General features: G+C 43.1%; 4 protein-coding genes, 2 long non-coding RNA genes and 1 pseudogene across 7 annotated transcripts; 2 read left to right on the forward strand and 5 right to left on the reverse strand.

Moving 5' to 3' along the window:
* The first annotated feature begins 17,552 nt into the window (after positions 1–17,552).
* Positions 17,553–22,620, forward strand: LOC136538101 (uncharacterized). 2 transcript variants are annotated; one of them, XR_010779197.1, is made up of 4 exons: positions 17,553–17,857; positions 17,965–18,237; positions 22,075–22,261; positions 22,401–22,620. It is a non-coding gene; the product is annotated as an uncharacterized lncRNA (long non-coding RNA). The 2 variants fall into 2 exon arrangements; XR_010779198.1 differs by lacking the exon at positions 22,075–22,261.
* Positions 22,621–27,336: 4,716 nt separating this feature from the next.
* Positions 27,337–31,546, forward strand: LOC136538102 (4-hydroxy-3-methylbut-2-enyl diphosphate reductase, chloroplastic). Its single transcript, XM_066530089.1, has 10 exons — positions 27,337–27,731; positions 27,828–28,024; positions 28,365–28,544; positions 28,678–28,809; positions 28,898–28,972; positions 29,061–29,166; positions 29,278–29,372; positions 30,499–30,684; positions 30,864–30,950; positions 31,054–31,546. The coding sequence occupies exons 1-10, from the start codon at positions 27,455–27,457 to the stop codon at positions 31,117–31,119; spliced, it is 1,401 nt and encodes a 466-aa protein (XP_066386186.1). The 5' UTR covers positions 27,337–27,454; the 3' UTR covers positions 31,120–31,546.
* A 363-nt stretch (positions 31,547–31,909) lies between these two features.
* Positions 31,910–33,994, reverse strand: LOC136538103 (uncharacterized protein At1g28695-like). The gene is made up of 4 exons (XM_066530090.1): positions 33,895–33,994; positions 33,014–33,486; positions 32,506–32,886; positions 31,910–32,398 (listed from the first exon to the last, which is right to left on the reverse strand). The coding sequence occupies exons 2-4, from the start codon at positions 33,185–33,187 to the stop codon at positions 31,910–31,912; spliced, it is 1,044 nt and encodes a 347-aa protein (XP_066386187.1). The 5' UTR covers positions 33,188–33,486; positions 33,895–33,994.
* Positions 33,995–42,509: 8,515 nt separating this feature from the next.
* On the reverse strand, positions 42,510–44,480 carry LOC136538104 (uncharacterized). Its single transcript, XR_010779200.1, has 7 exons — positions 44,436–44,480; positions 44,226–44,290; positions 43,642–44,061; positions 43,239–43,551; positions 43,089–43,154; positions 42,700–42,879; positions 42,510–42,620 (listed from the first exon to the last, which is right to left on the reverse strand). It is a non-coding gene; the product is annotated as an uncharacterized lncRNA (long non-coding RNA).
* Positions 44,481–44,575: 95 nt separating this feature from the next.
* LOC136536171 (uncharacterized) lies at positions 44,576–46,013 on the reverse strand. Its single transcript, XM_066528552.1, has 5 exons — positions 45,984–46,013; positions 45,165–45,558; positions 45,019–45,086; positions 44,879–44,927; positions 44,576–44,787 (listed from the first exon to the last, which is right to left on the reverse strand). The coding sequence occupies exons 1-5, from the start codon at positions 46,011–46,013 to the stop codon at positions 44,576–44,578; spliced, it is 753 nt and encodes a 250-aa protein (XP_066384649.1).
* Positions 46,014–46,097: 84 nt separating this feature from the next.
* On the reverse strand, positions 46,098–47,414 carry LOC136536172 (uncharacterized; annotated as a pseudogene).
* A 3,123-nt stretch (positions 47,415–50,537) lies between these two features.
* Positions 50,538–59,436, reverse strand: LOC136519050 (uncharacterized). The gene is made up of 16 exons (XM_066512726.1): positions 58,972–59,436; positions 58,164–58,523; positions 57,865–58,005; positions 57,583–57,715; positions 57,371–57,484; positions 57,131–57,279; positions 56,398–56,490; positions 56,212–56,272; positions 55,747–56,079; positions 54,395–54,521; positions 54,209–54,308; positions 53,441–53,510; positions 53,217–53,369; positions 52,483–52,578; positions 51,696–52,012; positions 50,538–51,263 (listed from the first exon to the last, which is right to left on the reverse strand). The coding sequence occupies exons 1-16, from the start codon at positions 59,032–59,034 to the stop codon at positions 51,072–51,074; spliced, it is 2,502 nt and encodes an 833-aa protein (XP_066368823.1). The 5' UTR covers positions 59,035–59,436; the 3' UTR covers positions 50,538–51,071.
* Positions 59,437–71,344: the final 11,908 nt, after the last annotated feature.

Below are 71,344 nucleotides of genomic sequence, written 5' to 3' on the forward strand. Positions count from 1 at the left end.
TTAGTTACTGTGATGGAATAATCAGTCATTTTAGCCTACACCACAACACCAGAGATGCTAAATTTCTTATTAAAGAATTCTTATGTGTTATAGTACTCATTTATATAAAAATAGAGTGCTTACGATTAAAGTACTAGTATATTGATATGTCATAATGGTTCAGTCAAAGTATATAAACTTATCCAAAGTAAAAACTTACAATTTGTTGCCGTAGAGTTTTAGTATAACTTAATGAAAGTCCTAGTTTGGTTTTGGTAATTGAGTGACAATTAGTAGATAATGTTTTCAATGGAGGTGATTGAATTAGGTCCACACTTGGAGTTGAGCAAGGCTAAGGAAATGGTGGAGATGGTGATCATGACCATGGTGCAAATGTTCAACAAATAAGGAGAAGAGAGGGAAATGCCACTTGGTCCTTTTCAGCGTCTCGTGTACATTAACGTGGATCATCTGTTTAAGCTTGCAACAAGTAGTAGCAGGGACGGACCCAATATCATGCTAAGACCCTTTATATATACATGAAAATACTACAACTTAAGCGTAAACCTTCATTAGTGTGGTGATTTACTGTTGGATTGTTAAACTAAGGACCCAGGCCATAGCACGACCAGCCCGAGGCCTATGCCCGCCACTGAGTAGTAGTAAGATTACCCCGAAACAAATGCAACTGCACACTAAGGGTCATAACACTTTTGATCACTAGTAGAGAACATACCTTTGATCCTCGGTTAAAATGGGCTCTAGTCCTGACATTTTTTGCGTTCGGGACTAGAGATACCTTTAGTCCCGGTTGATGGCTTCAACCCGGACTAAAGGTCTCTCCCAACGGCTACTGCGCCAGACAGAGGTGGCAGGGACCTTTAGTCCCGGTTGGAGCCACCAACCAGGACTAAAGGTAGACTTTTACTCCCGGTTGGTGGCTCTAACCGGGACTAAAGGTCTCTACCACCTCTGTCTGGCGCAGTAGCCATTGGGAGGGACCTTTAGTCTCGGTTGGAGCCACCAACTGGGACTAAAGGTCCCCCCTTTATATCCCGGCCGTCTCCTTCTTCCTCCCCGAGCCCGAGCTCAGCACATTTTGAAGCTCACTGCACTAGTGTTCTTGCTTCCTCCCTCCATTGTCCCTCCATCCATTCTTCGATTCCTCCGTCGATTCTTCAATTATAAAGGTTACCAATCTCATACTCTCATTTTTCACCATTGTCTTATCTCATTTTGTTCACTATATATATATGGTTCTTTATTGTGGTTTTTTTCATTTGTAAGCAATTTGAGCTCAAAATCACTTCAAGCTTGCATATTTACATGAAGGAAGGTTAAAGTAGCTATTAAAAACTAGTATTCACCATTCATTTGTAGCATGCATAGCACACTTCATTGTTTAGAGATATAGAGAATTTTAGAGTTTTTTAATTTTATTTGTTTATAAAATGAGAAATTTATAGTGTATTAAAAAATGAGTATAGGGACTAGTGCCTCCGACTAGTATGACAGATGCAATGCAAGGCCGTGCAATAGGAAGAAAATCCGTTCTCTTTTGACAATACGCCCGAACAACCAGGCCTGATAGATTTGGTGGTTGAACGGGTCCGTCGGTCGTCGCCGTGCGACTGTACGACAAAGAACGGCATCGATCGACCATAGTATTTTATTGTCCAGAATCCGGTCCGGGGTGCAATGCAACGCAATGACAATTGACAATGCATTGCTAGGTCAAAATATGGTCATTTCTATGGACTCCGCGACTAAACATTTTATTTTAACTTTTTATGAAATGAAAAACTTAGAAAATAGTTAGAAAATTATAGAAAAATCCGTACTAGTTGAATTTGTGGACCGTGTTCAGCTTGGCGAGCATGTTCTCTACCGAGCGGTAACGGACATCAAGGAGGAGCTTTGATTCTACGAGGGAGAGCAGCAACGATCGTGGAAGACCGTGTTCCCTTCCTCGTAGAATCGGAGCTCTTCCTTGACCAAGTACGGTGCCATCCGGTGGAGAAATGCTCGCCGAGATGATCACGTAAGCAAGGTCAACTAGTACAGATGGTTATTTATTAAAACATGTTTTTGAGCTATAAATCCTGCTGGCCGTCTTCTTCCTCCCTGAGCCCGCCCGAGAGCTTAAGTTCAAATTTAAGCAGTGTTCTTGCTCTTTCTCCATCCATTCTTCGATTCCTCCATCGATTTCTTCGATTCCTCCATCGAGTCTTTGGTTCTAAAGGTTACCAACTTTATACTCTCATGTTTTATCATTGTCTTATCCCATTTTGTTCACTATATATATGGTTCTTTATTGTGGTTTTTTTTTTCATTTGTAAGCAATTTGAGCTCAAAATCACTTCAAGCTTGCATATTTACATGAAGGAAGGTTAAAGTAGCTAGTTGAACTAGCGGACCGTGTTCATTTCAGCGAGCATGTTCTCTGCTGAGCGGTAACGGACGTCAAGGAGGAGCTTTGATTCTACGAGGGAGAGCGGCAACGGTCGTGGAAGACCGTGTTCCCTTCCTCGTAGAATCGGAGCTCTTCCGTGGCCAAGTACGGTGCCGTCCGGTGGAGAAATGCTCGCCGAGATGATCACATAAGCAAGGTCAACTAGTACGGATGATTATTTATTCACACGTCCCGATATCGTCGCAGTAGTCTGTCAATCACCGTACCCAAACATAGTATATATATAAATATAAATGATAATCGATTGTTATGTGTGTACACTCCCATTCTTCTGTTAATTTGCGGAAATATCATGTGAATTACTTACCTACCGCAGTAAAAGACGAGAACACAATGACCATTAAAAATATCATTGTTTAGAGATATAGATAATTTTATAGTTTCTTAATTTTATTTGTTTATAAAATGAGAAATTTATAGTGTATTAAAAAATGAGTATAGAGAGTAGATGGCAACTGCTTCCGGGTCCTCGGCCTTTCATGGGTTTCCAAAGCGACTTAGGCCGGGCCTCCCTCTCATTCCATGCGGCAAGTGTCGTGATGAGACGAAGATTGTGATGGAGTACCGAGTGAGGAAGGAGGGTCCCAACAAGGGTCGTATCTTCTACAAGTGTCCAGATCGCAATGTGAGTTATTTTATCGTATTTAATGATTATGGTTAGTTTATACCTATTTTCATGATGGTTGTGATTAAAGTTCTAATTTTTTGTTTTAATTTCAGTGGGATGGCAGTGGACGATGTTCAGGCTTCTACTAGGAGGAAGAGTATGTTAAACTCGTGCAAAAATATCTTGCACAACAGGCAGATACGGTGGCTAATGAGACAGTGATCCAGCCGAAGAAGCCCAAAGATGTTGCACAATCAAGGTGGCTATCGATCTTGTTAATCCTATCGACCGAACCAAGACACCAAGGATTCATGGGAATATAATCCAAGAAGGATATGCTACCATCTCGGTAGATAAAGCTAAAAAAGGTTTTAGTGATTTACCTCTTGACATTCCTGAAGGTGATGGCGAGAAGACTCTAGGAGAAGCAGAGAAGACATTCATTCTATGGCGCAAGCGCTACATCATCATTCCTGGGATATCGCCTCCACCTCCTCCTGAACTACCTCACCATAGGTGCGGATGAAAACACTACATCATTAATTTATATTGGCTTAAATAATTAACAATATGCTCATAATAATATGTCATTCCTTTTTTTGTAGCAGATCCTCCTCCAACCTAAATCTAATTGTTCAATCATCAGATCATCATAGTGCTCTGTATGATGACAATGTGTTGGAAGGTGAGGCTGCATCCACACCATCTCCAAGGAGGTCTCCAACGCCGTAGCCACCACCTCTAAGGAGGTCTCCAACGCCGCTGCCACCACCTCCAAGGAGGTCTCCAACGCCTCCCCCGCCCCCGCCTACCAAGAAGCCAAGTACTAGCAAGAGGCCAGCCCCGCAAACGAAGAACCAGTCCCCGCCGGCAAAGAAAGCCACCGTGAAACCAAGGGCTATTCCTAAAATAATATCTGAAGAGAAGGAAGAAGTAACTAATGCATATAAAAAAGATATGTTCAGATTCTATGACAAACTTAAAAAGGATCAAGAAGCAAGGAGAAACCCAGAGAAACCGTACTTCTTCGTAGCTCCAGATATTCTAAGAAAAAAGGTGGCTTCTTACCAGCAACAACAGCGGGAATCTCGTAAGCCGTCTAAATCAATGTTAACGGACTATGACCGCACTCTCACCAAGTCAATTGAGGTGGCACAGAAAAAGAAGCGGGCAGAGAAAGGGTTGCACAACTCAGACAACAATCGCACTAATCAGTCCCCCCACTAGTTGTTGGTAATGAATATGGTTCGAATTTAGGATTAATGCATCAGGCAAACATACCTTCGGATGTCGATTTGGATCACCTTGTTGAATTTATTGAAGAGATTGGTTTCGACCTTTACCAGATGTTTGGTGATGGAAACATTGAGAGTGCGGTGGAGGTTGATATTTGGAAGAAAAAATTTGTACTAGGCCAGAGTCTATACAACCCTCAAGCCTTATGTGATCTGGGGACGCAAATGTACCTGCTAAACAAGTGGTACATGCAGGCGTCTACCAGTGGAGACTTCTGCGTTGGTGTCAGAATTAGAGACGAACATTGGTTCCGTGGCGATGATGTTATGTATGTTAACTTTGCAGAATTTTATCAACTATGCCACCTGACCTCTCTGGACAAAGTTATCATTAGCTGCTATTGCCTGTAAGTAATAATTCTTTCGATCTATTATTAAACTCATCATATGTGTGTATATGCATATAAATTATCATAACAAGTACTATATATATGCAGATTTACAATGACAGAGCTCAGAAAGGAAGGCTGCAATGAAATTGGTTTTGTTGATCCCCATATAGTATTTAAAGACCCAGTTACTCCAAAGCCTAATTGGAAGTCTGAGTCAGAGAGTAACCTCATGAACTTCTTAGTGAACCAACGCCACAAGAAGGATATACTCTTTCCCTACAACTTCAAGTGAGTGTTAATAATGTCGATCATCCTTAATGGCTCATATGTTGATTCTAGTTAATTAATGAGTGTTATGCGTTATATCCTATAAACACATGCAGCAATCACTGGATATTGATGGACATCGATCTGGTGAAAAGTCACTTGATAATCTATGACTCAATGAGAAAACCACAACAAGACTACCAAGATATGATAGATATTATCCAGAGGTAATTTTGGTATCTCTAGCAACTATATATACACACAAACATGATGATTAACTATATCTGATGACGTGGCAAATTTTTTATTGGGCAATGTTTGGAAAACCTTTATTGAGAAGCAACACATGGGAAAATGCAAAGCTCCACTGAATGTAATCCCTTTGAAAGTAAGTCCCCTAAATCGCATCATCTTTATTAATTAAACATATAGCTTTCACCGGATCACCAGATTGGATGACAAATCTTTTTCTCGTAAAGTGGTGTCTGAGGCAGGAACAGAGGAACAACTACTGTGGTTACTATGTTTGCAAGTTTATCAAGGTGGTCTCCCAAAGAACTCCTACAGAGAGACTCAAAGTACGTTAAAAATACACTATATATTCATTTAATTATTATTATTGATTGTGTTACTATGTCTTTATATATATATACATATATTAATTTATTTTCCTTTAATTCAAACCTGTAGGCTCGATGGTTGGAGAAAAAGGTCATACGGCAAGACCAAATCAAAGCAATTCAAGAGTCTATAGCTGAATTTTTTAATGACCAGATCATCGATTCCAAGGGCGAGTTCTACTTCGACCCAATACTGCCATGGAAGCCAAGCTAGAGGATGAGAGGAAACTTGTTATATCACAACAACTGTAATGCAATCTTTTGTAATATATGCACATGAAATAATATAATGTAAAATGCACATATGCATGCATGCATGTAAATATAAATATATATATATATATATATATATATATATATATATATATATATATATATATATATATATATATATATATATATATTTCTATGCTTGAATTGTGTGATTTAATACGTTCCCTGTGCTTGAACCGAAACATACTATACGTGCGTATAAATGTATAATTAGCAGCGTACAATACGACTTCGAAAACCTATTTTGAAAAGAAAACAAAAAAATGAAAAGAAAAGAAAAAAAAACCTTTAGTCCCGGTTCGTATTACCAACCGGGACTAAAGGGTACCGGCCATCGTGGCATGTCAGGAGACACCTTTAGTCCCGGTTGGTGTTACCCACCGCCCCTTTAGTCCCGGTTCCTGACCCGGGACTAAAGGACCCCCTTTAGTCCCGGATGTTTGCTCCCGGGTGGGGAACCAGGACTAGAGGGGGTTTCCCACCGGGAGTAAAGCTCTGTTCTCTACCGGTGGATCTTAGAGGGGGAATAGAGATGTGCAAATCCTGTGTGTTATTAGTATTAAGATAGGATTGGATGGACGGCTGTCCTCTCCAAAAGTTAAGGATCGTGTCCTGAAAGGGCATAAGATATCTTGAAAGTTACACCACTGAAAAAGCAATACTAGTAGTGTAGCTTGATTGGAACAGTGGCTGGAAAGAAATGCCCTTCAGACAGGGCAGAACATTCTAAATTCTCTATAGTACTGACACATGCACTACTGACACACATATGGCTCGTCCGCTGATGTTTGCCATCTCCCTTGACTTGGGTTCGAGGATGCTGTCGCATCGATGAAGGATCTCAGAGATTCACAACGTGTGACTCAACTGAAAAGTAGGAAAATATCATCGGCAGATTAAAGGCATTAGTTTGAGGACGGCTAGGGCTCAAATGAAGAAAAAAAAATCTCCCATGTGAATTCTGAATGGGAAGAACATACATATGCTGGATGATGACAGATTTCTCCACCAAAAAAGAATTTTTTTTTTCTCTCTGGAGAGACAATCACATTGTTGTTGTTGCGTGTGGCGTAGTTTTCAGTTTTCTCCCTCTGCAATTAGCTGAAAGGACCGCCGGGCATGACAAGGAGAGCCGAAAACAAAAGGCGGACGCGGACCACAGCGAGCGGCAGCATCCAAAGGCCTCGCGCCCTCGCCCCCCACCCTCCTCCTCTTGTCTCGGCGCCTGGCCAGGCCCCAATCACGTGAGACGACGGCTCCCCCACGTGCACATATGGCCATGTCAGCTCGTCGGCTAGCTCCTTCCTGCCTGTTGTTCCAAGCAAGCTGTAGCTGCTGCTGGAACTGGATCGTTGAGCAGCTGCAGCTGCCGCCTGATAGATAGATACCCCAAACGGCCAAACCGAGCGCCTGGCGTAGTACGTTGGTCAGCCAGAACAGATGACGACTCCGATCACCTACAGGCGTCCCCAAAACCTCGCGAAACGGGCAATTTTGCAGGCGCCCGAGCACAAAAACCTCGGGTAGGCTAGGCTATAGCGCACACACGGCGCGCAGATGCAGCTGCATCTCAGGAGGTCGGTCGCAGTCTTTCTCGAGGTGGCTTGGTACTACTCCTCGCAGTCTTTACGTACTACTGCAAATGAATCGGCACCAAAAAAGGATGCTCCGACTGGTAATATATCATTTGTTTTTTGCAGATCAGATGGCCAATCATGTCACGCGCGCGTGTGACGTGTGACGCAGGACAAGGCTGCACTTTCGCCGGCGTTCTTCTCCCGAAGAAAATTCTGCCGGTGAACCGCAGCAGGTTGTGGTTGTCAGCACCGGGTCAAGGAGGCACGAAAAAGAAAAAGAAATACTCTAGCAATTGGCTGCTTGTTGACGTGACCTAATACTCCCAACAACGGGATTAGATTATTCTGAGGTCGCAAGTCGGAACCACACAAGCTAGCTGCTGGTAGGTGCACAAAAGGAAATCACTCCAATTGTGACGCTTAACAATGATATATATAAGAGAGTAACACTAGTTTCTGAGCATGGATGTACACGTAATGGATCGAAAATCTGCTAGACGTTGGCCTTCTAGCTAGCAGCTAGGTACCTAGCTAGGCACCAACAACTACTGATCACGCCTAGCCTATATATCATATAGAAGTAGTACTATCTAATAGACTATCATCCGCACCTTTCCAAGCCTTTGATGGCCTTCTCGATCGATATCACCGTGTCCTAATCAGCGTATCTAAACGCACGACGCCAGTGGATCAAAGGCGCCTTTCCCCCCTCCTCCTCCTCCACTAGCTAGTGCGGCGCAACACAGCAGCATGGGGTGGTGGCCTTTTGCTGCATGCATGTCGTCCGACCTCTGCAGCCCTGCAATACTGCTCTGCAGCAAAGAAAGATACAGATTACAGAGAGAGAACCATGCATCAAGTAGGTGCAAAACCTCAGCTTGATCAAGCAGCAGCATCTAGCAAGCTAGTAGTCAACATTGTACCATAGCCCTTTAGCGTAAAGTTTCTCTTTCCCTCACTATCTATCACTTTCTCGCCTCTCTGCACGACTGCACTGCACCTCTGTATATGGTAGTGGTTTCAAATTGTAAGTTGTTCAGGCTTTTTGAAATACATAACGTTTACTATGTATCCAAACATAATATATATCAAGATACGTAACAAAGCTCTTACAATTTGAAATGAAGGGAGTATTTGATAATTTTGGTTAGACTCGAAATGGTTTGACTTGGTGCTATATATGAACCTTTCTGGACCCCATGTAGGTAACATTTATGTGTTAAAAGTTAGTTAACATCTTATTTTGATTATCGGCTAATGAGTTTGCTAATGTCTTACCTGTCACCGAGCTAACAATTAACTATTAGTTGTTTTTTTCCTAATCAACACACAACAATAAAGTTAATTAGTAATTAGGTGGATCTAAAGGAGGCTATATTAGAATTGCATTCTTCTCGGGTCGAGTAAAATGGACGACATGCAAAGTGCGCGCCCAAATCCAATCATGCGTGCGCACAGGTGAGTTGCTTCTGATTGGCACCGTCCGGCGACGGAGATAGAAGCATCTCTGCCAAGAAAAGGTACGGTGGCCTCGATCGATCAGGTCCCTGCATGCCATGCATGCGTATATATACTGTATGTATATATGTTGGTGCACCTCTGTCGCTGCCCAATTAATCAGCTAGCTACGCCGCCGGTAGTAGGCGCATGCACGCACGCCCAGCTCCATCCGGCCCCGTTGTGCGGTTGCGCCATCGGACGACAGGCACACATGGCACTGTTAGTTGGGGGCTTCCACACTGCTGCACTGCGTTCGTCCACCGGCCGGTTTCCGGTTCACGCGTGCCGCGCGTTCGGAAGGGTGAAGGGTGCGCGCTCCTGAGGATTTGCGGGCACATGGGGGCAGACGGCGACGGGCGTGGGGAGTTAAATTGATGACAGTTGCACCAGTGCCAGCCTATCAGGTAAGACACAAGCATGATATATCCTACTATCTTCGTTTTCAAATCGCTAGTCGTACTGGTTATCTAGTCTAGGGGTGTGTGTGTCTATATATATATATATATAGATATATATATATATATATATATATATATATATATATATATATATATATATATATATATATATATATATATATATATATATATATATATATATATATATATATATATATATATATATATAGCTTTTATTGTACAATATTCACTACATATGTCTACTATAAATAGTAAAAGTTATGTATCTAAAAGTTAGAATGACTTACAATTCAAAACAGAGAGAGTATATTTGTCATTCTAGCTTTTTTACCATGTCAATCTATTATTAGACTTAACAAGAAATATATTCTCATGATATATCTATTTGGAGTCATATATAGACGTTATAAATATTTTCTATAAACTTAGTGAAATTTAACAAAATTTGACAAATTCAGAACTAATGTCGTATTTGGGACGAATGTATTAGTATATATTCAGTTCAGGGCCGACCGGCCGGTGTGCATGAGTGAGTGGTAGCTAGTAGGCCCACACCTCCACGCAGAATCTAGGCCACAGAATTGTTCCACATCGATCCTCACTGTTTTTTTGGTTTCCATCCCCTAGATTGGCCACCGGTTTGCAGCGCAATGCACGCAAGATATTATTCATCCGATCGAGCTGCGTTAACCGTAGAGGTACAGTACCTCGCTCCAAGGTCCAATCCTTTCATGCAGTCTTATTCATCGGTGTATGTAATCGATCGATAAGTGACTACTGTAGTCCTCTATGCCATTCCCATGCGAAATTCAGGTTGTCGACGCCCACTGATGATGTTGTTTAGGTATCGTTTGATGCATGTGTATCCACCTCAATCCACATGTATTAGAGTGGAATGAAATAGAATTTAGTTTAATTTTACTCCAATCCACTTTAACCCATATGGATTGAGATGAATACATGCGCATCTAAACACAACCTTAGGAGTATAGACGTTTACAGTGTGCTGTTCATCTCAACGACGACATCTGACATCTGAAAAATAAACACAGGGCATGCAACGCAATCGAGTAGTAGAAGATAGTGGCCCCGTTCGCTTCGCTGAAAAAACAAGCCAAAACACTGTTCCGGCTGATTTATTGTGAGAGAAAAACACTATTCCGGTTAAAAAAATAAGATGAAAATGACATATTATAAAAAAAACGAACATGCCATACCTGAATGGGTGCAGCTCACAGACACAATCATGAATCCATAATGACATAGGGGAGGATCATCATATTCGAGGAAGAATATAAATATATAAAATATAATAGTCCTTCTCCTCCTAGCTACTAGGCTATGGAAAAGGGGATATTATAAGTATAACCTACCACTATCGTGTAAAGCAGAGCTCTGAGTAGTCAATTTCCATGGGCGATCGATCGAGCATGGTAATGGTAGGGCAGCAGCAGCAGCGCGTAGGAGGAGACATGCCACCAGTGCAAGAGGGTGGTGTGGTGGGCCGGCGGGGCTGGCAGTGCCAGCAGCAGAGCAGAGTGCACTGATGGATACGAACAGCCTGCCACATCTGGAGTAGGAGACCCCATGCATCTCGGCCGCCCGCCCCCAATCACTGTGGTGATTATTTGCAACTGGCGGCCAATGGCACCTGCATGCCCAACATCTTTCTCCAGTTAGTCACTTTCTCCGCCCTCAGAGTCAGTCAGTGAGTGGTGTGGTGGCTGCTGGCGCTCTCATCGGTGGCGTGGCGAGTCCTTTTAAGGCACTATACTACTACTAGTAGGGCAGAGAACGGCATGCCCCGGCCCGGGTCGTCGCTGCTGCATGCATGCTGAATTGCTGATGCTGCTTGCTGCATGCATGGCCCCACAAAACCCTATCACTCTTATCAGGGCCGGGGCAGCAATTCCCCATCCATGAGCGCCGTGCATTTCCTCTTCTGTGCTCTCTCTCTCTCTCTCTCACTGTGCATGACACGATAGTATCTACTAATAATATTATATTACACAGGAGAAAACAATTAATCATTTCTCTCTTTCTCTCTCATCTCTGATCTCCCCATGATAGCAGCTGGCTGTCCCTCTCCCCTCTCTCCTGTGCCACAGGGGAAAACGGAGAATACTAAAGATAAGAAAGTGACGTGTGTAGAGAGCGAGAAAGGGGGAAGGAAGAAGATGGGCGTTGAGAGATGTCCACAACGACACACACAAAGGTGCGCAGCAAGCAGGTCAGGTCAGGGGCAGCAGGGCAGAGAGATGAGAGAGAGAGAGAGAGAGAGAGAGAGAGAGAGAGAACACATACAGGCAGGCAAGGCAATCCCCAAGGGAAGGGAAGGGAATCACCGGTGCAACAACTTGCCGCCGTGGTAGGCCATGCCGGCAGGCCCATAACGACGACACTGGTCATAATAAATTATTAAAGCCGACAGCATTTCGCTGCCGTTGGCATCCGCCGCTACCCGCCGACGTGGGCCGCTCTGCCGCCATGCATACCGGCCCCTTCCCGCCACACACACACACTGACTCTCCTCCCTCCCGCGCGCACCGGCCGCGCCCATGGGAACGCATGTGTGTGTTCGCGTTGCGTGTGCGCACCGCCCGGCCTATAGCCTAACCAGCTGTGTTTGTGTTAGGTACCGTTTAGTTCCTTCCATTTTGCAAATATTTTCAAGATTTCCCGTCACATCGAATCTTTGGACGCATGCATGAAGTATTAAATATAAATAAAAAATAAAACTAATTACACAGTTTAGACGAAATTCACGAGACGAATCTTTTAAACCTAATTAGACTATGATTGGATACTAATTGTCAAATAACAACGAAAGTGCTACAGTACCATTTTGCCAAAAAATTCGCCAACTAAACAAGGCCTTAGTTCAGCTTACCGGTTGAGACATGAATATCGGAGGGGTCCGATAGAAACGAAAATCGGTGAATATCGGTTGAAATATCCGTCAAAATTTTCAAATCTTCATGAAATTTTAACTGAAATTTGAAAAAACCTAAACGAAATAGAACCGAAATTACCGGCATGTGTATTTACCGGAGGGGACCAATAGAAACGAAAATCGCCGGTTTTCGGTGAAAACCGGGTGAAATTCTGAACCCTCAGGCGTGCCGCCCGCCTGTGCCTGGATGGTACCTTGATCCGTGAAAATAGCACGACCAACCGGCGGCGTTGGATCGTATCGTATCCTAGTGTATTAAGTTGTGTCAGTTCCCCATCAAAATCCATCACCTCTTCCTGAGCACGCAGCAGGGCCAGGCCAGTGGTAAGAGAGAATCGATCGAAGATGGATGGAGTGTTGAGTTAAGGAAGTGGGTGGAAGCACAGATGGACACCACCGGGTGGGCGGCCGGCCAGAGGGGCTGGTCACAGGAGATCTTCTAGCTGTTGGTGTGATTCTGGTTGGTTCATTTACCGGGGGACCATCCAGGCACGGACGGAGAAGAGGCGGGGGCGTAGCTTGGAGTTGAGGGCATCTGGTCCCAAAGAGATGACGGACAACTGCTTTGAGCTGTGCTTGCAGCTAACCCAAAATACTCTTCCACCACCACCGTACCACTTCTGCCCCCGGTCGGCCCATTGCACGGGGACCGCCAACGCCGGACGGACGGACCCGCCCGGCCCGCCCTACGTACAAAATACGTATACCCACCCACAGCCGCACGTACGGGTCCACACACGCACGAGTACGTACATACACACAAACACATAGTATACGCTTTGCTTGCTCGTATGCGCATGCTGTCATGCCATGCATGTCTTGCTGGCTTTGTATCAGCGTGAATACATATTATATACGTACGTACGCTGGCTTTGTAGGAACCTACTCCGTACGTAGTACGTGGCAAGTGGCATGTGACAAGCCCAGCTGGTGTCCAATGTTACGTTAGTTTCTCTTGTTGCCTTGTTGCCCTCCCTCATCTCATCTGGGCTCTTGGGCAGCGGGCCTGGATTGTAGTAGGAGCATGGGGGCCTAGCTTGGTGGCGGCTTTTGTGCAGTGCAGCGAGCAGCATCCATCATAGAGATCCCACGCAGACGCAGGCCCATCCATCTGCTGCCAGCATGACCCATGAGAGAGATAGGCGCCTAATTCATTCGGGTTTATAAGCCATATTTTTTTAATCAATAAATAATATTTTTATTTCATAATAAATCAGATAATAATATTTTCAGCCATAACTTATCAGCCAAATAAACAGGGCAAAGAAGCTACGCTATCACACCTCTGGTTTTAAGTACTACCAGTACTACTAGCAGCCTAGTATCAGCCACTGGTACTGTACACGCAACATGATAGTGGTGTTGTATGTTCAGAGGTGTGGTGTGCTACTAGTAGCTAGCTAGTAATCATGAGGACCCTTTACGCTGCCAAAGAATACGACGCACTACATCGGATTCAAAGCCTTTTTCTTTACATAATAATAACTAAAAAAAAGAGCCTCTAGAAATTGAATTCGTTCTGGTATCAGTTTAAGGGGGCGTTTGGAACAAAGGATTTTCGTAGAAAAATCAAAGGAAACAAAAACGCAGGAACGGGAGGGCAGTAGAGCGTTTCGAACACAGGAAAGTAATCTTTCATTTCCTATGGAACACTGTAGCTTCTCTGCAGTTTCACGGGAAAGCAAAACTCCACTTCAATCTCTGGTTTCTGATTCCTTCGCGGAAGCCCGAGGTGACTACGGCAATAATTCATCAGATGCATGGTTGTCTGCTGCTAAAAGCGGGTGGATGAGTAAGTGCATGGGTCCCACAATAGTAACATGTTACAATTAGTACCCATATTTGCCTAACATATTACAATTCCTATGTTATAAATTCATGTGTTCCAAATAGCCTAAATTTTCTGTTCCTGCGTTTTGAAATCCCGTAGTTTTTCACTTTTCATCATACCTTATTCCTGCGTTTTTTCCTATTCCTGCGTTTTGGATTCCTTCGTTCCAAATATGCCTAAGAGGTAAGGTCGCACTGCACAAGTGTAGATATCCTCACTAGCTACGCTCTTTAGTACGTACCCCCTCCGTCCCAAAATATCTGTCGTTTTCGCTTCTCGAGAAAACAATTTTAACAAAATATATATTAAAAAATATTAATATTTATGATACATAATTAGTATCATCGGAAAGATCTTTGAATCTAGTTTTTTAATAAATTTATTTGGAGATACAAATGTTGCTAGTATTTTCTATAAATCAAGTCAAACTTGTGGCACGAAAATCGGAAACGACAAATAAATCGGGACAGAGGGAGCATCGGAGTACTAACAATCACAGAATCTGCCCGGCCGCCTGCCGCCGCTACTTACGTACTCCTAGAGTCACAAAACGGATGCAGCAGGAGGAGCAGCGGACGCATACGTACAGGTACAGTTTGTGTGACAGACAGTGTCAGCAACAGCAGCCAGCAGCAGGGCTAGCCGGCTAGCTACTGGGTTCTCGTGGTCTAGGTATCCCTATAGATGTTCACGCAGCCCACGGCACAATAGCCGGGCACCAAGCCTACATTTTTGGCCCGCTCCGAGCATGGCACGGCCCCACCCGGTGGCGAGCGGGTCTAGGCTGGCCCGCGCTCGAAGGAGCAGGCCTGTGCCTAGGCCTTACCCCAGGCACGACGTGCCGGCACGACACGGTCCAGTCCACGGACGCTCCGACTCCCTCCCCACGCCGCACTCGCTGCTCTCCCCTCTGCGCCAAGGACGCTCCCGGCTCCCTCCCCTTCCCTCGCATTGGGCGAGGGCGCGAGGCCACAAGGCGAGCGTGCTCCCTTCCCTCCGCCCGCGCAGCCCCCTCCCCACGCGGCCACTACGCACTCGCTCCTCTCCCCTCTGCGCCGCGGACGCTCCCGGCTCCTTCCCCTTCCCTTGCATCGAGCGGGGCCATGAGGCGAGCGCGGACATGGGACGCCCTCGCGCAGCATGGCAAGCTCGCTGGCGGCCACTGCCATCTCCCACTACTCGTGCTTCCTCCCCTTCCCCCTCTCTCTGGCTGCTCGCGCTGGCCCCGAGCTCCGTCCCGACGCCAGATCCGGTGCCAAGGGCCAAGGGCAAGCCCGCCGGCGGCCACAACCATCTCCCGCTGCTCGTGCTTCCTCCCCTTCCCCCTCTCTCTGGCTGCTCGTGCTGGCCCCGAGCTCTGCCCCGACGCTAGATCCGGTGTCAAGGGCCAAGGGCAAGTTCGCCGGCGGCCACTGACATCTCCCGCTGCTCGTGCTTCCTCCCCTCCCCCCTCTCTCTAGATGATCGCGCTTCCCCCGGCTGTCCCGACACGCTGGGCTGGCCGTGCTTCATGGGCCGGGCCGTCCCAAAAAACGGCCCAGCAGGCCGTGCCTGGGCTGTAGGTCAGGCACGATGCCCGCCTCGGCCCGGCCCGGGAGGCACGACGTGCTGTGCCGGCCCGATCCCCATCGGGCCGTGCCTGGCACGGGCCTGTGCCGGGCTGGCCCGGCTCGTCCCGTTGGACATCTATGGGTATCCCTGCTGTCCTTCAACCAGTTCTGCATACTGCTACATGGATCACATGCGCTCCACGACACGCCCCGCTGATCGAATTGCAAGCCGATGAATCACGAACTGATCGATGATGATCCCTGACCCAGCCCACCACCGCCAGCGCCAGCGCGCCAGGACGCCCGTCCGGCCGGCCAAGATGCTCCCATCCAAGGTTTTCATTTTCGGAAATTAAAATTTATCGGGGGTCACAGATAAAGAGGATAAACATGATATATCGGAAATATCGGACCAAATTCAAATAAAATTTAATTTGAATTTAAGTAAATTTAAATAAATTTAAACAAAATATGTACGAAAAAGATAGATATTTCCTTATCGGCACTTACGGATAAAGATGATATATCGGAAATATCAGGAGATTTCGGGGGGGGGGGGGGGGGGGGGGGGGGGCGGCCAAGATGCTCCCAGCTAGGCCACTGCCAATGCGCCCACGGCATCCGCCGCGCGCGCTGCCGCCGTCTGAGCTCTGACATCTGACTCCATCGCCATTCCCCCGGCCCCTGCGAGTTTTTTGAAATAAAGGCGCGCAGCGCAGTGCAGTGCAGTGCAGGTCCCAGGAGAGCAGGAGGCATGCAGAACTGCAGCAGCCAGCCGCCGAGTGATCCAAGGCGCCCGCCTCTGCCTGACTGCCTCTGCTGCCATTCTGCCTGCCACTGACTCGCTGCGGCTGTACGCACGTCGTCGTCGTCGATCTCGGCTGGGCCTAGCTAGCTCCGATCCATCCATCAGCCACCGGGCCAGCCACGTACCTGCTGCGTACAGCTGCTCCCTAGCTGGGGCATGCAAAGGGAATGCGCCCTTCCCGAGGCCCGAGAGTGCAGACACGACGACCTGTCGACGACGGACGCCAGCAGTGGCGTAGCGTATCTCTGCCGCCGCGCCGACGACGACTACTGACCGCGGGCCGCCCCGTCTCGCAGGCCGTCGTCCACAGTCTATCCGTCCTGAGCTTTTGTTCCGACGTGCTGTCCCATTCAGGGAAGCGCAGCCTGTGCATCCTGCTGCTGCTGCTGCGTGTTCAGTTGCTCTGTTCCTTCACGTACTGTCTGTACGTACTGCTGGAGACTTGTGTGCAGATCGATGGTGATGTTGATTTGCTACGGGAAAGGGCAGAGGGGGGACGAAAGGAAGGGAGGATCGATCGTCGAGTTGAAAGGAGAGGCCCGGCCGGTCGAACGGTCGCTGTCGTGCGTTGCTCATGGCGTGCTGTTAGTCGTTGCTCCGATTTTAATTTCTTTGTGATCGAGGGAGTAACCGCGTATGTATGGCTTGTGTGGAACGCGTGCACTGATGATGTACATTGCTTTCGCCACCATTGATCACCTCATCAGCGTGCTAATTACTCCAAGCAATGACACTATATAATTGTCAGAATAATTGGCTTGGCCGAACGTTAACGTCTTCAGGGAACTAGAATGGACCAGCACGGTTGGCTTCTTGGGCAATTCTCCTGGGCATCTGGGGATCCAAGGCTTGGAGAAGTACTTTTACTGTTTTACTAGCTAGAGACAAGGGCCAGCTTGGCATTTTAATATGTACCACTACTAGGGATAAAGTTACACAATTAAGGATTTTTTGCAGGGGCGGATTTGCGGCCCAGGCCCTAGTCGTCGGCCCACTAACACTACATGCCCCATGTCTTTTTTCAGCCCAATATTGAAGGCCCAGGAGCAAAGCTAGGGCACTCAGGCCTCACCTTTCTGTGTCTCGGCGTCTCCCTTCGTCTCTCGCACGGCCGCACGGGAGGAGGCGCGACTGCGTGAGGTCGCGAGAAGGGGCGGACCGAGGAGGCCGAGCTAGCTGCCGGCGCCCGTGCCACCCAGCCGGCCGCCGCGCGCCACCCATCTTGGCCGGCGGCCGCCGCGCCTGCCCTCGAGCTCCAGGTCCAGACGTCCAGTGGAGCCTTGGAGGGAAGGAGGCAAGGAGCTAGCTGCCGGCCGCCGGCGCCACCCAGACGGCCGCGGACTGCCCCTGCCCCTGCCCGGCTGCCCCCCGTGGTTAGTTTCTATACTGATTAAGTGATTAGTGATTACTGAATCTATTTTTGGTTTCAATATTTCAATTGGATTGATTTTAAATTAGAAATACGATGATGGATTTACAGATAGAGAAACAACCCAAACCCAAGATGCTAGTGTTACACAAGATGCTCGGATGAATGGTTGAATCAGCAGATGGTTTGTTATATTGAACGAGATGTATTTGCGTGCATACCAGATGACGATACCTTACAACATTTTCAAGAATTGAAGTCTCCTTTAAAGAAGTTACCTAGTACAATTTGTTATAATGGTATGCTACCTTTTTTTATCTTATTTATATGCAGAGCTTGACGAGGCGATGGAAGATACGAATGCACCACAGCACTCGACAATAGGTATTTTTTTCATCTCATCATGTGTACTATACAATATTCTTGGCTTCTTAGAGGCCCTAGTCTTAGTAAAAGCTGGCTCCGCCACTGATTGTTTGGTTCGTAACCATAACTTGTCACGCCACAAGTTTCTTAGCATCATATCCCATATTATAGACTCATTTTTTTGCTGAACTTTATCATAAGTGTGGCTTCCATTTTACTCGTCATATTTTCTATGATAGCTACAATTAGCCAGAGGTTAAGCATGACAAACTAAGGTTTGAACCAAACAGACCCGTATTCTTGTTATTTTAGACAGCTGAGACATTTTCCAATACAAGGCTTAATTTGGCTATGATTTCCTTTTATATATCCAAAAGATCAACAAGCAAAAAAAAATTATTAAGCTAGGTTTATATCAATCTATGCATGTTGTCTTAGCGTCTTGAAACTACGTATTCCAAAAGTTATCAAGAGTTACAGTTTTAAAAAGTTTGACACCAATCTTGTCCAAAACAACAAGAATTATGGTACCTGGGGAAGTAGTAAACCGGGGAAGTAGTAAATAAATTTTATGAAGCTAGGTTTATGGACCTGAGTATATTTTTGTCAGTGTTTTTGGACCACCGACGAGTAAATTTGTATTTGCGTGTCTGGCTCGGATGGTGTGCTCGGGGGACACAAGGGTTTATACTGGTTCGGGCGGAACGTCCCTACGTCCAATTCGTTGCTGCTTGTGTTACCGGCACTTGGTTTGCCGTAGGGGTTACAAACAGGCGAAAAAGGGAAAGGATCCCAAGTCTCTGGTGGAAGGAGTGAACGGGTGCTGAGAGCTCGATTGCCGCTCAGTCGTGTGCTCGTGTTGTGCTCTTGTGTTCTGATTCTCCCTACCGTGGGGCGCCCTGCTTCTCCTTTTATAGGCGAAGGGAAAGCGTGGGTTATAGAGGAGGAAAAAGTAGAAGAATGAGAGAGAGAAGAAGGCTTCCAGGGTCGTCGGGTCCTTCTTCCCCTTTATGCGGGTCCCGCTGATCCTGTAGATGTCAACAGGGACGGCTCCATGTCGTGGCCCTGTTCATCACTGGCGCCATGCGCAGGCGTCATCTGCCGGTCATGGCTTTCCACTCTGTCCCGGCAGACGTCGCGGTAAACTAACGCGCCTGTCAGCGTCCGTACGAGGATTAGGTAGAACAGCCCCGACACGTTCAACACTGTTCTTGATGTGAATCCCCAAGTATGGCCCGTTATGGCCACGGGTTATATTGGGGCATGCCAGCCTCTTCCCAGGCGTCAGAGTTTTGACCCAGGTCCATATGCTTGGACCTGGAGTGGTTGGCGGTGATATGGGTCCCTGTCGGACGAGACGAAAACCGCGTCCTCGAGGTCGGGCGAGACGGAGCTCGCGTCCTCGAGGTCGGGCGAGATGGAGCCCGCGACCTTGGGCGAGACGGAGCCCGCGTCCTTGGGGTGGGACGAGACAGAAACTGCACCCAAGGGGTCGGGTGAGACGGAGCCCGCACCCAAGGGGTCGGGCGAGACAAAAACCGTGTCCTTGGGGTCGGGCGATACGGAGTCCGCACCCAAGGGGTCGGGCAAGACGGAGCCTGTGACCTTGAGGTCGGACGAGAGGGAGCCCGTGGCCTTGGGGTCGGGCGAGACCTTTTAATATGTCTCGAGCCATCCGGGGAAGTCTACGTGGACGCTAACTTCCTTGCTTTGGGTATCCCTACTATCGATACCCGACAATTTTTTTTTCTTCAGAAACTTGGTTAGTATTAGAGAAGTTCAACACATGAAAAACTGAAACAACTAACATTCTAGAATGTAGGGAGTTTTATCAAAGGAATCTAATTATGCTCCTATTTTTTACATGTCGTATTATGGTTTCATTTGGCAGAGCTAAGCTTCACTAGTAAAGTTGTTTTTTTGGAAAACAGGTTCATGAGCAACTTTCTATGTGAAGCTAAGCTGTTTTGGAAAAAACTTTTTGACAAAACAGCTTCACCAACAACTTTATGCATGGATGAGAGAGAGAAATGAGGGAGAGAGCTAATATAAGCTACTTTTTTCAGCTTCATTCCAACTCATATTCTTTGTGAGGGGAGGAGAAAAACATATAGTATTAGGTTTGTCCTTGGTTAAATATTCCTAACTTTGGCCATCGTTTTTTTTCAAAAAAATGTATAGGTTAACAACATAAAAATTCATATTTTTAGATTCACCATGAGAAATACTTTCATAATATATAGTTCACATGTTATGAAACTACATAGATTTTTGAAAAGTGATGGTTAAAGTTAGGAACATTTGACTCAGGACAAACTTAATATAACATGTCAAAAAAACAGTGTGAGTATCAATTTTGTGTCATAAAAATTTGTATTTGTATAATACTATAGGTCATAGTTTGCCCTAATAATAACTAATAATATTTAAGAGAAAATAGTCTTGTTCAAATCAGGGAGGTCAAAATGCGGCCTTTCACCTTCGGCCAATTCAATCCGCGGGCGCATGGCATTTCAAGCGGCCCAATAGCAAGCACTGAATCTGATCACGAAACCCGGGCAGCCCACTGCGATTTGGTTGGGATTGGTCGGCCCACGTGTTCGTGCACAGCACCCTCACTCCATCCCGAAAGCGGCTTTCCGTGCGTTACCCAGCAACATCTATGGGCGCCGCCGGAGTTTTAAGCCCACCTGAGCTTCCCGACGCAACCGCTATGGGCGCCTCCGGAGTTTTAAGCCCACAAGAGCGTTCCCGACTATCGAGATGCCGATCAGTCTCCCTCGTCCCATCTTGGGCCTGAGCTTCGGCTTCGGCTTCGGCCTCGGCTTGGACGCAAGGTTACTCCGATGGCTCTGATTAGCCCAGGCGTCCTCTCTCGCCCGTTCTTTCCCCTCTCTACAGTACTCAGTGTCGAACAATGGGCGATTTCTCGATCCCGGCCTGTTCCTCACCGGATCTCTCGCCTCTGTCGGCGTCTCCGGCGTCAGGAGGTGAGGGATTTGGTTGAGGGCAAGTGCGGTTGTCTATTACTACTAATTATATGTTATAGTTTGAGTAGTTTAGGGTTACCTTCGGCGGCATCCATGGGACGCCATCCGAGGTCTTCAGTCCTCCATGGAGGTCCTGGTGATGGCGGCGATGGCTCCCTCATCGCTGCAGCCTGGAGGTTAATAAGGTGTGAGCTCGTCGGATCTGGAGTTCTGGTGGATGCTCTAGATCTCGTCGGGTTATCCTTTTGTCCCTCCATCGTTTCTGTCGGCGCCGGCACTGATGATGGACTCTCTGGCGAAAATCTTGGGAGGTATGTCTACCAACTTGTGGAACTGGGTTGGTTTTTAGCTCCCACCTCTTCTGGTGGTTTGCTTCCCCTTCTGGGTGTATCGTCTTTCGGTGAGCGGGGGTTATTGGTAGATGAGGCGCCAGATTCCTTGTTCTCCGGCGATGTGGTGGCCGCTGGCCATCTGGCTTAGCCTGGACGTTCAATAAGTACAAAGCATGTCGGTGTTTCCGATGTGCTACACTTGGTGGCACTGAAAACCTTTGATGTTCCTTCGTCGGGAAGGTGGTCGGCTTCAAGGCTCTTGCTCCGACCGTCGGCGACGAGGACGACCGGGAGAATCTTGCAACGACTTGGATGTAATTTTCCTTTCTTTTGAGGGTGTCTTTGTAAGATTTGGGATGTAAACTATCAGAAATATATGTGAAATATAAACCCGGTTTCTAAAAAAAAGTTTACTCCAATGGACACGTTTCAATGATCCAGAAAAAGCACTGACCCACAAATGCCGAGCACAAAATTACTACGATCCGGTATAGATGTACAAATTTCGGAGTGAATTTGGGTTTGCCTGACAGGATGCCATGGTCATTGAGAAAGAGAACTGCCGTTGGACCCATCAAAATTGGAGGCCTTTGTGCTGATATGTGATATGTACGGCTGATTTGTTGGTAGAGAAAAATACTATAACACGACTGATAAACCGGCTTATATGAGCGGCAGAACACAGCCTCCGTTACTTCTGGTGCCTCTACTCAGCACAAGGTAAAACGTAGCAAGTCTAGTTTTGATGCAGCCTGTTTTGTGGACAGTGGACACCACCTGTGGACTGGTGTCGAAACTGGTGTAGCGCAGCTGTACTGGACTAGCGTAACTGACGCCAAATTCTTGCGAACGTACGCAGGTCGTTGAAGACGCACTGCAGAAGGTGTTTGAGATCAAGCGTGAAGAACTTGCTGATGGAACACCCAGGCATTAGAGCCTATCTTGCCCTAATTCTCGAAACAAAAGAAAGTCACGATCCGAGAAAGGTCAACAGGGAGACTGCTTTTCCGGCATGTTTGGATACCTGATGCGGCTTATTACTTGTGGAGTTGTGGATAGTAATAAACCGCCGCGTTTTTGTGCTGTTGCATGCATAATTAAGTAGTTTCGGAACGAAGTTCGTAAACAGTTCCGGACGAATGTTGCTAGCTGTGGGTAAAATTTGGGCTTTATTTGAACGGTAACGCTGCTTGTATGTCGTCCGTCTGTCTGGACGGATACGTATTCTTGTGCCTCGCCCGCGCTGTCTCTGCCCACGTCGCCTGCTCGCTCAACGTGCTGCTCGCCTCTACTCCGCGCGGCCCCGCCCGCACCCCCGCCATCCGCCCACGTCACGTGCCCCCGTCTGGACTCGCGCCTTCCGTCGCAGTCGCGCTCCATCCACCTGCCCTTACCAAGGTCCGTGCTGTTGACGAGCTCCACACCGACGACGTCCACGCCACTCCGCGACATCAAGCTCCACGACGGCATCAAGCTTCGCGTCAACGAGCCTCCATTCATCCGAGCAACAAGCAGATGCTATGCTAAAAATGCATGATGCAACAATATGTTTCAAGTGTTTCAGATGTCTCAGAGATATGTTGCAAGTGTTGTATATCGATGTTGCAAAAGTAGATCAGGATATTGCACATATTGCAATGGCTATACACGTATGTTTCAAGTGTGTGTTCCAAATATTTTATTAGTTCCAGACGAATGTTGTAAGTGTTTTATCTGGATGTTGCATATACATGCATGTTGCACGCATATGTTTCAATTGTTTTGAAGTGTTTCGTACGTATGTTTGCAAGTGTTTGATTTTGATGTTACATATATTTGCAATGGTTTTCAAATGATTTTCAGACGTTTTCACAAGTGTTTCAGACGCTTATTTCAAGTGTTTCATTTGTGTTTTTTTTTATGTTGCAACTATTGTATCTAAATGTTTTAAAAATAGATCGGGTGTTGCATATATAGCTCTGGGCAAAAATAACTAAGAACCAAAAACCAAACTGAAATAATCGAAATTGAAACCGAACTAACGAAACTGAAAATTTCGGTTGCTAGTTCGGTTCCGGTTGTCAGGAACCAAAATAACCACGGGTAATTGTTGTAGACCTTAGTTAACCGAACAAAACTGAAGAATTGAATTTGTGCATACTGGCCCAATAGCAAAAAAAGGCCTAGCCCACGTTCCAAGCCTACGTATATAATACAGACCCCTCAGTTCCTACCCCACCACCCAGGCGTCCACCCTACGTCCCTACCTTTCCCCGTCCCCAGGATCACGCCGCCTCCTCTGCGCGTCATGGCCTCAGCCGCACTCGCGTGAGTGAGCTGGAGGTGACCCGCGCGCCTGCCACCACCTGGAGGCCACTTCTCCGGTGCTTGGCCGCTGCCGTGGAGGCCGAGGCGTGGAGCCGCTGCCGATCGCTGGTAGCGCAGGCTGTGGCCCGTGGGGCCCGGACTGGACGCCGAGGAGCTGAGCTGCCGCTGCTCACCTCCTGCGCTCTCGAGCCCTCCACTGTCGCGCCTGGCTGGAGTCCTCCGCTGCCTCTTCTGCCGGGGAGGGTTGAGGAGGGCCGGATCTAGATTTTGGAGGAAGGGACGATTGTCGTCGTGTTTGATTTCTTTTTTTCTTTCCCTTCTGTTTCGCTGCTATAACGTAGGGCTCGTTAATTCGGCTCGGTTAACCGAGATTGAAGTTCGTCGGTTCCTAGTTTTCTATGTAACCGATCGCTTACTAGTTACCGAATTTCATAAATAACCGAGCAACCGAACCGATCGGTTTCGGATAACTGAATGCCCAGTCCGATGCACATGGGATGCGCGGGGAAGCGGACGATGTTGAGGACGGTGTGGGCGTGGGCGACGTCCGATGCGATGAGGGTCCACTGCTGGCGCTCCCTCGAAAGTCCGATATGCTCGTTTGCTCTCTCGCGCGGTTTCAGAGTAGGGACTCCGTTTCCATGCGAGTGAGGACTGACGAGGATTGCTCAGCATGTCAAACATGTGTTTGGAAGACGCATAGTTTGACTGACCACAGGCGTCACCATCTTTGTTCTGTTCGAGATCAGCTAAGCGTTGTGTGGTATTGGGTACCTTAACGGACAACTAACTTTTTTTTTTCAAACAACTGAGAATCCTGATCGATATGTCAACTAAATATAATTTATTACCTTCGTCCTAGAAAGAGTACAACTTTAACATAACTCTAAGTCAAATTGTCCTAAATTTAACTAAATTTATACAAAAACCTATAAATATTTGTCATGACAAGTATGTACAGCTAGATTTGTCATGAGCATATTTTCAAATTCATCTATTTAGAATCATACATTTTGATAATATTTTCTATCAACTTATAGTCAAGATAGTTTGACTTAAACCAAACCTAGGAGTTGGTTAGATACGTTTCCTTATTAATTAGAACATACTTGTATACAGTCTTAATATGGATGTTCCAAATTTCTTAGATTTAATTTGAGAAGAAACACCATTATGTTGTGCCTTCAACGGTAGATAATGTGCCAATCAACATTCAAAAGTGACGTGTAGGATAAATATAACCTTGTTTGGATCTCATGGTCTAAAGTTTAGCTAAATTTTAGCTCTTCATGCTCTAAACAGAAGATCTAAGGTAGCCCTATGCGGGCTGACAAGAATAGTTGTCTCAACTAAAAGTTACACTAAACATAGACAACTACGTAAGATTTATGTAACCGGATTTTTCAACGCATGACAATGCTTTTCTTTCTCATATGTCCTGTCACTTTCGACGCGTTTGGTTGGAACTTGTGTAACGTTATCCGATTCCGTCGTTATCCATTTGCATTGCTTTTTGTTTGTTTCAAGCGGCTTCGTAATCCGTTACGGCGATATCCGATATGGTGGAAACGTGATTGCGGTCCCGTGTGAGGGTTATCTGTTACTGTTGCTGCTCATTCCATTCCCATGTTGAACCAAACAAAACACAAAATCATCGATTTTGGAATTGGTAACGGTGTGTACCGATTACATTTACATTTCTATTTGCATTTCTGAACCGAACAACACCTTTGTTCTCTCTTCTTAAAAGTTGCATATACTTTTACTGTATAAGGCATCACCTAGTGGCTTCAACTCAACAGCGCGAGCGGGAGTGGTGCCTTTGCGTCGTGTCAGGTAAGGCTACTGGTACCCTCGGTAGGCTTCTTTGAGCCCTTGCGAAGCTACCATCTGTGTTGATTTGGACATGATTGAACTCACATTCAACTTGTAGCGTTGCGCACGTCTTAAAGTGTTGTGTAAAGTTTAGTTAACTTTACCAAAAATTTGGACCACTAAAATGAGCTAGAGTGATTTAGGCCTTGTTTAAATCCATGGTGTAAAGTTTTGGGATGTCACATCGAGTGTCATATGGGGGTATCGCATAGGGTCTTCGGATACTAATAAAAAAACAAATTACAGAATCCGTTAGTAATCCACGAGACGAATTTATTAAGCATTAATCTGTCATTAGCACATATGTTACTGTAGCACCACATTGTCAAATCATGAACTAATTAGGTTTAAAAGATTCGTCTCGCAAAATGTTCAATTAGTTATTTTTTAGTCTATATTTAATACTCCATGCATGCGTCAAGCATTCGATGGAATAGGAAGTAAACTTTAGGGAGATGAACTAAACAAGACCTTAAAATTTTAGTTCTTAGCTTGTAAAAAGATAACCAGCCTGTTCGCTTGTTGGTCACCCAGGACTTATTAGCCAACCAACAGTGTTTTCCTCTCATAACAAATCAGCACCAGCTGGACTTATCAGTTCAGAAACCAACCAGCAAACAGACTCAACATGGATATATTCTGTTTACCAACGTTTTTAAGGGTGTTTCCACTCAACCATATTCTACTAAAATTGTATATAGGAGTAGTTTTTTTTTTCGGGGCGGCTTAAAATCTATACTCATGGTTGTTCTGACGAGCACTTTGCACCAAAATATACGCCAAAGGCGACCAAGACGTGTGACCGGCACGTGGAGCCAGCACGCACCCGTTTCTATCTAGGCCTTGTTTATTTGGTGAATTTTTTTTTTGACCAAATGGTATTGTAGCACTTTCGTTGTTATTTGACAATTAGTGTCCAATCATAGTCTAATTATGCTTAAAAGATTCGTCTCGTGAATTTCGTCTAAACTGTGTAATTAATTTTATTTTTTATTTATATTTAATGCTTCATGCATGCGTCCAAAGATTCGATATGACGGGAAATCTTAAAAAATTTTGCAAAATTTTAGGAACAGCACCAAACGTTTTTACGAGGAAAAGGCAGCCAGCTGAGCAAACCAAATTGTGGCGATCCGTGCATCCCACATTCCCACTAGTCTCTCTCACATGCAATTGCAACAGCGCACGCTCACTATCGCAGAGTGTTCTCACAAACGTGTCAGCTTCCAGTTCCGCCGTGGTGCGTCCGATCCACCGGCCCACGAAAATTCAGACTCTGGTGAGTGGCAAAACGGGAGCAACACAAAAAAAGATCGAGCGCAGCCGAGTCCTCGCAATTTGGGGCGGTCAGGAAAACGTGGCGCCACTGTGAACAAATTTCACTCCACGCCCCGTTCGGTGCCGTGCTGAGTGCTGACCCGACCGGCACCGCACCGGAGGAACTGGCAGTTTGGCACGGCGCAAGACGACAGCAACCGGCGGCCCTCGCAGCCGCGCCTCGCGCGCCACGGAATATCCCTCCGGTTCCACGGGGGGCCACGGCGTCAGAACTCAGAAGGGCGCGAGCCGTGAGCGAGGGGCGAGGGCCGCAGGGGGATAAGAGAGGAGCGGGTCGTGTCCGACCCGAGGCAGCTCATCTCATTCGCCGTCCGCCCGCCCGCCTCCTGTCCTGCCGTGCCGCTGCTGCCTGCGCCACTGAGCGACACGAGGCCCACGACGCCCGCGACCGCGATGGCGACCATCACGACGCCGCTCCGCTCCGCGCTGCTCTCGCCGGCCGCCGCCTCGTCCGCGGGCCGCCGCCACGGGGGCGGGGGCCGGCGCCGCGCGCCCTCCTCCGTGCGCTGCGACGCCTCCCCGCCCTCCTCGCCCGCGGCCGCCGCCTCGCTCGACCCGGACTTCGACAAGAAGGCGTTCCGCCACAACCTCACCCGCAGCGACAACTACAACCGCAAGGGGTTCGGCTACAAGAAGGAGACGCTCGAGCTCATGAGCCAGGAGTACACCAGTAAGTTGCATCAGTAGCAAGCACGGTGGAGGAACCTGGTGTTTTTCCCCCACCTCCAGACTGGTTGATGGGGGACGGAATCGAATTGGTATGCAGGCGATGTGATCAAGACGCTCAAGGAGAACGGCGACCAGTACACCTGGGGCCCCGTCACCGTGAAGCTCGCGGAGGCCTACGGATTCTGCTGGGGCGTCGAGCGTGCCGTGCAGATCGCGTACGAGGCGCGCAAGCAGTTCCCCGAGGAGCGCATCTGGCTCACAAACGAAATCATTCACAACCCCACCGTCAACAAGGTAACCGTATCCGAAATCTGTCAACTCTAAGAATCTGAACTTCATACGGAACTAGGTGGGTGAGGAAATCAGTGGTCTGTTGCGTCCTCTTGCGCGCGCGCGCGCGTGTGTGTGTATAACGGCGCAAAACGAGCTGATGCCCCCACTGAGTGTTACAAAGTAAAATTCTAGTGCTGAAAGTGTTCGTTCCAAAACTCCAGTTTAATTCGGCCCCAGTGCTCAGGCCTTACCTGCAAAGCAAAAATCATAGTGTCCACTGTTCTCTGTCCTTAATTTGCGATATTCTGACTCAGAGGCTTATGTGCTTAGCTGAGTTGAATTCATGTGATTGGTCATGCAGAGGTTGGATGAGATGGGTGTAGAAATCATTCCTGTTGATGCGGGTATCAAGGATTTCAATGTCGTCGAACAAGGTGATGTTGTTGTGTTGCCTGCATTTGGAGCTGCTGTGGAGGAGATGTACACGCTAAATGAGAAGAAAGTGCAGATTGTTGATACGACCTGCCCTTGGGTTTCAAAGGTAAATTTTGTTTTTGAAGATCTCCCCTTTGCGTTCTCCCTTTTCTACGACTTGCGATTGGCTACCGATCGCTGTTTCTTGAAAGTAAAAAGGCTTACGATATCAAGCTGATGAAGATCATTATTCAATATAGGTCTGGAACATGGTCGAAAAGCACAAGAAGAGTGAATATACTTCAATTATTCACGGAAAATATTCCCATGAAGAAACTGTTGCCACTGCTTCTTTTGCAGGAAAGTACATCATTGTGAAGAATATGACAGAGGTACATCGAACTAATTTTATGTTTTGCTGCTCTTTCAACTTCGTATCAAACATGATCAGAGATAAGAAAGTTGAAATGTTTTGAATAGGCGACCTATGTGTGTGATTATATACTTGGTGGCCAACTTGATGGGTCTAGCTCAACAAAAGAGGAGTTCCTTGAGGTAAGGACTGAGGGTTTTACTCAAGTTATCCATTTACTGTCATGCTGGAAAGGAATGACCAACTAAACTGTTTGACGCACAACTGCAGAAATTCAAGAAAGCTGTTTCTCCAGGATTTGATCCTGATGTTGATCTTCAAATGGTGGGCATTGCAAATCAGACAACAATGCTTAAAGGAGAAACCGAAGAAATTGGTAGGTTATCTGACCAGCCTCTGCTACCTCCATAGCTATGTGTTGTGATTTATATAGTACATATTGTTTTAGCAAGCACCAATTTTGATTGTAATGCTTTATGATTAATAGGGAAACTTGTTGAAAAGACTATGATGCAAAAATATGGAGTTGAAAATGTAAACGATCACTTCATGGCCTTCAATACTATCTGCGATGCCACTCAGGTAATTTTTCATTTTCCAACAAGCGGTAGAGTCTTACCGCCTGTGACCGGAAGGTCCTGGATCGAGTCGCGGTCTCCTCGCATTACACAAGCGAGGGTAAGGCTTGCCACCGACACCCTTCCCCAGACCCCGCACATAGCGGGAGCTCTCTGCACTGGGTACGCCCAACATTTCCTTCAGCTTTGCATAACACAAAGTCTTGTAGCCCAACCCAACTGAGTCTCTTCCTTTTAGATGTTACATGAAGCATTCCAAAATGTATGGTTTCTTGATGATCTCAGAAACTTGTTGTTTCTGTATCATCTAGTTTACTCCATTGCTGAATGAAAGATGCTTGTGCCTGATTGAACATCGTCCTAACTGTTCAAAGAACTTTGCTTTCCAAACTTGCCCATATTGATGTTTAACAGACACTCCATTGCATGTTCTCATTGATCAATGGGAACATAGGCAACAAAAGAAAACAACCACCACCTACCCCATTGATACTCAGTGCGATATACTCCCACTGTCCCAAAAAGAGTGTTGTTATGGGAGTCGTGTTGGTCATACTGTCTTAAATTTGACTAGGTTTGTAGAAAATATTAGTAACATTTATATCTCCAAATAATTTTATTATGAAAATATACTCAACGATTCATCTAATGATACTAACTTTGCACCATAAATATTAATATTTTCTTATATGGTCAAAGTTGAAAATATTTGACTTCTCAGAAAGTGAGAATGACACTCTTTCTGGGAAGGAGGGAGTATTCGATAATGGAAGTGGCAGTCTTACAGCATTTATTAATCTTTACATGAGGCTAAAATGTGGACCTTTTGGGAATGATGGAATTAGTATTACTGTACTATAAAGTTTAGAAAAGGGTAGCATACAATTCAAGATAGACGGTAGCCATTCATGGTACAATACAATCACCATCGCCCTTTACATGCAACCTGCAAAGGAAACTGAGACAGCTTATATGGCACCTTATTTTAAGTCAATGTTAAGAGGGTTCCTAGTTCATTTATTGCTACACTTTTGGATTGAGAAAATGTCTCTTTGGGTGATAGATTTATAATTGTTTTGACATATGCTGCATTGACTTATATACATCCGGCCATCTGTTTGATTCCTCAGGAAAGACAAGATGCTATGTATCAGCTGGTGAAAGAGAAAGTTGACCTTATTCTTGTTATTGGAGGATGGAATTCAAGTAACACCTCTCATCTGCAAGAAATTGGAGAACTCAGTGGAATTCCATCCTACTGGATTGACAGTGAACAAAGGATTGGACCAGGAAACATGATCAGCTACAAGTTAAATGTAATTTCTAATACCCTCCACAGATGCTGCTTTTTTTTAACCAAGACAGTGTTCGTTTTTTGAAAAATAATAGAACTTTGAAGGGATCTTCTGTTTAATTGGGAACTGAAAAGAGCTTAAATTTAATAATTGAAAATATAGGATCTCATTTTTTAACTGAAAATTGTATTGTTTAACAGCATGGTGAACTTGTTGAGAAAGAGAACTGGTTACCCGAGGGGCCTATTACCATTGGTGTTACTTCGGGTGCCTCAACTCCGGACAAGGTAACGCAAAGCTGTACTGATCTAACTTTAAGCGTTTCTTTTCTACACAGCTTGCTTGTACCACATAAAACTTGATGGCAGTAATGACATTCTACTTGTGCAGGTTGTTGAGGATGCTCTTCAGAAGGTATTTGAGATCAAGCGCCAGGAAATTTTGCAGGTTGCATAAATTTTAAGCAGAAATTTGTTTGAGAGCGGAATAGCTTTGGCTTGGCAAAGGTTACTAGAACCATTGCACAGGCAATGTTTTGTACAGTAGCAAAGGATGTAACGGTTTAGGCACGAATACTACCACGAGGCACTATCCTTGTGCTGGAATTTACAGTCTGGTGGAAACGAAAATGTTGTTATCATTGGTCTGAATAACAGTTGCACCAGCTGTTCTAGGGTCTAACTTTTTGGCCCTTAAATTGACTTACACTCAGATGTGTAAGTTCATGGATTGAGCTCAGTTGCAGGATTTCCTGTGCCTATATGCGGATGAAAAGAATGCATAGTTCCTGCGTGTAAAAAGCTTAAATCCAGTACTTGAACTCTTGATATGTCATCAGTTGTAACAGAAAATCGTAATAAAACTTCCAATTGATGCTCTCTAATCTGAAATGTTCCCCAATACTCACTTTGAGAGTATGGCTACTACTAAAGCGAGTTATACATTTATTTTGGATGGAGGGAGTACGCTGTAAAGTTTGCAGCTCTGCTTTCTTCTCTCCCATCTCTCTCTTTCGCCTCAAAACACAAATCTAATTGGCATCTTTAGGTGCATGTCTAAAGGTAACAACCCATGCAATCAAAGTAGTTAATTTTGATGATTATAGATGGGTTAAAAAGGTCAACAAAAACGATTGGCTAAGTTGGGAACTCCCTGCATTGGGCCTGCCATGCTGCACTGTCAGCGGGAAAGAAGACGAGAACAGCCCCAGATCGATCGCAAGACCTCGAGAAAAGCCTTCCCCGTCTCACAACCACGATTTTACGCACTCGCGATGCGCTGGCCACCTAATCTCCGTCGTCGTTCTGTTGAGCCGCTTGGCGGCGCGAAGGACGGCCTTGAGATCGGCGACCTTGGCCCGCTTGGTGCGGCAGCAGTTGGCGTGCACGGTGGCCACCTGCTCCGCGTCCCGGCTGTCCTGGCAGAAGCCGCTGAAGCGCGCCGTGTCCAGGACGCGCACGCGCAGGCCGAGCCGGCGGAACGCGCCGCGCCGCTTCATGCGGTTCAGCACGTCCTGCTCCTTCATCCCCGCCGAGCCCCGCCGCGCCGCGTGCCACTCGTCGAACAGCGCCACCGTCCGGTCGTTGGAGGCCACGAAGAAGAAGCCCGTGTTGAGCTCGTTGCCGGCGTAGTCGTGCGGCTCGCCGTTGAACTTGTCGGAGCTGATCAGGAAGTCCTCGCCGTCACCGCGGTCCAGCTTCGGGAACGGATTCCTCAGCCACATCACGTCCATATCCTTTATTACAAATCAAAAGCACCAAAATCTAAGCATGCTGCTAATGCGTGTATCAATAATAATGGAGATGCCCATATGCATGCATGCATGATCACAAACGTACGCACAGTGAAAATGAAGCTGTAGCCGTGCTTGAGGACGTCGCCAAGGAACCGGATCCGCCGCCACATCATGCGTATGAAGCCGTCCGACATGTAGAGCTGCTCCGACGAGAGGTCGCCCTGCTGGCTGTCCACCGGCAGGAGCAGGTAGCACTTGACGCCGCCGCCGAGGCTCCCGCACCGGCGGAAGGCCTGCTGGTCCATGGCCACGAAGAGGACGTGGTCGATGAGCTGCTTGGTGCCGTCCCCTTCCCTCAGGCTCTCGAGGAAGAGGTCCAGCAGACCGCCCTCCTCCGCGTACGCCTTGTTCAGCATGGTCAGCATCAGCGTCCTGTTCGCGTACGCTGCGCCGCGTAGCGCCACCTCCAGATCGTCGGGGACAAAATCCTGGGCATCCGTTTTGACAAGAAGAATTAAGCTAGGGTTTAGATCGAGCTGATTAGGCTGCAGTAGCAATATTGTTAATCCTGAAAGAGCTGGCTAATTATTTCTTGAACACCAAAAGTTGACTTGCCGATGATCGGCGGCGCCATATGTTGAAGAACTTCTCCTCCTTCCCGGCGTCGCCGGCGGCCGGAGAAGAAGACGCGACGTACGTGCAAACCACGATGACGACGCAGACGGTGGTGAGGGCCACGGCACGGCACAACGTGCATTGCTCCGGCCGGGCTGGTATCAGCACCCCCATATTGGATCGATCAACTTGATTGCTCCTTCGTCGTTGTCTAGCGTTGGAGAAGACCCTGTAGCTCGATCACCATGGAAGGATCGCAATGTCTCGGAGGAGAGGGCGAGCAGAATCTCATGGGCATCGGTTTGTTACTGGTTCAGTTGTTATATTTTATATTATTATGTAATATATACATATCTGAATGGGCAGTCATGAGAAAGTTGCAGCAAACCTACCAACTTGTATTGACAGTTTATCACGCACAATTCACCACCAGGCTCCTCAAGGGTACACGTTGAAGATGTGTGTTGGAGTTGCTGGCAGTAGAGGTGGTAATGGATTAGAATCTAGGAGTGAATCAAAATGGAGAAGCCAATTAAAATCCAAGGAGAAAAAAAAAAGGATCTGTCTATTTGCAACTCAGGTGATTTGACCCCCTCTGATCACTCAAGCAATTTGAGGGGGCAAATCACACAAATGAAACAAAAACGAAAGTTTGTGTGATTGAGAGCCTATGATCACACGAGTAAACCAAATAGGACAAATCACACAAATCTAAACAAAAGCAAAAATTGAGTGAAACAGGAGATCAAATCACACGAATTATGCATTCCATCTAAAAACAGACAGCAATTAAACTCTACTGTAACTACAAAATTAAGCCATTGTAACAAGATACTAAAACCTAAGTAAACTAGAACAAGGAAGCCAATAGTTAGAAGTACCTGAGATTCAAATATAACCAAAGAATCCATCTCATGCTACACCTGAAAAAAATCCAAAGAACACGACCAAACAAATCAAAATATACAAATTTAAAAATCAAAAAGCAAAAAAAGTCTATGCAATGCAAAATCAAAAAAAACTTTCTTTGGTGAACCAAACAGATCAAAACTAAAAAAAATTCAAAAAGCAAAAATTTTCTATGAATTGCAAAATAAAAAAAAATTACTATAGCATTGATGCAGACAAACATACCATAACAAAAAACAAAATTTAAGGATGAATAAAAAAACAAGAAGACAATAAGGCATTACCATCAAATTACACCACTTAGTACAATAACTTACAATGAAAAATGACTGTGAATCTAATAACAGAGCACTGTAACTGGATTCATTTTATAAATTATTGTAAAAATCAACTAACTAGGCCACTAAACTATGTTACGTAGAACACCTTTTACAACATTTCTGATGATCAACTAAATTCGCAGGACCAACTACCACATGCCAATGAAACCTCTCTGATCACTCAAGCAATTTGAGGGAACAAATCACACAAATGAAACCTCCATCTTAGCCTCCGCCTGAACATCTCTAGAACACAAGATCAAAAAAAGAAGAAGAAAATGACAACAAAAAATATAATCAAAACAAATACTAGCCGGATGTACAACTTCTAATAAAAAACTGAATGAAACACTCACGGGCAAAAAAAAATCAGCACCGAAAACGACTCCATCTCTGTCTCCTCTACATCTAGCTCGGCCTCGGCATACCAGATGAACAGAAACAATGATAATACAAAAAGAGTTACATTCAAAGAAAGGCGTAATAAACTTTTTGCACCTAATACTAGTTACATCAATAATACCTAGGAATTACACATCATTAACAACTGTAAGTGTAGATGAACTCTAGTGTAACTAAAAAATTAATCCATATTAACATGACAGTACAAAAATCAAAACTGGAAAATCAAATAAACATGAATGACACAAGACAAGGACTAACGGTATTAAGAAGTACTAGATGTAGAAAATATATGTTCAACAAACAAAAATTACGGAAAAAGCAAAATCTGAATCAAGTGGTATAACTGAAAAATATACAGAGACAAACACTATTAAACCAAAATGACTGAAAATCAGTATTAACAACAATAGAGAAATTTGCATACAAAAGTAAGACTACATTACCCAAAAGTACAAACAAAAATATGAAGGAGTGTTGTACCGGCATTTGTAGCCCTTACCTAGATCGTCACCTCCTGAAGGAGTCCCCACTTTATCTAGGAGGTGGTATAGATCTTCCCTCCTTGAACCCTTCTGGAGGTGAATAGTTCTCGCAAACAGCAAACACCTCTGTTTGACAAATGAAAAAGGACAAACAAATGTATAAGACCACATACACATTTTCCAACCGAATGAATATGCATCCTTGTTACTCTACAGGGGATAGGCCGCCTGACAAAGATGTCCCAAACATGTTCAACAACTAACAACAATTTCAGAATTTGGAACATAAGTTATGCGAACCACTGAAGGTTGAGAAAGCATATAAGGAGCACGAGTATGGAACTTCTTTTGCAAGCTATAAGACTTACCAATGCTTGAGTTCTGGCTACTTTTTGGCTTTGCAAATGTAACTTGTGAGAAGAACAGTTTTAGCTGCATAAAGCCACAGACAGGAATAAAGTGCCCATCAGCATCTCATCCAAACATTTACAAAAGTTAAGGGGCACAATGTGGAAAGAATAATCTGGATAACATACTCATCAACCACAACTAACGAAGCTTTCATACTAATGATGGAGAACTGTACAACATCACAACCTCATGAAATCTGATGATACAAAGATATACTTGCCAACCAAAGTGAACGTTACCTGACAGTACAGGAGACTTGTATCTTTACCTCGAAATATCTTCGCGACAAATTTTCCACCAACTTTGAGTACATGAGTCACGATAGTCAATGCCTAATTGCAAGGTGGTACATAAATTAGATAGAGAACATAAGCTACCATGACAGTTCAAACTGAAGATGATAAAGCTATGTCAGAATTGACATAAAGAGCAAGGAGATCTCCAGAAATTAGGTAAAGAGAGGTGATTATCCAACATAGCTAAATATGAAAATAATATACAAATATTCAAAGAAAGGAAAACAAATAAATAAACAAAAGACAAAAACCCAAAAAATTCTATGAATTGCCAAAACCAATTAACTCTAATATATAGCATTGATCAAACAAACAAATCAAATTCAGGATTCTTAGGGTATTACATGAACCAAAAAATAAGTAAATATAAAAAAAATTCTATGGAATGCAAAAACCAAAAACTTTTTGAGGGCAGTGAACTAACCAAACATATCAAAGTAAAAAAATACAAAAAATAGATCTTTTCTATGGATTGCAGAAACAAAAAAATTATGAGGATTGCATCTAACAAACAAATCAAAGTAAGTACACTCAATTCAAATTATGACAAATACATGTGCCTAATAAACTTTTTTCACTCAGTATAGTTGACCTAGCAATTACACCAATAACACCTAGCACTTACACTAGATTAAACACTGTAGGTATAGATGAACTCTAGTATAAATAAAAATTTAATTCATAGTCCATATAATAGTTAATTTGCCAAAACAAAACAAGATAAAAAACACAAATAGATAATAAAAAATGCCACGTAGGCAATGTAGTGTACCTGGTGGCACTGCAGCACAACAAACACATACTAATGTTTCGGAATAATAGCAAGAGTTGTTGTCATTGTCACATTTTCTCTACAACAAGGCAAAGCACATGAGCGAACCCTAACAACAAAAAATACAAGGAATCGAAACAAACAAAACGAGTGAATCTTGCAGCCTGATAGAATCGCCTCTCACCAGTCCAAAATGACACGGCAAAGAAGACGATGTGCAAATGAAACCGCCACAGAAACCGCAGGCGACTCCCATTTTTTTTTATCGTGAAAGGAAATTTGACAATTACACAACTCAAGTAATACTACATGTCCATCCTATTTTCTAAGGTAATGCTGCTCAATCGACAATTGAACACTGGTTATCAGTTTATAAATGCACATATTTCACACAATCAAAGTGCTAGTTTTGATTAAACCACAAGCTAGCAAGTACAGCATTCAGCTAACACGAGGCAAGAATCAGCTAAGTTGTCTACTAATGTTTGCCCAAACTAGCAGTCTCAATAAGAGAGCGGGAGTAAGTAACAGATACGTACGAAGACTGGGGATGCCTCCTCTGTCTCGTCGTCGTTCTAGAACTTCACCTACCGGAAGAAGATCTGCGCGCTGCCCTTGGGCACCTCGCCGCGATCTGCACCACCCCCACAAAAGGCCGCACAAAGTTTCCAACAAAATAAGCTCAGGATCGCAACGCCTAGATTGAGCGGCGGGGGACGGGACAGGACGGGATCTAGATCTTACATTCGCAGAAGACGATGTGCTCGCTAAACATATTGGTTAACCAGAGATTGTAATCCAGCCTCTCATCAAATGAGTGTGAAATAATCGCTTATAGATCATGTACAAAAAAATGGATACTAAGAACATACAATAGAAATGGACTTGAAAAAAGGCATAAAACTAACTACCTAAAATAGTGGAGGAGGCGAGAGAAAAAGGAAATAATAAAAAAAATGGCACGGCATGTAAAAGGATGGATAGCAAAGAAGAGGAACAAGAACAAGGAAGGATAACTCACTTCTTTGAAGGCTAGAAGGAATCAGGGAAGCCAAGAAGAATGAACAGAGAGACATTAGAATACAAAAAGATGCAGATGGGAGATAGGAATAAATAGACAGGGTGAAGTCAAAATAGTCACACGGCTATACACATTAGAATGGGAAACGAAAAGGTCAAAAGGAGGACAGAGTAAAAAGTACAGACAGTTACCAAGAGAGGAAGGTTGGGAAATCACGTCCATCAAATGGAAACTGTTGAATTGGAAGGGGACTACGACCACAACAAATTGCAAAATGGAAAGTGGGAAATCAATTAAAATTGATTGGGCAGTTTCTAAACCGCACGCATGCATCTCAAACACAAGGGATTCAGGAAAAAAAAAGTACAGGAACTCACCTTGTATAATCCAAAAATAGGACAGAAAATAGCAAAAAAAAGGAGGAAGAAGTAGAAGAATAGAGTACACGAATAAGAGGCAGGAGAAGAAAATATTTAAAGGCAAGGATCACAGAGGAACGAAGATGTAAAGGGGGCAAGGTAGAACAGAAGTCAACATTTACTTCACCAACCAAAGTAAAAGGGCAATAAAGGCACATGACAAAAAATGTAACCACATAGACAAATCCACCCAATACAGACATGATTCAACACATAAAAATGAGCCATAATATAAAGTAACAGGCCCACATAAAAGAAGCCCACAAGAAGAAGCCCAGTTACCATTAGAACCAACTTGAAGGGCACGAAAGAAAATATACAAAAAGGAATAAAGGGGAGCAAGGGGATATATGCAAAAAGGAAAAGGAATAAAGTACCTGAATCCAAAAAGCAATCAGATCTAAAGCACCAATGTGAAGAGCATCATAGAAAACAAACAGAAGAAGCTCTAGATCCACGGGAGAAAGGGGATCAGATATATGAAGACAACATATTGAAATCAAGCATACAAAAAGATGTTAGGAGAAGAGAAAGAAAATGCTGGAGAACCAATACAAGTAAGTAACTCAATCAGATCAAAACTACCTCGAGTATAATAGAAACAACAAAATAGATCAGATCAAAAGATTTTCTCAGTATACATGTATGATTGTCTATTGCATAAAAAGAATCAGAAACCTTACAAAAACATAACTAAACACTAACACAAGACAAATGGATTAACTGACTGAATATTTTTCTGATGTAGGACCACAGAGATGGGCAAAACAGCAGAAATCCACAAGACAGGTCAACAACTAAAAAGGTATAGGTTGTAATGAAAATTATCTATTTCTACAAAATACAACTGAACATACTTATTAACAATTTTTCAAAACTTGCATATAATGCAAAACAGGTACTAGGACCATGGATATATTCAATGACACCAAGTACTCAATTAGAGAACCAAGGAATGGAGGCCAATGAAGAATACGATTCACAAACTGCACAGCTGCTAAACTACCAGGTTGAGCTTAAGAAAGAAAAACCAAAAAAATAAACTCCAAATATCAAAAATTCTAAAAAAATCTATTTTGCAGGGACCACTAACAGCACTACTCATGCAGCAAACATGGTCTTCTTCTTAGGAAGAACACATAATTAGGGACACAATACAGGTGGTAACACATATTCCTAATGGAACAACAATACATCTTTACTTGACGTTTGCTGATAGTTATACCTGATTTCTTGATGTGCAGGAAAACTAGGACCACCAGGGGATACAAATATACAACATGACATCAACTAATGAAATACATAATACAACAACAAATGGAAATGAGGTGAGATACCTGAAGACAAACAATTTGAAGAACAAAATGACTAGTAGGATACTAATCGACTCAAAAATGTTTGTTAACATGCAGGCAGACCAAGCAACACTGCAAGAAAACAATGAGAACACCAACCAAATAATTTTTAGTTTCTCAAGAGATTATGATGTAAGTTCAAATAAGACACCATTAATAAAAAAAAGAATACTTTGAACTAATATAGAAAAAATTGTATTTCTTAGCAGGAGGACCAACAGGGCTACATATCAACTGAAGCCTTTGAAGAAGATGAAATTAACGGAACAGACATATTCCACTCAATGCAAGTACAATAGGTATGCCCATTACACAGGAAAAACCACACTAGAACAAAAAAGACATAAATACTAACCTTACAAACTTGAAAATGCAGGTTGATTCTAGATATATGACTATAGAGAAGAACACATCTGCAGTGTTAGGGATAGCTACCTCTGAAAATGAGATTATAGATATATGGAATCCATCAGATGGTTCATTTGCTGAGCAATCAGACCAAACCATGAAAGAATATGATGAGAGAAATGAAAGCCAAGAACTTACAGAAGAAGAAATTGAAGAATTCCTTAGGAAAGAAGAGGAAGCAGCAACAGATGGAAACAATGCAGATATTGATAGTAAGTACGCGCCACCGATTGGCATGGAATTCGACACCAGAGATGATGCACACCATTTCTTCAGCTTCTATGGCTTCATAGCAGGGTTTGAGGTAGTTGTTACTCATACAACAAGAACTACAAGGAAAAAGAGGAACAATGAGATATACATGCAGGAAATGAGATGCCATCGATATGGAAAAGAATCAAAGAAGAAGACAACTGAAGAAGACGAACAGGATATGATGACACATGAAGCAAAGGGCAAAGGACCAAAGAGGAAAACTAATATCAAAGTGAAATCAAACTGCCCAATGCTAATGGAAGTGAAAGAAGAAAATGGAAAATAGAAAGTAGTAAGGCTAGACTTAGATCACAATCATGAGCTCAGTCCAGACAATAGGAATCAACTATTCACCCACAGAAAATATATGACAGACATGGAGAAGGCAATGATAAGGACATCGAATGGAAATAACATATGAACTAGAAAGATGATTGCAATACTCTCATATCTCAGAGGCAATGTAACAGCCCTGCCATATAAAACAAAGCACGTGCAGAATGAGAGAACAAAGATAAATAGGGAACTCAAAGGAAATGACATGAACAAAGTCATGCAGTAGTTTATGAAGATGGCAGCAGAAGATCAAACATTCTTCTATAAATTTCATGTAGATGAAGAGAACAAAGTGAAGAACATCTACTAGAGAGAAGGCATATCACTCAAATGGTATGCAGAGTACGGGGACTGCCTAAGTTTCGATACAACATATATGACAAATAGATATAACCTTCCATTTGCACCTATAGTTGGGATATCAGGGCATGGACATACTCTTATATTTGGATGTGCACTCATCTCTGATAAAACTATAGACACATTCAAATGGCTATTCGAGGCATTCCTAGAATCTATGGGAGGAAAACATCCAAAGACCATAATTACAGACCAAGACCAAGCTATGAGAAGGGGCCATAGAAGCAATAATGCCACAAACAATTCACAAGATTTGTTTCTTTCATATAAAATCTAAATGGTACAACAAAAATGGGAAGTGCTTTGCAGTAAACAAAGGCTTACCAGAGACATTTGAAGACATAGTGAACAACTCATTGATAGAAGAAGAATTCAAATATCAATGGCAGAAAATGATTGTAGATTACAAACTAGAAGGGAATAAGTACTTCAAGAAAATGTGGAAAACCGGGAACAGGTTCATACCAGTATATTTCAAAGAAAATTTCTATCCATTTCTTCAAACCACTGGAAGAAGTGAGCAGACGAATGCTAGGATCAAGGACAACGTTGGACCTACATACAGCATACTAAGCTTCATGAAAGAATACCAAAGAATAATTGATAGAATCAGGATAATGGAGAGTACTAAAGATAATCAGAGTAAACAAAAGAGACCTAAAGAACTACAGACTGTATACAAGATAGAGTAACAAGCAGTTGAATGTTATAACAGGAACATATTCCTAAAGTTTCAGTACCAGCTCAAAATGACAGAGAGGCTAAAATACAAAGAGATAGAAGATGGGAAATGTTTCGAAGTATGGCACAAATCAAACAAAGTTCAGCAGGTACAAACAAACAGAAAATATGTAGTCCTAACAGATCTTACCAAAGGGAAAGAGGAATTCACTTGCATTTGTGCAAAATTCAGCAAGGATGGAATACTATGTAGCCACATACTAAAAGTCATAGTTGAAGAAGAAATAGATGAGATACCTAAAAAGTACTTTATTGACAGATGGAGGAAGAAGGAATCCAAAATCATGATGAGACAAATAGAAGACACACCTGCAACCAATGAACTGCTAAGATTCAATGTCTTGTGTAGGAAAGCAGCAGTGCTTACATCTAAAGGATCAAAGAGTGAAGAAATGATGAGTTACCTGGATGAAGAATTTGATAGGATTGATAAAGAGATGGACCTAATTGCAAAGGCACTAGAAGAAGAAGATGATGATTCCATAAATGACGAAGAACGACACAATGATGGCGTACAAGCAACATCATCAACGACTATTGAAGAAAGTCTACAACTACAAGATCCAAAAAGGATAAAGCGAAAGGGACAACCAAAGAAACCAAAAAGACTGAAAACAATAGTAGAAGAAATAAGAGAAAAGATAGCTGCAACAAAAGCTAAAAAGAAGAAGAAGGCAGCAAACTCAAGTAAGAGATCACAACTAAGATTCTTTTCTAAAACAAATAAGCAAATCATAAAAAAAATTAAGCAAACTTATTACCAATTTTTTTTGATATGCAGGCCCAACTGCAAAGAGCAAGAAGCAGAAGAAGGCAAGAGAAGACAATGTAGATGAAGGCAGAAGACCAAGATAAAAAAAGTGATTATCAGCACAAATGAGGACATAGAATATGACATATTTATATTTCAAAAGAGCTATTATCATGTAACCTCTATTATAATGTAAGCGTATACAGGAGTTTAGACATGGACAAAAACATCATATTGAACTCAGTCTGTATTGAGATTTCCTAAGGCAGATGCAACTGCCCAAAAAAGACAAAGAAACTGAAAAAAGGAACCATTCAGATTGCAAACTCCTTGAATCATATACTACAGCACCAGAAGACTCTACTCCTGTCAATAGAAGAGGATGTGAATCAGAATATCAACATAGAAACAACAAGATTAACAAAATGAAAATTTCAAAACAAACCTAAAGTTTGAAATCATACACATGATGTTTCATGCCAATGTTCTTGTGATGAAAAATAGCTCATTTGCAATCTTAACTCTGATGGATGGAATATCTTCATGACTAAACCTATTGCCAAAAAGGACCCTGGGAGACATCCAGTGCTCAAGGAACATCATAGCATAAATTCTAGAATTAGAACTGCACAAAATAAAGAATAATTAAAATGAAGAAGCAAAAAAAACTACGCCTATAGAAATGAAACATAGCAGTGATAACAAAACAACCAACCATAACCGCCAAAAAACTAGAATGTAAACTCCATATAATATGCACTGAAATAGAAAAATAAACATAACAGATACTTATGAATTATCAAAAGGTTGCTCAGGAACAATAGGGTACTCAACTCCATAAAAATTGAAATCCATGTCAACTTGAACAAATTTATTCCAATGATACTGAAAAGAGTTTATCTGCATTGACACATGAACAAAAATAAATAAAAAATATATAATAACAAGCAATCAAACTAAAGGAGAAAAAAAGAAAGTGCATACAAGCCTTCCTTCAATATCTTGATGATACTCAGAATTGCGGCTATACAATGAATCAAGAAATGCAAAATGACGGTCCTTAATGTCAACCACAAAAACAAACCAATGCTTCTCATGCAATATAGGGAAGAAAAGCTGAAAACATATGAACAGAATTAAATACACATAAAGAAATATAAATAGAAGCAAAACAAAAATAATAAAAAATTGATAATATCAAGTTAGATTGATGCAATGGTCTAGCCTTAGCAGACCTTCTAAAAGATCGCTGCAACAACTGTTGGTCAGCTTCATCATAATCCAATAACAGATTATCCTAAGAATAATGCAAAACAAAGAGCATTAGTTAAACAAATTAAAAACATCATCAAATTTTATTTAAAAAAAAGAGAGAAGAAAAACTTACACCAATGTTTGAGAAGAAATAATACCTTTTTGAGAATTCGGGATGACCATTTGGCTTCGAAAACAAGCTATAGCAGAAACAAGATACAACAAAAGTATTGACAAAATCTCTAGGTTTCAAAGATTCACCAAGAGACCAAAAAGTACAGCGAACACCAGACAAAGACACTGCATCTGCACTGCACAATGCAAAACAAATTAAAAAAAAGCTATAGAACACATCGAGATAAGCAAAATACAATCAATGAAAATAGAACTAACCTCTGAAACTCAGAAGAAGCCAACTTACAAAGAATCTTGTAGTTTTCTACTTCAGACTTACTGACTTCATAGAACTTAGACTTGAATGTCTCATAATCACCATGAAACAGAGGACCAGGATTCACAAACCTCCTAGGACCATGTAAAGGAACCTTTCCACCTGTAGATACAACTTGAGACTTATGTATAAATGAATGGCTTAAAGGAGCATAATTAGGCAAAGACTCATATATAAGAAAAAAGAAGAATGAATAGATAACTACAACAGCACTGACTAGAAAGCAAAGAATCTAGAAAAATAACAACAATTTGAAACAACAATACCTTAACTGGAGCCTTTGATGCAGAAGGCAAAGAACCACCAGAACTGCAAGGATTCAAATGATGTTCTGCATGATGAGGGGAAGGAGAGCACTGATTAAAATATAGGGTTTGCATAACCAATTGGGCCTAAAAAGGGAAAGAAATCATAGAAAATTTCAAATACAAAAACATCATTTTAAAAAAAAATACAAAATCAAATAAAAAACTTACACTAGAATTTGGCAGGCCACACTTCTTCACTGAACCAGCACTCTGAAAACATAAAAAATCATAATAAAAATAAGTATAAAAAGTAAATAAGCAAAGAACAATAACAAATGAAACATCCAAAAATAAAAAAATCTAACCTTCTAAGAAAAATATATTGAATACCCAGGCATAGGAGAAGGGGATATAGAATTAGGGGCATACTTGTTTTCAAGATCTGTAGAATTGGAAAGCCCAATAAAAACTGATTTCTTCAGACAACCTTTCCTCAAAGACTTTGAATTAGAAATATCACCAAGAGGATTCCTAGAACTAGACATAAGCTTAGGAGAGCTAGGACCAACATCAGTATAACCTATAAAAAGAAAAATATATATATAAGGTATCAGAAAATAAAAATTTCTTGAAACAGAAAAGAAAATGAACAGAGAACAAAACAAACTAACAATTCTTCTTTAGCTTAGACACACCATCAACAACATTACCATTAGAAGGCTGCAAAAAAAGATGAGAAGAAAATAAAAAAAAAGTAAATTACATGAGTAAAAAAACAAATAGAAAAAAGATATTAGCTACAAACACATACATCATTCAAGTTTTGGTGAAGTTTATACTGAGAAGGATGAAGAACTTCAAGATCTGGATCATACTTTCCTGTAAAAGGAGAAACTACAAGTAATAAAAAAATAACAATGAAAAAAAACAAAACAAAAAAATAAAAAAATAACCTACCATTAGAATTAACACCAGAGCCCCTAAGATCAGCTTCAGAAATAATAGGAGAAGCATCAAGCCCACCAACAGGGGAACCGAAGTGCTCATCTTTTTCAACGGAATCAGATAGCAGCATGATAACTTCCAAAACTAAAACCTGAGACATCTCACTAACAGAATACACATGCTTCCAAAGTTTGATAAAGATCAATCTCATTTCATCAGACAAAGCAGTAATCGAATTAACGTTAAAGTTGACAGAAACACCATAATTCAAGCAATGCTTCTCAATAAGCTTGTGAATAGCATCCTTCAATTCTATAGGGAGCTTGCAGCGAGCATAAGAATCAAGCTTTCTAAAAAATTCATCATCAATAGTCTGGTGGAGGATTTGAGGAAGCAAGCTCATATCCTAAAGGAAAAATAATAGAAAAAATACAAAACATTCAATACATAAAGTTTGAAAGGATGCATATCAAAAAGAACATGTAAAGGTACAAAAACATATATAAAATAGGGATACAATCTTAATTTACACTAATCAAAACTAGGAGTTACACCATAATAATCACCATAACTTCAGTACAAGTAAAGTGTAAACCTGGTATAATAATCATAGAAACTAAAAATCACATTCAATAATTTCTAAGAGAAAAGAATCTGACTAAAATAAATCAAACAAGAAACTGACAAAGATGTAATTCATAATAGACATAAGCAATCATACAGACATATCCTAGCTCAGTAAAAAAAAGAAACAGGCAAGCAACAAACTACTTAAAAAATGGGAAAATTATGCAAAAACAAAAAATACAGAAAGGATAAGAAAAAAATTACCTTAGCATAGCAGGTCCTTGAATAATCCATAATAGGATGGTACCCAAAATAACCTTCTTGTCTCTTGTCAAGACTTGAATACTGCTTAATCATATTTTTTTTCCATACAGATATTCAAGGAATAGTGGAAGCGACTTGATGAGATCCAAAATGGACGCGATCAAGATATAGAACCTAACAACAATATAAATAAAAAATAAAACATACATGAGCATAAATAAAAAAAGTAGGAACAAAGGAAAAAACTTACAGCAAGGAAGCACAGACAACCACCAAGAGTAGTTTGCTGAGTAGATTTGCAACTCTTCAACTGATTGAATAACTTGATATACTCAAGCAACCAAGATAGGATATATCCACACCAGTCATAAGATCGAATCTTATCAAGGTCTTCAAAGATGCCAAAAAAATTGTGACAAGGAACCACAGAAGATTTCGGACAAATGAAAGTAATCATCGCAACGACAATGAAGCAAACAAACATATCATCATCAGACATTTCTTTCTTAGAAACAAGAGCCTCAGAAAAGAAACTGATTGGAGGAACATTATCCTTTCCAAATCTTGACAGCAAACAAAGCTTGCCAGCAGTATAATCAGTGGGAAAAGGAGATCCACCAAATGGAAGGTTAAGAACCAAGTGAACAACCTTCTTAGTGAGAGAAATAACCATGCCATCAACAACTATATCGCCAGAGTTATAGTTCATAAGGCGAGCAACCTAATGAACAAAATTTCTAGGCACAGAACAGTTATCAAACAAGAGAAGAGAACCAAATCCATACTTTCGAATCACATCTTTACAATCTTCAGAAAGAGAATTTATCACATTAGAGAATGTTATGATAAAAAATCTTGAGAAACCAACTTTAGGTCTACCATCAGACTTCTTTTTGACTTAAAGTAGTAAGCATAGTAATAAAATAAAAATTAAAAAAGATGATAGAAAAAATTCAAATAGAAAAAGAAAGTCAGGAACAATACATACATTATGACTCAAAGACATCAACAGCTTCTTCTTCAAAGACTTTAGCCTAGAACACTGAACAACAAATAAAAAACAAAACATGATAACAGTTGGGATAAGAGGAGCAGGGGGGTAATATGACAAAAACAAACAATAAAAACACAAAGCCTTACTTCTTTCATATACTCCTTGTACAAAGCTTCATTGAAAGATTGATGACCAAGAGAAAATGAATCCTAGAAAAAACAAATATCAATGAAATGAAACAAATGCAACCAATTCAGAGGATAGAAAAAAAATACTTACATATGAATCAACAAGATCATCATAATTGGAGTCATCATTTTTATCAGGATCAGGAGAATCAAGAGGCAAAGACAACTCATCATCATCATGAGTTCATGACCATCAGAACAATCGCTACTTGCAAGGTCCACAAAGGTAGCCTTCCTTTTCCTAGCCATCTAAGATGAACTCATAATATAAGAACACAATAAGAACTGAATTTTTTTTAAAAAATAATCAATCTTAAAAACAACATTGATAGATCAGAACTCAAAACAGGTCCAACCACTAACCAAAGTTCATGAGAGACTAGAGAAAACAAACAAAGCTGACACTTACTACAACTATCACCTAAAAGGTAATACAAACAAATATGACAATGACTACAACAAAAATTACTTGAGCAACTAAACATAAATAATCCTAAAAACAGACATTGACAAAAAAGTTGCATCTAACACCTAAAACTTAAATCCTAGAAATAAAAAATAAGACAAATTATATCATGTGGACTCTAGTATGAGAAAAAAAAATAGAGCACACACTCAAAGACATACTGCTGAACTTTACTGCCGATGCTCTGAACCTCTTACTGACAGGATTTTTAGGACGCTAAGGTATAAACTAACTTCATTCTTTTAGCTTGATCAAAATAAAATGCAATGTTACCATAATCAAAGACAATATCTGAACATGTAGATGATTAGACCAAGCACAGCATTTTGCTGATAACAAAGCTACGAAATACAGAAACTCAAACAAAAATAAACTGAGACTAAGACAAACAAAAATACAAAAATAGAACATACAGAGAGAGATAGAGACACACACAGAAACAATTTTAAAAAATTGAAAACAAAACAAAAAATAAAACATGGCATAGACACAGATGCAGACACACATACACAAAGACCAACAACACCAACTGCAAAGAGTGGCTCGGCTTCAACCTGCGACTCCGAGTACAACTCAACCTAGGACTCGAACTCAACCTCGAACTCCGCTTCGCTTGAGCCAAATCGAAACAAACGGAATCCATAATTAAAAAATCACGAACTGGAACGAGTAAATCTACAAAAACATGAGTGGAGAAACTCACCAACAACAGCAAATCGAAGTTCCGCGAAGCAACCACACACCGCCGCCCTGCTGCGCCAAAGAGATAAGAGAAGAAAACACAGAGCAAATCAAAAGACGAGATCCACAAGATCTACAACTTCTGATAGAGAAATGGAGGAAGAACTCACCAATAACGGCAAATCGACGACGAAAAGACCGTTCTGACTCGGGTACGCCTCCGCCAGCGCCCAAAACTCAGCCACCTACTGCGCCAAGGGAAAAAAAGAAGAAAACACAGACCAATCAACTCGAGAGCCAAAGTATCTACGACATCTGATCGAGAAATGTTGGAAGAAGTCACCAACGACGGCGAATCGCCGACGAAGAGGCCACCACCAGCGATGTGGGCGAGACGAAAGGGCAGGGGGAAAGGAAATGAAAAGCTCAAAACAGTAAATACGCGCATTTCCCAAAAATGAGCTAACAAGTGGGCCAGACCGGGCAGAGAGCAAAACGCAAATGGCCAACGGGGGGATGAAGAAGGGCAGAGATTGCGCCAGAGCCAGATCTGACGGTCACAAAATTCGTGTGAGCCAAAGCAAAGAATCACACACGCAAAATATAGCTTTTCTGTAAAAAGGTCAACATCCAATCCAAATCTAATTCCAAATCACAAATGTCTACTCCAATCTAATTGCTTTAAATTCCAAATTCATCCATTACAATTCAGTGATAGCAAAAGTATTATGTCTACTTCTTGATCCCATGTCTAAAGCTGGACCTTAGAATTGAAATTTACATTCATGCTTTAAATTTTTAACAAAATTGTCTAAAATATATTTGAGATGACTCATATGAGTATATGACAGCCTGCTATTTTGGGCAGGTTGGTGTGGTTATATATACATTAAAAGTTGTACTCTTGAATTGACAAAGTAGCCGTACTTGGATGGTGCTAGAGTTGACAAGGCACGACAGCGTGGCATGCCACGTACAATCAACGAGGGGTGAGGTTGAGCGTAAGTCTCAATACTAAAATAACTTTGATAGTTTATAGATGAAATTGAATCTGAAAATTAATGTTTAAAACGATCACTTTGATAGTTATGAAATTAGATCCAAAAGTAAAGTTTGATGATTGAAACAACTATTTTCAAAGCAGTCAGGGACGAATTTGAGCCTTAGGCAATAGTTGAGCTGCTAAAATGACTATTCCAACATAGTAGTATATGTACCTTTTCCAACAAAGAGAGCTGTTGTCGGTGTTTTTGGACCACCGACAAGTAAATTTGTATTTGCGTGTCTGGCTCGGATGGTGTGCTAGGAGGACGCAATGGTTTATACTAGTTCGGGCGGAACGTCCCTACGTCCAGTTTGTTGTTGCTCGTGTTACCGGCACTTGATTTGCTGTAGGGGTTACAAACGGACAAGAGAGGAAAAGAATCCTAAGTCTTTGGTGGAAAGAGTGAACGAGTGCTAAGAGCTCGATCGCTGCTCAGCCGTGTGTTCGTATCGTGCTCTTATATTTTTATCTCGTGGTTCGATCCCGTGCGGATCTAGATCCTCCTTCATTGGGCGCCCTGCTTCCCCTTTTATAGGCGAAGGGAAAGCGCGGGTTACAGTGGAGAAAAATGAGAAGAACGAGATAGAGAAGAAGGCTTCCAAGATCATCGGGTCATTCTTCTCCTTCATGGGGGTCCCGTCGATCGTGTAGATGTCAACACAGACGGCTCCACGTCGAGACCATGTTCGTCACTGGCGCCATGCGCAGACGTCATCTGCCGGTCATGGCGTTCCATTCCGTCTCGACGGACGTCGTGATGAACTGACGCGCCTGTCAGCGTTCGTGCGAGGGTTAGGCAGAACAGCACCAGCACGCCCGACACTGTTCTTGATGTGAATCCTCAGGTATGGCCCGTCATGGCCACGGGTTACATCAAGACGTGCCAGTCTCCTCCCTGTGTTAGAGTTTTGACCCAAACCCACACACTTGGACCTGGAGTGATTGACAGCTATATGGGTCCCCGTCAGACGAGACGGAGCCCGTACCCAAAGGTCGGGCAAGACAGAGCCCACGGCCTTAGGCGAGACCCCCGCGGCCTCGAGGTCGGGCCACTGCCACTCTGTTGGCCATGGATGCGTCAAATATCATAAAAGCCAACGACAGCTTAAGACATGGGCCATGGCCGCATGGGGCACATGACACAACACAAGGGCTCACATTGAAATGATTCTGTAAAGAGTGAGAACAACACACATCAACCTTTATATTAAAGGCCATACCTAGTGCAGAGAGTTATCACTCTATACGAGGTCAGGGAAAGGGCGTCAGTGGCAAACCTTACCCTTGCCTATGCAATGCGAGAAGACCACGACTCGAACCCGGAACCTTACAGTCACAGACGGTAAGACTCTACCGCTTCCACCATACCCGCCCTTCACACATCAACCTTTACATTCCGTTCACTAATTCTGATGCGGTGAAAACGAAAAATCTACCATCCAACTTTCCCACCAGCTCCCCACTCCCCTTTTCATGCCAGACTAACCTACTAACAAAGAGCCCACTCCAACATAGCTTGTACACCAGGCAGCCCATCTTCGGGTGCCTAGGTGAAATGGACCGCTTACTTCCCGTATCCTACAATTGGGAAGTAGTGGATGAAATGGGAAAAAAGAAGAGAAAGAAAAAGAATATGGGGTGGAACATTGTCAAATATACTTTACACAATCACTGAGCTTCTACCAGAGCCATAACGGAATAAGCTTCAGCGATGTTATAGCCAGAAAGACTTCTTCTCACCATATCCTGTGCATGGAACACCCTTCTCTTCTTCTTCCCTTTTGCTAAAAAGGGTCTGGTCTGAACAATCCAGACCCGCTCCACAAGCTGTATTGTACAATTCGCATGCAGAGTAGCATACCCGGAGCCTGTTGTCTCCATCCTCGTCACACCGTTGAATTGAGATCTGATACGAGAAGTTCGATCAGAGGCAAAGTTAATTCATTGATAGATGATAGATTTGCTGATATCATATTAACATTAACATTTGTTTTTCACATGACTCAAGTGACATGATTGACAGCACTTGACAAAGATCAAGGATACCTACTGACAAGTAGATCTCACTAGCTAGTTATACCGGTTTAAGTAGAGTGCTCGTGCGCAGGTAGTTAACACAAGTATAGCTTAGTAGCACCAGTAGCTAACACAAGCTAGACAGTGCTACCTATTGCTCATCTAGTGTGTTCATGAATTTATTTAGCAACAATGAGCAAAAGCCTAATCCAGAAATGAGTATGCAATGGCAAGCTTAAGTTTGTCAAGTATTTGAAAAAAAAAACTTCAGCAAAAATCATGATAAAAATGTAAAAAGAGAAATGGTCAAAGAAAGCAGTACCCAGCAGGCTAGCCGCTTTGCAGCTGCTGCACAATTGGCATTGTTGAAGAAGTTAAGGAAGGTCCGCCCACTTGGCATCAATCTATTGTAATTTGGCACCAGAACTACAGTTTCAAGCTGCTGCAGTATACTGAGTTCACTTGGCGCACAATGCTGCCCCTCTGAATCTCTAACAAGTACATCATGACACATTGACAGACTGGGCAGTATTGCAGAACCCTTCTGACATGTGTAGCCCGCATAATCTGAACAACGGAATTCACATTTACCATTATCACAAACCCCTCCATGTAAACTACATTGTTCATCGCAAACCGCTGCATAAAAAGAAAGGAGGAAATTACTTCTTGCTTACATGAATAAGAACAACATGAAGATAAGGCATTTATTTCATTCAAAATCCATTACCCCAACATGACAACTGTCAAGCAAAACATTCCACAATGTCATAAATCTTATATTCTTATGAATTCAACCAAGCCATCACTACGTAAATATGTCCTCCCTTCCAGCCAACAATGCTTGTCACATTTGACTTCGCATGGTCTTCTATGTATATCTTTGACCAATAATATCTTCTAGGATATATTCTTAAAATCCTCCAAATTTATGATATTTTGCAAGTATGTTCCAATAAAAATCTACACATATTTTGCATGTCTCCAAACTAAATGATGTAAAAAATTTTGACGTTGTAGTTTTCAAGGTTTGACCAAATCTTATCCTCATCAACGTGTTTTTGTAACTAGAGAGAGTAGTAAGAAGAAACCAGTAGTAAAAGCTTCACCTGTTGAGCAGTCAATCCCTGTCCATCCACTTTCACATTCACAGATCCCATTAGCTTTGCATATACCATGGTTACTGCACTTGTCTGGGCAAGATCCTGTCCACCACACCAACAATAGTGAATTTGTAAGGTATAACGGAATGAACACTTCAAGGTGGCTGCAATTTTCAACAGTTTATGAACACCACAATCCTGTTGTATCATCTAATTCACGATATCAATTTTGCAAGGATAAACACATCGTGTGTAGTTCACACTACTGAAAATGATAAAAGTGGTAGATACTTACATGCCGCCTATTTCTTTCATCCTGGTTGACAAATGACAATACATGGAGCGAAACAACAGAAACCTAAATGCCATTTCCTGACCTAAGCTACTATGTGACGAATTGCTTGACCTAAGCTACTCATTTATTTTTAAGATACCCTTTTCCTAAGTAGATGCCAATTTGGAATTTCTACATTCAATGACAAATTGACAACAGCTTTGACCATTAAAATACACAAATATTTAAATCTATCATGTGAAAAATCAATATTTGTAGATTTGTCATTGAAGTACCTCCCTAATATTATACAATTTTCATGATCATTAGTGACTGGAATAATATCTTCTTAATACAGAAATAGTAAAACGTTAGAGAAGTTTCAAAGAAAGTGATAATTAGAAGAAAAACACACATCCGATGTCACTGTGGAGGAAATAGAAGCCAAGGGAAAACATATACTCACTTCTGCTGCAGTCATGACCATGAAAACCAGGAAAGCAGTGACAGGTTCCATCAATGCAGTCACCGTTAAAACTGCAGGACTTTGGACATTGGCCAGTCACTGGAACTGGTACAGTAGCACACAACTCATGATACACCGGGCAAATTAATTCCCCTTCAGAGCAAAAATAACTTCTATGAGAAAAAGACAAATTGATCTGATACACCTTAAGTAACAACCCTCACCATTGAATCCTGGAAATTGAACAGGCCCACCGGATTGTGGACATGACTTCCAGATCCCATCAACAGCAACCTAAACAAGCATGGGTTTCAGAACACAGCACCTCTAAATTGACATCAGATGTAACAATGCACTCGACCAGGAAAAAGTAAAGATAATATCACTCAAAACTTCAAAAGTAGAAAACCCAATTATTTAAACTGTTGAAAGGGTCATCTTCAATAATCACCCCCAAATTCTTAAGGCATGCAACTGTACTTTTTTTCTCGAATACGCAGGAGAACTGAGTAGCATTCCATTAAGAAGAGTTAAATATTTTCAAGAACCCCACACCACTCGTACAACTATGGCACTGTTTGGATCCACTCAACTAAAGTTTATAGCTAGCTAAAATTTCAAAGCTAAACTTTAGCCAGCTAAAAGTTCTCCCAGCTAAACTTTAGCTGGGGTGTTTGGATCCTCCAGCCAATAGACTCAGCTAAACTTTAGCTGCGTTTAGCTGGGCTGAAGCAACTAAACCCAGCCAAACTTTAGCTGGTCTTTTAGCTGGGCCGTTTGGATCCTTAGCAGCTAAATTTAGCCAGGCAGCCAGCTAAAGTTTAGTTGGTGGATCCAAACAGGCCCTATACTTATGGTGATCACAATGCACATCACAATTAATAAAGACATTCGAGCAGAAAATAAAAATAGAATTCAGCAGAAAAGGAACCTAAGACAATGGGAATGCAAAGGAAACTCAAGTGTCAGCTGATGGAGTGAAGTGTATTCACCTCTAGTGAGTTATTCGTACAGCGATGCTGATAACAGCCATTTCCTTGGGTCATAGATCCCCGTACAAACCCAGTTCGCACTAGAGTTGAGGCCATGCACCTGCTCATTAACAAATTCAAAATTATTACAACACAACTAGTGGATGTAGTTGTGCATATATCCAAATCGTTTGTAGGTGATGTCACCTCGAATTACTTCCTCGCACTTCACCTAACATTCTGTCAGGCGCCCGTGCACTATTTACATCAGTGCATGAACCATCAGAATAAGCAACATAGTATGTGCAGTAGTCTGCTAATGAAGACTGACCACCTGCAGACATCAAATTCGGAACATGATATATGCAAGAGAATAAGTACAGCATACTACAATTCAGACATCAAATCCAGTTAATAAAAGACGATCAGAAATCATAGCAACTGAAGATATCACAAAAGGAGCATTGGGTCTAGAAACTCTACAACAAGGGGGCACAAACAAGCAATGTAAAATATACAGGTTGATTCACTAGACCATATACTAGAAACAGGTGCCTCTGCCTGTTACCATATAATTGTCGTTGCACCATAAATCACTGCTAGGTGGCTGCACACCACTCATCATTTTTTCGGAACCATGCAAGTAAAAGGTGTTACTTGTCACTTTTTTTCCTTCTTTTTGTGGAAAGGGTTGATAACCCAGTAGAAGATATCTGTGCAAACTTACATATGTGATGAGTTTTGTCATTCTGTTATTCAACGTGGATATATAGTCTATAAAGGCCCCATTGTGGCTACTGTTTATAAATGGGATATCACATGAGGTGAAATAATGGTGTTTAATGATAGTGTTGATTAAAGGATTCCAACAGCGCAAACAAATTAAGAATCAATCATTCAATCATGTCCCTTTTTTCTGTGCGTGTTGTTACTAACCTTGGGGATTTGAGAAGATAATCACTCCACAAGTGGAGAGGACTATATATAGAGAGCCTCATGGGCTATGTGGGCCTATAGTATATGGGCCTTCATACACTTAACACGTGTGTGGGTGAGGGGGGGTGGGGGGGGGGGGGGGGGGGGGGGGGGGGGGTATGCAGATCTGCCCGCATCCACCCCCTATAGATCTACCAATTCCAAAAAATACCCTGAGTCGTTAAACCCAGCTAGAGCTCAAGATCGATTCCAACCATGGTTTGAGAACTTCTTAGATTTTGTTATTCAGAAATACATCGCATAATGACAACTTTATGCTAAATACCAACTATGTGCAAACAATAATCTCGTCTAACTATCTTCACCAAATCTTAGCCTTGATCTTAATCAAGTTACCTTGATCCCTACAACTCAAACCAAATTTTGTATACATTTCGAACACACAAAACAATTCCTTGTATTCTATGGCCTCTGCTTTAATTAAACTAGAAAGGACTCAAAGGAGTGTAAGAACTAATAGAATTAAAAAAAAAAGTTGAATTTTTGTGAAGTTTCCATTTAATATAATTCAGCATCCTGTTTAATGTCATAAACGTAATAACATACGCCACATTTGGGCATACCTTTATTGGCTTGGGGAAAATATTGAGCCCATTTGGGCAAGTCCCCACTATAGCTTACTATAGGGCAGTAACCTTCTGCCTCCCTATTATATGTGCATCCTGATAGTTGAGTTGTATTGCAATGGTATGCCCCTTTCCATGAGTTGCAAGGAGATATAACGAACTCTGTTCCCTGATTCCGACCCCAATCTAAATGTTCTGCCATGCTGTAATTAGCTTGATACCATCCACTGTCCTCCAGTAATGCTAAAGTCATCCTTGAAACCACTGATCTTGTATCAACTGACCCAGTCATGATCTCATTCATTAAGAGCCTCTTCTCCCAATGTGAACCTAATAGTATATCAAATGCGAAAAACAAATGAATGTGTTCAGAAACTTGCACGATGCAGACATATATCAGTGAATGCAAAAAAAAGGAAAGAAAATAAAAATAAAAAACTATAAAGGACTCATGTTATCTACCTGAGGTGCCCCTGCCTCCCCCGTCTTCCAATTCTAACCCAGTGAAGTTTTGGGAAAATGCCTAGCACAAGACAAAAAAAAAATGGTTAGTTTATATAAAGTGCTTTCCTAAGTAAGGAGAATGAAACTAATTAACTGTCACTAATGACTCAATTAACTTTTATCACATCTTTAGTTAGAACTTACTTCATAGTGATGTCTCGCGTGCATGACAACTCGTGGTAGCACAACACGGGTAACCATTCTTCCAAGCTTTTCGTCCAAAGTTTGAATAGTGACCTGAAGGAACAAATAGATAAACATAGATTAGAGAAGAATATTGGTCGTTAAGCTAAGCATGCCACGCTGTGTGGAATTTTATTCTTTTTGTCCAGTAAACATCCACACAGAAGTAAGGAGGTCATGTTCTCAAATTCTTCAGCAATCATTGAGTTGCCGGCATACATTTTACCATTAATGTCATCGTGAACTGGTTGCCCAACATGTGACGAAGCTTATAGGCCTTTCTCAACTTGCTTATATTTATTATCTCAGAAGCCAAGTCATGGCGATTATTATAGCATAAACACTCAACAATCTCAGATTTTCCTGTACAGACCAATGAAATCTTCACATAACTCCCAAGACTCCAACTTATAAGCACCTGTAAGCTAAATTCATTTAACCATTCTCAGGCTTGTCCTCTTGACTGTAAGCCCTCGTATTAGCACTATATGGTAACTGCCAAATAGATTATTCAACAAACCAACAGAGTTGACATCGCCCGTCGAATTGCTAGCGCTTTAGTCACGGAAACATTAAAAGCAGGTTGAAGTGTTGCAGCCCAAATTTTAATAAGGTAATAATGCTGAGCATTAGGGTCTCTTTTAAGCAAAAGAAAATATATCACAAGAATAAAGTGGGAAATATATTGTTATACCTGACCACGTCTCCTTTTCCTTTCATCACGAAAATGTGTGAAGGCATGAGGATCAAACCCTAAAACATGCATAACCTCATGTATTAGAGTAGCTGAAAGTAATGTTTCAGCTTCAGCTGTCAAATGACGCGGTGCCACATTAACATGTCCTAAAGGCAGAAAGAGAATACAGGTAGGGTCAGAACAACACTAGAAACTCCTGACAAGTGGATTTGTACATAATTGAGTTGGTTCACAAACCTGCAATGGCCCGACCCCACTGGTCACGTTCGCAGGCCACAGCCCATGCAAGGGTGTTACCTGTCGTTGGTCTAGTTGTTACTAAGAGGACTAAATCAGCATTAGCAACACCGTCTGCAATTGAGGGGAGATTCACATGACAATATAGAGTCAGGCAATCAGCAGGCAAGAATGCAAGATTGGTAAACTGATTCATTAAAACTGAAAATTACCTTCAACATAAGCATGGGGTAGTTGTACACCTCCATCCTGACCACAAGCTGAGTACCCACTGAGCCGTAGGTTCCCCTTGACAGGTTCAACAGCTAGAGCTTTTCTAAACCACTCTACTGTTTGTCCCAGTGCCTGTTAAATGACTCCATTCAACAACAAAACAGAAGTCAGCAAAACATGGAAATGGGGATATGAAAGTTACATCTTCTACGGCAGTCGAGTGTGTTCGGTATGCTTTTAACTGAACCTGCTGAGAGACAACAAAAGCACAAGAACTGCACCTTCCGGAGACGTTGCTTTTTGTCCTCCCCAGCTATGTCCTCAAGGGTGCAATTGTACCAGCAGTCTCCCACCAGTGGTGGATCGCCATGAGGATCGCATATAGGTGTTCCTGGAGCTGATGGTACAGGAGGTTCGCCAAGCTACCAAATACAACAACAACAACAACAACAACAATATAGCCTTTCAGTCCCAAGCAAGTTGGGGTAGCCAAGCTACCAAATAGAAACAACAAATTCAATTCTACTACTCAGATAAAATAGCTGCTGGCGCAACGAGAAAGATAATGTGACAGACTGACCTTCACGATGTCGCCAACATTTTTACAATCCCGGTCGGGCGAGTGCCCGACGGCATCATAATTGAGGTATATCCGTATTGGCTTCCTGTCATTCTTCTGTGGAGCACGCCAAGACGACACACCCAACAAGTGTCGTCCTCTTACACGCTCCGCTTTCCCCCGAGACTCATGGTACACTTGTGGCATGACAGAGTACTCCTTCCGCCCAGCTCGTCGCCGCTGATGTAGTATCTCATCATGGATGCAGGAGTGGCTAAGGTAGGCATCCTTCTCTCCAGCTTCGACGTCTTGTGGAAACAATGCTTTGCTTTCACCAGAATCCGCACCAGCTCCTCGAGTCCAGACTAGAACCAACACAATCTGCAACACGCGAAGAGAATGGAAGAAAAATCATCAAGATCAATCCAAAAGCACTGCTCCATCCAATGGTACTTGACCGCAACTTATAAGAACCCCAAATATTCACAAACAGAGAGAGAAACGTCAAAAAATCCACATGAATGATCAAACCCTGCTGTACCTAAACTTGGTCACGCCCCAAGCATCCAAAAATAGCTTTGAGAGACTGAGACAGACGAAACTTGGTCGTTGCGCCAACAGTGCGCAGAGAAAAAGTAAAACCCTACGCAGCAGGAAGCCAAATCTCCCAAATCAACCTCCAAACACGAGACGCGAATCAGCCCATACAAATTCGCTAAGAGGTCGCTGAAACCCCCAAGGTTTCCCGACCATTCCGCCCCAAATCTGCTCCGAGTACTCAGCTCCCGACGCCCGCCAAACCCGTACCGGATCGAGGGCAGCAGCTCACCTCGACGCTGACGAGCCAAAGCACCCTCCCGCGCCAGCAGCGGGGCGGTGCCCCGGCCTCCATGTACGCAGCCGCCCGCAGCGCCCAGCCGCTCCCATTCAGGGCCTCGCCCGCGACGCCGCGGCCGCGAGCCTCCGTGTCATCGCCCGCGCAAATCCACCCGTCCGCCTGCGCCCGCCGCCTTGAAGCCCACGCCGCGCCGCGCCGCCGCGTGCGCCGAGCCCCACGGGACCCGCGCGAAAGCGCAAGCGCAACCACCGCAGCCGGCCTCAGCGGCCGGCCGCTGGAGCGGATCGAGGCCTGCCGGCCGCGCGGGCGGCGCCGGAATGATTAGGGTTTGGTGGAGCCGCGGGAAGTAGCTGGCTGCCCGCCCAACGCCAACGGGCGCAGAGGGCAGGGCAAGGGGAGAAGGCGACGAGGGGAGGTGAGGTGTGCGGGAGTGGTGGTGGATTTAGTCGTGAAGGCTACTAAGCAGGAGAGGGGACAGTGATGAGGAGAGAAAGACAGAGCCAGCCAGCCAACAGAGCCGAGATTGTATTATTAAACAATAAGGCTAATTAAACCGGGGGAAAGGATTTCCAGCATTTAATTACGTACTACTAGTATTTCTGTCTCCGTCCTCTCGCTGTCCGCAGCATTTTGTACCCTACCGGAGAATGCAGAGGTCTGGGAGAAAGGGCGCGGGGCTGTGCCGTATTTGCGGCCGCGTGCCACCGGTCCGGCCAGCCCGGCAGTTGGGGTAGCCGTACCGCACGGACGGGACGGGGTTTCGGGCGGAGACGCGGAGCCGTATCGGTTGTTTTGTACCGCTGCGGCGAGCCGGCAACGGTGGCAGCCCGCAGGTCTCAACTCGTTTGAACTTTTTGCGATCTCCTTCGGCAGATTCTGTTGGGCGGCCCCCTAACTTCCTGTCTTTTCAAAGATGGAGGATGAAAGCAGCACGAAAACCCCTGACAGCGAAGCCGTACTGTTCTTTCCCTGCCAAAAAATAAACTCATCTTGCAAATCCTGCACTTAGACTGACCGTTAATTAAGCACGCCGTTGGCCCGTTCTGAAGAAGAAATTAATTAAAGCAACTAGGCACACCGCACACCAACAAGTTTTACGCAAAGTCTTTAAACCTGCACCGGAGTACGTGCAGTAGTTCGTAATCAACAGTTGCCCGTACCGGCGTACGAAACGAGCTTTGCTTGGGGGTTTTCCTCGGCTCCGGATGAATCGACCGCCACGCCACGCTTCGCGATTCATCGGCACCACCACCACCACCACCGGCACCGCGCACAGCGCACAGCGCACCCCGTCGGCGATCGGGTGTGACGCCCACGAGGCAACGACCGACCAGTTTCCACCGTCGCCCTCGATGGATGATGCGGAGCACTAGCAGCTGGATGGGTGACGGGGCGGGCACAATTTTTTTTTTTAATTTTAACATTTTTTTAGAACTAATTTTAAATCTAACATTTTGTATTTTTTCAAAACTAACGTTTTTGACCACATTATGCCGCGGCCAAAAGCCTGTGTCGCGTCATACATGGCCACGGAGCATGGCGCGGCAGGGCCAGATAAATATCATGAGCGAGCCCGTCCATCCGCACGCACGCCATCCCACCTGCCCGCCTCAGCACCGCACTAGCGTGCCCGGACGGATGGCCGCCCGCGCCGACCGCGCCACGAATGCCGGCGCGTTGAGGCCGTCCGCTCCTACCAAGGTACCTCCCTCTCGATTCCATACTATTTTAATTATTATTGATTTAGAATAATTGGTGATTTAGGATAGTTAGTGATTTAGAATAGTTAGGGTTTTAGAATTGTTATTGATTTATGATAGTCAGTGATTTAGTATAGTTAGTGATTTAGGATAGTTAGGTTAGTGAATTTATTTTTAATTTAGGTAGCTAGTTTTTAGGTCTGAGGTTGTGTGTAGTAGTATGAAGTTTCGTTAAATGCTTATATTCCTAGTGAAATTGTTTAATATGTGTGTTAATGTTATTTTGAATATATATATGTGCTTTCATATTATGTTCGTATTGCATAACAAGTAGTTTAAATTTTGCAATGCTACATAATATTAATTTGAATTTTGTTAATTTAAATACTATAACCCTTTGATATCAATTTATAATAGGATGGCTCCTCCCACGCAACACTCATTGTACCACATTCTTAAAGTGGAGTACGACGACTAGCACTGAGCACACATCTTGAGTGACAACGACGCAGAGGTGGCCTCGCCTCCTTTGAGGCCCCGCACGCACACCAGGGCGCACCAGTGGAACGAGCGTTACGCGTCGTACATACGGCATGCTGGTTTCCTTGAGCTTATTCGTGTTGTCAACTACGGTCTTCCGCCCCTTGACTCGGCACTACTTACTGTAGCTGTAGACAGGTGCGAGTGCCTTATTTATACGTAAACATTCTTGTAACAAATTTGAGGCAACTAACAGTCGTTTTTATTCTTATAATAGGCGGAGCCCTGAGACCCACACGTTCCACCTACCTTGTGGCGAGATGACCATGACCATGCAGGACGTGGAGGCTATTTTTAGCCTTTGGTTGGGGGACTTCCAGTGACAGGGATAGTTGTCAAAGATCATTGGAGGGAGCTGGTGGCTCAGTTTACTGGCTTTCTTCCACCGGACGACGAGGCTTTCAAGAAAAATAAGTGAGAAATTTAAGGCTATTTAATACTTGCATTGCTTTTCTATAGTCATCGGGTCTCATTTTTTTGGTCAATTTCAGAAAAAGTTTCGGTGTTTCGTCGTCCTAGATCACAGAGCACTTTGATTACTTGGACCCACAGGCTGAGGAGGCTCAGATCGACAAGTTCGCTCGAGTGTGGCTCTGGCACTTTCTTGGTGCTTTCCTCTTCCTAGACGCCTCGAGCAACACCATCAGCTGGATCTTCCTTGACATACTACGCCAGCCGTGGGAGAACATAGCGACGTACAGCTGAGGCAGTGTAGTCCTGGTTTGGATGTATCGACAGCTATGTGTTGTATGCCGTCGCATCTCAGGGTATGTGAACCTTGGGGGTTGCTCGTACCTACTCTAGGTTTAGTGTTGGGAACGATGACCCGTTGAGAGGCCCCTTAATACTGGTTTACCGGTAAGTACTTCGGTTCATTATATTCTTCGATATAGTTACATATGATGAGTTTATTAATGGCTAATTCATTATTGTATTCAATGTAGCAATAGAACGGGCAGGATACACTTCCTACAGCTCTGTATATCTGGACGGAATTAGAGTTAGTTAGAGTGAATGCGAGGCGCAAGTATAGAGAGTACATGGACGGTCTCGACGTCCTAACACAGCACCAAGTTACGCTCTCTTTACTATCATACATGTGTCTTGTTTGATGTACACTATATCACAGTCTAACTCAATTACGAAATGTCTAGGTGCATTGGTGTCATTGGGATGCTTCGGAGCTTCAGTACTATCTCAGTCCTGTCACTAGGGATAAGTCAGAGGAGTATCGCTGCAACGTCCCTCTTATTTTCTTTCACATGGTCGAGATTCACTTGCCCATCATGGTCTGCAGACAGTTTGGAAGAATGACAGGCTGCCCACTACCGTTTTACTCCACCAACCAAAGATTGCACATGTGCGTTATCGATTAATAAGAAAGCTATAATTCAGAGGTGTGTGTGGTACAACTAACATTGTTTTGTTGCAGGTTTGACCGCAGGAAGAGGTACAAGACCAAGGATTGGCGCGTGACACACAATGCGCACATCCACTTGTGGGAGACCAGGGAATGGTAGCCGGTCCATGTGGGTCCTCTACACGACCAGCACATCTTCGACGAGTACCTGCGGTGGCTTCACAGGTCTACGAGGACACATATCAAGCTCCCATACACTGAGGAGACGATTGACAAGAACTCAAAGGAAGATATGATCGAAGATGTGTATGACGTTGCCACTAGAGATGACACACAGCTACAGAGAGCCCCGCTACAAAGATACGTGGTAAGATACTTGAATGGTACTGTAACACCCCAGGTGTTTGCCACCAGTTAAGCAATGGGTTTGAGCTAAAACATGGTATATTAAGTGATGATGAAGATGTCAAGGTCAAACCTATAGAAACGAGCCCCAACCTAAACTTGGATATTGCACCTTTGCTTGCCTATAGACCCCTTTTCAAGATATATGCTTGGGTGGTGTTATTGGAATATCTTCATGTGTCTCACATCAATAACCATCTATATTGATCCATGGAAAAGTTTCGTGAAGTTTGGAATCAAGAAGTCACATGAAATGACGAGTTATGTCGTTGCTTGAATTATTTTATAAAGTGAAGGGAATTCTCGATCATCAACCAAATCTTGCAACCATGCCCAAATGACTCTAGATGAACTCTACAACAAAAGTCATGAAAGGTTCATGTTGGGCAAATGCCAAGAAAATGCTCCAATGGATCAAAAAGGATGATTTATGCTTCATCGTGATCCTACTTTGGTCAAAGAAGAACAGCAGATTCTATACGAGTTTTGAGGTTGGACCTTAAATGAAAGTTGTAGTCCATATCATGTAGAACAAACTTTGTTTTTGGACTAAGAGCTAGATCAGCTTGGAAGTAAGTCAAATCGAGGTCGCAAGATCGAAATTGCTGTGGTTTTCAACACTTAGAAATATTCTAAGTCTGGAATTTCGCTAAGCAACGACGTTGGCATTCCGCGTTCTCCGAAATTCGTTAAGCAACTTGAGTTGGTCCAAAAATAAAAGTTGAAGGTTATATTATGGAGAAGAGCATGCAAAAAGTTGCACTGAGTTTGACCGAGTTTCGACCTCCGAAAGTGAATTTCCGTGACCGTTAGCAAGGCGCTGACACTGTCATTTTATGGCTTAATTATCTGCTGATGAAGAGCTCTAACGACCAGACCGCCTTAATCAAGTTTGTAGAGCATCCAGAGTAGAACAACTTTGCTACTGGCGCCAAGGTCCGAATATGCACGGAATATGCCAAAAAACGAACTCCAAGTCGGGCACAGCGACGCACGCCACGTATTCGAGTTTATGTCCGCGTGGCCACCATGCACCGAGAGCGCCCCCACCATTGCTGAGCTTCCTTGCCGCGTGCCCTGCCTCCTCTGCCACGCGCCCTGCCTCCCCTGCGCGGTATAGAGCTGGACGCCGAGCTCCCCACTCCCCAGCGCTCTCCCTCACTTGCTCTTCCTCGCTCTGCTCCGCACCGGGACGTGCGTCTGCCATGGCCGGCTGGCCGAGCTCGCCGCCGCCGCGTCCTTGCCGCTCCAAGCCCCCACGGCCGCAGCCACGTGCACCACCGCCTTTGCCTCGTCGTGCGGCACCTCGCGTGCACGCTCGCCCAAGCCATCGGTCGCCGTATCGCCGTCGCCACCGGAGGACAGCAGCCGCCGCCGCTGTAGGCCGCCGGCGTGCGTGGCCAGGCCGCGTCGGGCCTCCTCGGAGCAAGCTGCAGCCACCTACGGGTGCGCGTGGACCCACCGGTGCTCCCCCGCCCCTCAGCCACCGACGCCATGGCCTCCTCCGGCCGGAGCAGCGATCCCCGGCGATCCTCTGCTCCAAATTCGCGTCAGGGACCTCGCGCGACAATTCGACAAAGTGAAGGGGCCTAACTGCATTGTCATTGACTCATGTGAATAGTGCCGTAGGACTGGTTTGTAATTATTTTGCAGGAACTTTGGAAATTCATAGTAAATCGTAGAAAATTCGTAAAATAGTAAATGAAGACTTTTTGGAATCCTTGTGAAATTGTCTATGCAGTGGATCTATAATATGGCATGTTTTAGTTTAAATATTTTGCGGTAAAAATAGATTTGTGCAGTAAGGTTGTAATGCTAGTTGAATTTGTTATTTTTCATAACTATAGATCTAGGGCTCCAAATGAAGTGAAATTTTTGTGGCATGCTACTCATGTGATAGTTGATGTGTGGTAAAAATTTCATGAGTATTGGATGAAGTATGAGTGAGTTATTGGTTTATCTTGCTCTCACATGAATTCTTGCTTTAGCAACTTGTCTTTTTCATAGAGGTTGCTATACATATTCAAATGGAGTGAAATTTGTACAGTAGACTATTGAGAGGATATGTGAGCCACTGTAATTTTTGTAGAATTTATTGTATACTTTTGGTATATGTTCATTAAGTCACCTTGTTATCTAAAATAAATTAAGAAATGCATTAAAAGAATTTATTTGGTCATGGACACTAGGTTTTCTGGTGTTCTTTAGTCATGTGTGAAATGTTGGTAAAGTTGGTTTTGCCCAATTATGTATTTGCAACATAAGTTAATAATTATTTTCTTGCCGATGTGGTTTATGGACAGATCTGGGAACTTAGCAAAGTTCTTCATGATAATGTGCTTTGTTGTGAAACTTGTTTATACAAAAGTTGTAGATAATTCATGTATCTAGCTTCTATTAAAATTTGGTGTCATTTGGACAAGTAGTTTAAGAGTTATAGCTGTTTAAAGTTGGGTTTCAGAAATGGCTGCTTTCTGTCAATTGTAGACCGGTTTCTGTAAATGGGTATATTTGACTTAGTTAACTTGAGAATCATGCTGAGATGATTAAATATGAAATGTAGATAATTTCCTAAGCTTTCCAGAATGTCTTGTTTCATATCATTTGGATTTATAAAACTCCAGATATGATTGATTTATGAAGCTGCTGTTTGCAAGTCCAGAAATTGGCATATTCCGGTTATAGTTGTTGCTTCACCTTGACTTGCTTTGCATGTTGCTAAGTGTGGTTCACGTCCTTGGTAATTAAGTTAAATACACCTGAGATCTTGTGAGACTTATGTGCCATGTATAATATTCTTTGTTATCTTAGCATGATAGATTGTGTGATGTTAAGTTAAGCATCGCAAAGTACTTAAGTGTGTTTAGTGTAAACGATGCTTGTCTTGCTTGCTATTTGTGATGCGTCTCATGGTACTATTCTTCATATTCATGCACTTGTATCTTGCATCTCATCTAGGTACGCTAGATGAACCACGTGAAGGACGTGATGTTGGAGCCGAATCCGAAGACGATGTATGGAGTATCTGTCCCGAAGATGGAAGGACTAAGCGAGTGCTAGGATCTGAGATGTCACCAGGATGGTGCAAGCTAACTGAACTGACTTGTGTCGGATCCCAGGCAAGCCCCGGAGCATTATAAGTCTCCTACTTTATAAAAGCAATTCTTTCTATATATATGAGTTTATATATATTGTTGCATTAAGTTGTAGGAGTTGATTGAAACCGTTGATGCATTTATTACTATCCTTGCCTACCTTACTACCTTGTTACCCTGTTAGGTCAGGATCGAATAACTGCTTAGCCTTGCTTAGACCGGTAGCAATCGGTGATATCCGGTCACCTACATTATAGGTGGTTACTGGAAGAATTTAGCTATGGAAAGAATGATATCCTGGAATTAACCATATGTGATGGATAATTGGAGACCGGACGGAAAAAGTTGGAGGCAACCAGATAGGGTTCTGAGGTGCTGTTAGTTTCCGTCTGTGTCGATTAAGGACCGATCGTTGTTGGCCCTCGAGTCATGTTGAACGCATGCCTTACATTTAGCTAGCCGGATAAAGTACCTTCTGACCGCGAAGCTGGGAGATTTTTCGGGCCGAGTAGATTGCCCGCAGCGCACTGTGCCGGAGCAGGTGTGGTAGGACATGGGGGCGAGATGATAAGACCAAAGTGCAGTCGGTCGGCCCCCGGGTACATGTGGTTCCTGGCAAACTCGAGATTCCTGGAAAGTTGACTCGGTGATCAATATCTCACTTTAGCGGGTGAGTGAGGTTTGTGTAAGGAATAAATCACCAGCTGGTTAGGAATCGATTCGAATCGCCATCGCTCCTGGATAGTGAGCACTTGACTCGAGTTACTTCATCGTAGTAATTATTATGGAACAATGATGGTTATCTGGATGGTATGAGATATGCTAAATCTAAATTGGTAACTGGATGTTATTGGTTAATCAAGTGATTGCTATAGTACAGGTGCTTACCTAGATGGATAGGTCATAATAAAGATGATGCAAAGTATTTAAAATGGTTTCTTCATGATAGCTTATGCTTTTCGCAAATAAGTCAGCTAGCCCACTAAAGAAAGTCTTGCATAATCCTTGGTGTCGCTTTATTTTGGTTTAAGACGGGTAAGTCTGGCTGAGTACATTCGAGTACTCAGGGTTTATCCCACCTTGTTGCAGGTGATGTTCTCGACCTGTTGATGATGGTGGCTAACCACCGGTGGGCTCGGTGATTCTATACTTACTTCTCATCTATATGCTTTTGTCGGATGATGTCACTATGCTAGCAATATATTTGGAACTTATATTAATGTAATCATTTGAAAGCTATGTTGTTTTCACTAAGCGGTTTTGAAACCCCAAACTTGTACTACTAATTGTTAACTCCTTTGTAATATTATTTCCGCTGCAACCCGATGTATGTGATGTGTATTTGCTTAATCACGCGATCTTGGTTGTGATGTTGATTTACCGAGGTCTTTCGGGACACTCGGCGGACTACCGGGTTTATATGAGTGAAAGTATGGGTGTGTCAACGTGTTAGCGGGGACAACCGTACTTGATCTTGTATAAATTGGGCGGTTCTGTCACAGCTGGTATCAGAGCGAGATTAAGCATAATACTGTCAGGTATATAGTTTTAAAAGCTAAGTTTTGGTTTTAAAAGGTCTATTTTAACTAAAACTTTAGCTACAGGCAAATTTGTCAAAACTTATTTGCAAAACTATGCTAGCGACATCTTCCTTTATGCCCAGTTAAGGACTATTAGGTGGCTATCTAAGTACTAACTTTAAGGGATGTACTTTATTGCAATTTTTCTTTCATCGTCCATACGGCGTGCTATTGTATGGATGCTATTCGCTTGAATGGTACTGTATGGATCAATTGCCTCTACGCCCAGGTAAGTGTGAGTTGTGAGAGTATGACCGTCCAACTGTCGGTCTAGGGGAGAGTTAGCTGTGGTTACTGGAATATTTACATGTTACACACATGTATATATGAAGGTACTTAATTGCGGGTATATGTATCGGGTAGCTATGGATATCAAAGTATATACATCTGGGGATGTATATATGGAGAGTATCTTAGTTTACTGTTTTTATTATGCGCTTATTTATCTCTTGTGGGGATGGGCTGCAATGAATTTGCCTGCAGGTACGCTAACCACGAATGCGTAGATTGAATGTAGCTGACGACTAGCTATATATCGAGAGAGTACGTGTTATGCCACCGACATAGAACGTGATTGCCACCTTAGGCTGGCAATTTCGTGAGGACGAATAGGACGAGCATGCATCATGATTGTGCTTGTGCATAAATATACTTCCCTTCCTTTGTTCTAAGTACTAAGTAACTTGTGGTCGATGTATTGCACTATCTTCCTTGTGTGAAGTTAAACAAGAATGCCTTGTTCCATGTTGCTTGAATAGGAAGTGCTTGAGAAAAGTGTGTGCTTAGCCTTGCTAGAAATAATTGTGGTTACATGCTTAACCTATAATGTCCTCTAGTTTAGCCAAGTGGTGGGTATGTATGCTTGTTATCTAATTAGTGCCATAGTTATCACCCCTTTTGTCCTCGGTAAGCATATGAGTGTTGAAGAGCGCTATCCTAGAACCACGTCCAAGTTTTGGTAATCACTTGGTGGACACAAGACGTATATGGAAATTTGGCAAGAAGTCCCCTGCTCAGTTATCTTTGGCAATTAAGCTATGCTCTCTTGCATTGTGTTTTGATTTTCGGATCCCCTGCTTGTTGACTCCTAACCTTGTGACTACCTTTGTTTGCTATCCCTCCTTCGCATAGTGCTTGCTCCTATGCAACCCAATTTGTGCCATGTGAGATTTCTTGTAGGTTATATGTTCAGTAATGGTGCCACGATTAGCGATCTATGGTGCCGCGACGAAACCGAGAGCCTCCTGTGGGTGCACACACAAGCTGTGCTGCTCGGCACGCGCTGGTATAGAGGTTTCTAGTCATGATCCATTGCAGAACTGCACCGATATGTTATTCTCACTTGAGCTCTTCCTTGGTTATCTCTCCTTATCATGTCAAGAGATATATATGTCGAACTAGATGCAATAGGACTCCCTTGTGAAGTCATCCAATGGTTAACCTTTGAAGAGCAGGTCACTAACAGGAACATAAACAGACTGCAAGAGGTGGCAGACAAGTGACTCTACTTGACGATCCCTATAATGACGTCGGTCATCTAGTGAGTAACTTATGTCATTTTCATTGGATCAGAAAGGTGCACCACACTTAAGGTTGAACAAGTTATCAGTCGGATGATAAATGGACTAGGAGATTATGTGCTGTAATAGGTCACCTGGTATATATGAGATTCCTGTCCAAGTTCTCAATCTTTAGGTGCATAAGGATGACGTAGACAAACCGACCTCCTTTGGTGCGACCCCTTTCTGCTGACTTCAATGGCGACCATCTGTAGGCTTCGACTAAAATTTTTATTGTCAAGAGTAAAGATTTGGAACCTTTTTAGTGTTGAGGGACAACTGATTTGTTACCAGTAGGAAAGTTAGTCTTCAGTTAGGTAACGACTATTTGGTAACTATGAAGGCCAGATCTCACAGAACAAAGTTGATCAAGGAAACGGCAAACCTAGCCCTACAATGCAAGTGCTACTTCTTCTCCAAGTGTGCTATCAAGTCAATTCCATCTTGGACAATCACGTATATAGTACAAGACGTGGTATCGGCTAGGTAGGAGCTAGTGAAAGCACGTCCCTGATTTTAGTTAGCATCTTTATGCCCTAAGGTGCCAATTACACATGTGTCCGGACTCTATTGGATGAAGTGCCGAAGGATATATAGGAATGGTTCCTTGTCAATGTAGAAATGCCCTACATGTGGAATAATGTTTTGTGCCCTGCGAAAACAGCCCACAAGTCCAATGCTTGTGCATAGTCAAGTTGGTGTCTAGAACGATGGTTGAAGTGTTACTAGAGAAGCATGTAAGGAAAACTCTAGCCTCCATCCTCAGCTAGAGAAAGGCTATTGCTGCTATGAGAAAGATTATAGAGTGCAAAACACACATCTCAATGTGCGAAGCGAAGAAAAGAGAGGACACGAAATCTGTCCAGATTTTGTGGCACTAAACCGGTTATCTTCAAGCCGGCGGTTAGTGACTCAAACGAAGTTGGATTGACCCCAAACTTGGTGATCTCATTCCTTGCTTAAGGCCCTACAATGTCTTAAGTTGGTTTGAGTATTGGCTGAGTAAAACATCGGATTTGAGAGATACCTTGTCGGCTCGGTTGCTGCCATTTTAGAACACAACAGTTTTGGTAGATGAATTGTTTGGATGGTCAAACGGTGTTCGTTTGAGTTGAATTTTGGTGAGTATTTAGAAGACTCATGGATCTGTATGCCTACCAAAATTCATGCATAATAGAGCTGTAGTTTGTGAGATATGAATAGAAAACAAAAGGGTACAGAATCTGCAATTCCGTTGTGACTGCGATCATCATTTGCATTAGACAGTTGTGTTTGTAATTCATGCCAAGGAAATTACAACTTGTAGGTATATTGCTGATTAGACAACCCTCCATACCCTTGAGAAGACTAATTGCACCCCTATGTGCCTCGCCTTTGCCCTCTTAGATCAGCAATGCGTGAGCAGTCAAGGTGTTCTACCAGTCAACTTGTGTCGTTGCAAGTCAAAAATAGATTGGAAGGGTGTCAAACCACAGATTTTTAGATTATGGTTTTTGAGATATTGATAGGCCTTAGAATGGAAGCTTCGACGACAAATGTAGTAAGAAAGCTGGTTTTGCTACGATGCAAGTCAACCTAACTTGCTGTGCAACTGCACCACGAAGGCAAATTGTGCTCAACCTGCTTGGTAGCGAACTAGTCCCTAGTTTTGTGATTACTTGCAACTTGTGTTGTCCTCCAAGCCTCGCTAACATCCTTCTACGTCAATGGTTCTCCAATGCTGACATACCTTTGGTACCTTATATGTGTTTTTACCCAAGAGGTTGCATCAGATTCAACCCAGATCACTGTTGCAACCTGGATCCAAAGGCTCCCTAAGGAATGATCATCGAGAATGACAGAGTCAGCTATTACGTTTACCACTCACTCGGCAGACTCAGACCATACAATATTGTTATCAGAGAAAGAGAACTGCACACATGGAACCATTGCAACAAGTATCCTTCAGAAGATTATCATCTAGTGCAAAGTCCATATGGTCTGTGCTATATCCACTCGGGAAGTAGATGCTGCAAGTATTAGTCTATGTTTGTATCGCTCTTCGTACATGGAGGATGAAGTACGTAGGACATTGCTATCTTGGATTCCTCCCAAAGTAACAATACTTTATGAAGGCCAACGAAGG

The sequence above is a fragment of the Miscanthus floridulus genome, chromosome 2 (assembly GCF_019320115.1).
Source record: "Miscanthus floridulus cultivar M001 chromosome 2, ASM1932011v1, whole genome shotgun sequence".
Taxonomy (NCBI): Eukaryota; Viridiplantae; Streptophyta; class Magnoliopsida; order Poales; family Poaceae; genus Miscanthus; species Miscanthus floridulus.

Excerpts from the sequence above, each read along its gene's own strand:
- LOC136538102 (XM_066530089.1), top strand. The coding sequence starts at position 27,455 with ATGGCGACCATCACGACGCCGCTCCGCTCCGCGCTGCTCTCGCCGGCC. Across the intron at positions 28,025-28,364 it reads ACAACCCCACCGTCAACAAG|AGGTTGGATGAGATGGGTGT; the intron begins GTAACCGTATCC and ends TTGGTCATGCAG. Across the intron at positions 28,810-28,897 it reads TTGTGAAGAATATGACAGAG|GCGACCTATGTGTGTGATTA; the intron begins GTACATCGAACT and ends TGTTTTGAATAG.
- LOC136538103 (XM_066530090.1), bottom strand. The coding sequence starts at position 33,187 with ATGGGGGTGCTGATACCAGCCCGGCCGGAGCAATGCACGTTGTGCCGT. Across the intron at positions 32,887-33,013 it reads TATGGCGCCGCCGATCATCG|GATTTTGTCCCCGACGATCT; the intron begins GCAAGTCAACTT and ends ACGGATGCCCAG. Across the intron at positions 32,399-32,505 it reads GCTACAGCTTCATTTTCACT|GATATGGACGTGATGTGGCT; the intron begins GTGCGTACGTTT and ends TTTGTAATAAAG.
- LOC136536171 (XM_066528552.1), bottom strand. The coding sequence starts at position 46,013 with ATGGATTATTCAAGGACCTGCTATGCTAAG. Across the intron at positions 45,559-45,983 it reads CAAGGACCTGCTATGCTAAG|GATATGAGCTTGCTTCCTCA; the intron begins GTAATTTTTTTC and ends TTTTTCCTTTAG. Across the intron at positions 44,928-45,018 it reads TTCACCAAAACTTGAATGAT|CCTTCTAATGGTAATGTTGT; the intron begins GTATGTGTTTGT and ends CTTTTTTTGCAG.
- LOC136519050 (XM_066512726.1), bottom strand. The coding sequence starts at position 59,034 with ATGGAGGCCGGGGCACCGCCCCGCTGCTGGCGCGGGAGGGTGCTTTGG. Across the intron at positions 56,491-57,130 it reads GGAAAAGGAGACGTGGTCAG|GTCACTATTCAAACTTTGGA; the intron begins GTATAACAATAT and ends TTGTTCCTTCAG. Across the intron at positions 53,511-54,208 it reads GTACGAATAACTCACTAGAG|GTTGCTGTTGATGGGATCTG; the intron begins GTGAATACACTT and ends ATGCTTGTTTAG.